Here is a 72089-nt window from a genome sequence, read left to right as displayed (position 1 = left end):
TCCATTGCAGTTGATTGATACTTTTCTACTGGTTTAGTTGCTTTCTACTTCTCTTGTCAGCTAACACTCAAACCATATCACTTTGTTGTCTATAACATGACAGGTCAGATGTAAGGTCCAAGGAAGTCAATAGTTCTCTTTCAAATTACTTAAAAGGAGTATAGATAAAAATCTGAGCTTACAGTTCATATGAAAGCTGCCACATAAAAAATAAGTTTATTCTTTCTTTCTGTAGAAAAGGAGCTTCACAGGAATAGGTCTCAGATGCCAATGCCACGGTATGCAAAAAATTCTGAATGCAAGTGAGTTTTCATTGTACGTAGAATTTCAGTACTCAGCAGAGGCACACTCAGCCACTGGAAGATGGAAATCAACTTTGGAAAATTAGGTAACAAAATATGCTGCTTTTGCATAATTGGGTTTCTCATCACTTCCTACAAGCACAACCACTGTTTACCAATGCAATGCTGAAGGATGCAAATATTTGCTCCACAAACAATAGGTGGGCTTTTAAAGACACCAGTTGAAGCTCTTGAAGTTATCTGATTAGGGCATGTGTGCCCATAAAAGTGCAGAGATTAGAAAAAAGGCTTGCAAATGTATTCATAATGAGAAAGGGCAAAGGGGTTGTGTTTGGGACATGATTAGCTGGTAATCAGTAAAGAACAAACTGATTATTAGCTGTTCAGCTCCTGTCAGTCTTAAGGGATTCCACTCAGTGGCCTAATTAAACTGAGTTTGAAGTCCTCGCATCTCCATTCAGTGGCAATTTCATGATAATATTCAGTTCTTTGCATAAGCTTTGCCTTCCCTCTCTTTAATCATATGTTTTGCATTTGTGTAACACCTTCCCTGATTAGTTTCTCAACAGAATTAGCTTCTGATAACTGCATGGCTTATGAAAGCAAATGTCACATATAAGAAAATCCAGATATTAGAATTTTTTATTGACACAAGAATTATAAAAAAAATCAACTAACATAAACATTTTAAATTAAGATTTTCATTAGATGGGAAATTATTACCTCTTAAAAAGCTAATAATTTCTAGATTACAAAGTTGGTTGCTTTTTTTTTTCTAGTTCCTGGTTTAGGCCATGTCCATGACTACTAACAGGTCTGGTTGACTCCAAGAAGACAGACACAAAGTTGAACTGAGAATCTCACCACTACAGCCCAGCTGAAGGACCAAGTGGTGCAGTAGACAAAAGATAACTGGCCTATCCCTTTTCCAGCAGAGGGCCTATGACATCTCTATACCAAATACTTCAAGAAAGACAGATAGGCTAGTTTGGATCTGTGCTATCTGTAATTTTTCCCCAATGGTAGAATTTTATTGATACCTAAAAGACAACTTGGTATTTTTTTCCTTCAATTATTTGGTGTTTCTGTCTAATCTGTACTTTCTACTTGTCGATGGAATCTGGAAAAAAAAAAAGACAAACTCAAGAAATTAAGTGATGCTGATGTATAAATTATCATGCCATGATGATATACTGGAAACTTGAGAAGACAATGTATGCTTTATTTCTTATTTGAATATTATGACCCCCTTTATGCAAACTCAAATTTTAGTTCTGTTTTTTGGTTGTGGTGGGGTTTGTTTGTTTGTTTGTTTGGGGGGTGGTTTTTGGTTATTTTATTTTTTGGTTGTTTTGTTTTTGTTTTGTTTGTTTTGTTTGTTTGTTTGTTTTTTGTTTTTGCTTTTGTTTGCATCTTTTTTTTGTTTTGTTTTAAATTGGTAAAAATTTAGACTCAGAAAGGAAAAGAAATAAATCCCAAATCTTCCTTCCCCTGGAAGCATAATAGGTGTTTTGGGGTGTATGTTAGGTTCAAATGGTGCATTTGTTTAATCAAGGTTGCTGCTATTGAATTCATTGGCTTTTCCCATGCCAGAAGTTGGGATGGGGAGCATAAGCTATCTCAGTGGTTATTTATCTATAAAAGATGTAATTTATCTTTCACAACTGGGAGCAGATGAAGAGAGATTCTTGTGAAGATGTTTGCATATAAATATATAGTATTCTATGAAGTTATGTTGTCCTGTAAAAACATGTATCAGTTAGTCTGAAAGAGTACATTATGGGGATGGGAACATTGTAGAAATTGTTATAAAGTGTCATATCCCAGAACTGTGAAAAAGCACTGTAAAGTGCCCATTCATAGTGGGGGGGGATTGTTTGTTTTTGTTGGATGTTTGCTTGCTGTATCCTGTGTTGGAATATTTTCCTTCATTATTGTTCCACAATGTGTAATTCATTCACATCAGAGAATTTTTAATGAAGGTTTTGAAATGTAGTAACTGTTAATTAAATCTCAAAGCATTTCTATAGTTATCTGTTGTTGTAGCTGTCATGGTTTTAGCAGGGAAATCAAGGTGTATGCTAAAGGTTGAATAGTGGAAAAGCAGAGATAAAAAGCCAGGAATCCTGTCTCCCTTGACTCCATTTCATCCACTCTTTTTCTGCTCCATGTGTGACTTCTAGCAGGAAAATAACAACATTTACTTCAGAGAAAGATGCATAGGAAAACTAAAACATTTCATCAGGTGTGGAAGGAAGCTCATATTTGACAGCACACCTTTCCAAAGACTGAAGGGACTATTTTCACTGATAGGCTGGTGATTCATATTTTTCCTTTCTCTTTTATAATGATGTACACAAATAATGTAGAAAACCACCACCAGTTTGACTGCTACAAGGCCTGCATTGTCAGTCCATGCGAGTAATGTCAGAAACCGGTACTAGTTCAGTGACAGAGGGTTGGAGGAAGACTGAGGTTCATTTCAGTGCAAACAAGCATCTTTTAAATTTTTTACCTACCACATCATGCATCAATGAATAGATTCTCTACACGGGTATGATGCAGGTTTTCTCAGATTTATTGCTTTCTCTACAATCGTAGTTAAATTACCCCAATTTTTGCCATATCCTTAAAAAGCAGCTTTAGATGCTAAATTCTTATGTATTAATTTTCTAAACTATTATTTATCATTCAAAAGAGTCAAAAACATTTATAGAAATAAAACCTTATGCTATTTCAAACACTGAAAATCTGTATTGTTTGCAGTTCTTTTTGTACAGTGCATCATTCTATGGGCAAATTGATTGAATGTCATCTAACCCAAAGAAGTGTTGGAGTAGATCCTCAGATGGTGTAAATCAGCGTTGGTCTTGCCCTTTTCTGCAGATCTAGCTGGAAATAGGGATGATTTGGAATGTTAATGTTGCTGCTTCTGGGAGGTTTATTGATTTGTTCTACTTTAGTTTAAAAAAAAAGGAAATGAAAACTATTTGTCAGTAGAAGAAGACAGTAAGAAGAGAAGATGCTCAGATTTCATTTGAACTCTTATACTGAATAACTTTAGTTACTGGTCATGCACTGAAAAAAAAAGCAAGGAGCTCTTGGTCTTGTAAGAAGAGTAATATTCAATCATCACAAAGGCCCCTGTGAAACCATTTAAACAACTTTATTGATTTTTCTCTGGTTGGCAGTGTTTAATTCAAACAACTCTCAAGGAGTACAAGCATCACTGCAGGCAAATTATCAAGTGTTCTGGCCTCTATCACTCTTTGGCCACCACTGCAAGTGACAAAAATGAGCATTTCTCCCCCTTTAGTCTGCATTGTTCTGTGTTAAGCTAACAAAGACAGTGTAAAGTGAAGTCTGAACCTCTGACCTTAGCTCACACTATTGAGAAGAAAATAAATGCCCTGTGTGCATACTTGTCTCACTAGTTACTGCCAGGATGACAAATAATTTTTTTAAGGGACTGAGGCTGCCTTCATGAAATACATCCATGGCAATTCCTCATTAACACTTGGAAAGGACACATCTGGTCCCCTGCACATGTACAAGCATCATTCAAAATAAGTACTGAGTAAGCAGTAGATCTGCTACAGAAAGTGTTAGTCTGCCTAACAATTTATAGGAGCGAGTATAGTAAATAGAAAGTCCTGGGAACAAGCAAGGTTGCTTTATGCCTCTGTGGATACATTATGTATCTATTATATCAAGCTGATTGCAACTCGGAACTTTCTATTTCCCTTCACTCTGTAAAGACCAGTGCAGTGAGAATCTGCTTATTCTTACAGAAAAATGTCCCACTTATTTTCTCCCAGCAGGCAGAAAATGATGTTCTATAGATAAATCTTATTTGGATGTACCTTGCCCATTCTTCTACCCATACAGAGGCATGGTCTCTGGACAAACTGTGTGGACTGAATTTCCTGAATCCCTTTTAGGAATAACAGTCATATTTTCAAGGAGTCTTTCCTTCTTGTATAGAGCCTAGAAGAAAAATTTTATAACTTAGAGTCAACTGATTCCAATTTAACTTTTCAAAAGTCTTTTTTTTTAAAAAGAAACAAACCAAGCCAAACCAAAACCCAAACAAACAGCACTATGTAAAAGTGTACATATCTGAATAAGGAAGGTTTGGATTGGAAGGACAAAAAAATGGCATTAGAATAGAAAATGGACTTGAAAGAAATATGGCTTTGTAAAATGTCTCCAGCAGTACACTTCCCACAGCATAGGATATCAGAGTGAAAAGTCACAGAAACTTTTTGAGCATTAAATCTTGAGATGATGATGGACGAACAAGGCAACGATTATGATGAAAAAATGGTTTCCTGAAAGAATAACATGAATTTTATTTCTTCTGGTCTAAGAAAGAAAAACAGGAAGAGTGGGTGATATGGTTTAAAGAGGAAATGCTGAAATAAAATTATAAAAACTGCTCGTCTAACAAGAAAAAGGAAAAAAGGGTAGCAACAGATTATAATAGATTAGGATTTATTAAACAAGAGGAAAAAACAAGCCAGCAAATAAACAAGCATCATGTCAGAAGGAACAAGAGAAGCATGCATGATGTATTATGAAGCTGTTTCATTAAAACATTAGAGCAAGACACTTAACAGACATATCTGAAAGTGAACGAGGAGATGAATTCCATTTCAAACTGTGTCTTTCAGGAAAGGGTTTTTTTTGGGGGGAAGAAAAGGCTTTCCAGCTCATGATTAGTAAGTGAGGCATAAAAAGCAGATACTGATGAAAAAAAGTTGAGGCAGTTGGAAAATATGAACACATATGAATTAAATTTATTCTGGGAATTTTTATTGCATGTCCATCCAGCTTCTAAGACAGCTTTGTAACACGCTTTGCAATTCAACGGCTACTGTTATTGAAAAGCTGTGGAAGGAAAGTTATGGAGAATGGAACAAAAAGCAAAGCCAGTCTACTTCAAAAATGACTGAAAATTATATTGGTATTATTTGTCTTAATAAGCAAAATTCTAGTAATACTTAGAAAAGTCACATTTGCTGAAGACACTGGGGCTGCAAGGTAAAGCAGAAAGTAAAGAATAAACCTTAAATGAGCAATTTTTCATAATTTTTGAATTTACTTGTACAAATGTAAAAAATGTGACATCTATTGAGATTTCCATTTATTTGTTTTGTTAGTGTATCTTGTCTGAATGACAGAATTGAACTTGCTTCAGACATGCGACTTAACACTTGAAAATAAATGAAATTCTACAATGCAATAAGAGAAAAGCCTGAAATGCTTTCAAGGATGGTATTAAAGATACTTCAAAGAACTTGGAAACCTGAGTTTTCACTTTCAGGTTCTCTTCAAAAGGCTTTCTTAAATTTGAGCACTTAGATAGAACGAAGCCCAACTGGAAGCCTAGACCTGGCCTTCTGAACTATGTAGCTGATGAACGACAGCTAAGGTACATTTTGTACTTATTTTAAGTGAAAAGTTATTCTTAACCCCTATGAAACTCTCTAATTTTTTGGTGATTCTGTGTATAAATATTATAAAAGTTTTCAATTTTTTCAGCACATCTAGCATAGCGACAGAAAATTAATATAAAGATAACAGAAATCAGAGAAAGACTATATATCACATAAAGTTAACAAACACCAACATCTAGAAGATAAAAATAAAATGGATATGCATATGAAAATTATTTGTTCTCAAAAGAGAATTTAGTCACCCCAAGATAGACATAAAAGGTTTTTGATACCTCTTTGTGGAGGATTTTAATAGGATTTATTAAAAAAAAAAAGTATTTTTTGATTCAGTATTCCACGGAATTAAGTATACTTGCACTTCTTTTCCCAGATGGACACTCCAAGGACTATAGGCTGATGGGCAATTTTGCCTAAGCAATAGGCAATTATGCTTCCTAAATTAAGGATTTCTGCTCAAGAAATATGAAAGTTCAGTACCAGAATCTGGAGGCACTAAGCTCAGGATAAATGGCAGAAATAAGCTGAAAGCACCTGTTCTGTTTTCTGCTGTTGTCACTGCTGCACTACTTTCTATTACTTCATTATGGCAAGTATTTAAGCAGACAGCTTGAGAATCGTCTGGCCATTTGTAAAGGAAGTGTATTTATATCCTCCCATCTCTCAGCTTTGATCTTTGCCTCCAGGCTGTATTACCGTAACGTACTTTATTTGGAGTTACCCTTGAAAATCACTTACAGACTGCAACTCATGTTGAATGCAGCAGCATGACTGATCAAGGACCTTTTTCCTGCAGGGCTCATGCAAACTCAACTGTCTGCCTATTATTCAAGATGTGTGCTCAAGGTCTCCTACAAGTGTTAGAGTCTTACACTATCTCCTACATTCTGACCGCAACTTTAAAACCAGCGAGGGTTGGAATTTCTAACTGCCGAGCACAAGTATCTTCTCAGATAAGTCCAACTTCCTTTTCATCAGAAATCAAAAAAACCAGAGATTTAATTGCCTGTATTCTCCAGCAAACCATAAAACACTTGACTGGAGTTATGACACATGAGAAGCCTTTAGTGGAGTTAGGGAAAGAATTTCCCCATTCTAAGAAAGCCATGTATTTCCTAAAAACCCTAAGTATATTTCTAGCAATATAGGGAAAAGGCATTAGGAATTAGGAAAAAGCAGAGGGCTCTAGAAAGGTGTGAAAAAACTAAGACTACCTTACATCTCAGAAACTGGGGTTTGACAGAGATGAGCACAGAAGTCACTGCAGTTTCTTTGAACCCCTATAGCATTCAAGGCATGTTGTTAATATTTTGGTAGGTAATTTTTTCCTCTCTTAAAGTGTAGATGTGCACCTTTGGAATCTTCTTCCCTTTTAAATTCTAAGCCTAACTTCAGGTTCCCTCTTCATTGTATACTTAAGCATCTGTACCACCACATACCTAACCATTCATACCCATCTGTACCACCACCATCACCACACATACAACAAAACCAAACCAAACAAGCAAAAAGAACAAAAAAATCCAGCAGCCTGACAACTCGCATATATTAATTTTAATGGCATACACAGGTCCAATATTTTGGTCTGAAGTTGCAAACCTTTATGTCCTATGAGCAGTGGCTAAGGATTTTGGGTTTGCCTAGAAAAATAGACTGAGTGGCCACCTCATTTCTGTCTACAACTTTCTAAGGAGAGCAAGTGAAAAGGTGGGATGCTGACCTCTTCTCCCTGGTATCCAGTGATTGGATGCATGGCCATGATTCAAAACTGTGTTGGGAGAGGTTCAGATTTGACATTAGAAGCCATTTCTTTACTGAGAGGATGATCACCACAGGAACATATTTCCCAGATGCCCCAAGCCTGTCAATGTTTAAGAGGCATTTGGACACCGCCTTTAGCAATATACTTTAACTTTTGGTCAGCCCAGAAGTTGCCAAGCAGTTGGATCAGAGGGTCCCTTCCAAGAGGGACCTATTCTATTCTGTTCTACTATATTTGATATTCTAGAATGACAAAAATAAAAAAAAAAAAAAAGAAAAAGGGGAAAAAAAGAAAAAAGAGGGCATATACTAAAATGGGCAGGAGGACAGCATAAGTAAAATTTGGAAAGAATAAGCTGTGTTGGTTTTGGACCCTTAAAAGTTGTAAAGGAAAAGATCAAAAGAGCCAAATTGAAGAGCTACTTAAGGCAGATTCAAGTGGTACAATAACTCAACAGAGAAAGAGGAATTTCATTAGAACATCAGTTACATGAAAAATTAGTTTGACATGGAACAAGGGAGGGGTTTTTTAGAAAGTGTGTAGCACGTCTCAGTCCATTAGAAGAATGAAAGCTTGTTTGAGTTTCCCTTTAAAAGTTAAGCTCCCATGCCTCTATAATGATGATTACAGAAGAAAGAAGAAGCCTGTGCTTGTTAGTGTTCTGACAACTTCTGTGTTCAGGTAGTGTCAGTCATTTCTAAAATTTATTTAGGAAGCCTCATGAACTGTGACAGAAGTACTGAGCATGAGCTCAGCCTTGCCCTAAGTGTCGAAAACTCATTAGATTTCATGAAAGGGGAACATCAAAGGCCTTTGTATACACAAGCTAAAACTTTCATGAATCCACATATAAACTCCCTGAGATAAATAGACAGCCATCTCTACAATGCCACTGCGATGTCGTTGTCATCAGCATTGAGTCATCATCTGCATCATTGACTCATCATCTACGTCTCATCACAGGAACAGCTTGAGGTTTATATTTGTATTTGCATTTGTGTTTGTATTTTCTTCCTCTATGACTCTGTCATAACAGGGTATTGAGCATTGAGCACTGAATTTTCCAGGACCTATTACAAGGTTGTATTATTGTCACCACCTTCATGATTCTTACAAAATGAGAGTAGCAAACATTAAATATTCAAAAAGGAAGATTTCTCACTGACTTCTAAAGCTAACTAAGTACATAAATAAGAAAATTTTGCATTGTTAGTTAAAGATTCTTTTAATTCGGAAGTAATTTTTCTTGTTCTTTATAGCCGTGTGCCCACATTCTATATATATATAATTCATATATTTAATTCTTTAAGCAGATTGATGGTCATGAAAATATAAATAAATAACATCAGGTACACACTACAACATTTCTAGGTAAATTACAGGTTGGCAAAACATAAATAGCTATCCTTGGAGAGTATATGTGTGGTAACCCTCCATCCTGTTTTATTTTGATCTCTTTCCTCTCCATAAAATTTGTGATGGACAGCTGGTGAGAATAGTTACATAGATTTTAGGCGACCATTGCATTAACTTTAAAGACGTTACTTGTTTTCATGAATATTAGTTAAAGCTTGATTTCCTAAACTAATATATTATTGCCTAACATGAAAATATCTCTGCAGTGTCTGATAGGAGGAACCTGGTATTATTTTCCTTGCTAAGAGTGAAATCCTACTGTTGGTGCTGTTGCCTGGAGGTAGAACAAACCTTCCCAAACAATGTTAAGGTGATAATATAAAAGCAAACCTTTATTTGAAAGCCTTCAGGTACACAATATGGGGAAAACCGCACATGGTACAGTAATTTTACAATTTTTATAAGGTTAGTTGATTAGTATTCCTGTCATATATTGTCCAGTTAGAAGGTTAGTAGGTCAGGTAATAATTCCCTGGACCCTGCCCCGCTGGAAGCGGTCCAGGGACTTCTTTTTTGTTATGTCTTCCGAGGTTCTGGTTGGGAAACAGAACATCCTTGTAGTTGGTTCTCTTTTTGGAATAAGACTAAATAATATTTTAGGAATGTGTTTAGAAGGTTAACTTATTGTTCCTAAATGTAGGGAAAAAGGGTAGGAAAAGTACTAGGAGCTACAGCCATGCATTAACAATCTACAAAACTACAAATATATGAAAAATATAAAAAGCTGCACATCTTAGGCATCAGTGCCAGGCCTTGGATTCTCAGACTAGATGCTCAAACCATCCAAGAATTTTCATACACAAATTCAAGCACCCTGCATGATAGAAATACATCTTAGAACTGTATTTGTTTTCATCAAGAGAAATACATACTGAGAAGGGGTGAAAATACAGAAAGCTGGGGAGGGCTGAAGCAATTACATGATGTGCATATTTGAAAGTTATTGCTATATCTGATTTGCTTGCCCTGAGTTTGTAACAACAAAGCTGTTTGTGCATGTGTTTTTCTACCAGTGAGGACCATGAAATCAGTTGCCTTGATTAGTCATTGGTAGGCTGTTAGTGAAAAAAAAACACCTCTGGAGAGCATTACTTTCAGTTCATCCTGAGATTCTCCAAGTTAACGGTGAGCAAACTATCTAGATGACACAGTGCATCTCTGCCAATCTCATATACACTGTTTATATAGCTCCACGGCTTGTCTCTGTTCAGCTAATTAATCCTGCCTTTTAGCAAGGCTTAGCTGCCACACTCTGATGCTGCACCCTTTCTCAAACATGCTTAGTCCATGTTAGCTTTGGACTTTGTGGGCCTTCACAACTGTGTATCCTGCTGCCACATCCTTTAAGTGCAGTTGATACTGAACTGTACAGACAGCAGTTCTCTCTCCTTGCCCTGAAGTACCCCATTTCCTACTCCTAGGTGTTTCATTCAGTCCTCCACTTGACCCTTCTCAAGATTAATACACTCAGTGTCATTGCTGGGGAAAACTGGTTTTGGTTTTATGCTCTTTAGAAGCATCCACTATTCCCCTTTTTGCTTTGGAGAGAACAACACTGTGGTTCAGATGCTGGAGGCATTGCACTTCACAACCACCACATTTCACAATCCAGAAAAAGCAGGAGTCTCCTCAGTGGAGAATGACATCACCAGGGTCATACACTAACAACCCAAGAGAACAGTCCTCTAATTAAGTCTTACTGCTTCAGCTTCCACAGTAACAGGCCTTTCCCATATCATCCTGCTATAATTCATTGCCCCATTATAACCTCTCACAACTCATTCCTCCAGTGAGTTTTTCAGAAGGTGTGAGGTGCCACAATGTACCCAGAAGAGGGTTATAAAATTCACTGCTTCCTACAAAGTTTTCACATTATTTTAGCTACTTTCATTTATTTTACTGTTTCTCACAATGCAATTCATCCCAGTTAGAAACCTGTTAGCTCTGTGGGTGTTGTACATGAGCAATGATCATGCAAGCAGGCCATATGGGCCCCATCTGCTTCCAAGGAAGTAATGACGGTTTGACCATTGACATCAAAGGTAACAAGGCCATGTCCTTCATAAACAGAAGCCCCAAAAATTCCTGAGTAGGCAGCAGGTGCACAGGAAGACAGAGAGGTAAAGAAAGGCTCTCCAGGGTTACCTGCAGTATCAGTGATAGTGTGCCAGTTCAGTGTTTTATTGGTATACTCTCCAGCCCACTATCTACTGGCTGGTATTTCTTCTCTAAAACACTGCTAATTACATCCTTTATTTTTTTCCTAATAGGTCTTGCTCCATTTTTGCTGTTGAGTTTCTTTGGGTTGTTTTTTTTCGGTGTCTATTTGTCTCCTAGCATGCTACTGAAAAGCACCTTTGATTTAGGTTCCTGACTGACTTTCGTAACTTGCTTTCAGTGAAAGAGGTATACTGAAATACTGAAATCCTAACCAAATGACTGAACAATGCTCTGGAAGTTACTTTTTTCCCTTGTTAATTTGTTTCTTAAAAAGAAAAAACAGATTTATTATTGTATTTTACATTATCTCAAAAGAGGATCCCCTGTAGTAGTTTTATACCTATTAATTCATTCATATAGTGTCTAATACTGAAAAATTATTACAGAAATACTGTGCGATGATAGAGAATGGTAAAACTTAAGATGTGATTAGAAAGAGAAACAAGAGGAGCATTTGGACCTGTTCAACTAATGGACTAAGTCATAAATTAACCCAGACCTTTTCTATAATTTAGATGCATATCATTAGTTTTGTTAGGCAAGTGTGGTCTTCCAGGTTAAGATCTATCAGCTAAACCAGTGCTAAAAGCCCTCCAAACCCCTAACCTTTAGGCTGGTGAGATATCATACTCATCTAACACTGTGTCTAAGCACTGACCCTGGGGGGCAGGATCTGATGCTAATGAAAAATATTTATCGGACCAGTGCTTTCCCCAGCACTCTTTTTCCTAACTGGCTGCCATTCTTTATGGAACATCCTAGAGGTGTTCTGCTTCTTTTTTATGGTCTTTCATATTTTAGAAGACCTGGGTTTAAGTGCTAGGTTCCCCATTATGTAGACAGATAAATTTTTACTTTTCACGGGGGATGGTCCACACCTATAATTTATCATATTGAAGAATGTCTTATTGTAGCAGCAGTCCTAAGCTATTAATAGGTGTTAACTGACTTTCTGTCATTCATTGTACTGATTTAAAAGTATATATACTTTAAAGAGATAGAAAAAACCCCACAGGTATAAGCAGAATTTTTTAAAGCAAATTAAGTTTTTCCTGAATATGTACTTTCAGTAATCCAGAACTAATTCTGGATACGGATCTAAAGTAGTACTACATTTCAGTTGAATTAAACAATTTTTTTAATGATGGATAAAATATCTGGAAATATCTAGTTGGATTGCCATTGCACTTAGAAGACAAAACTATGAAGCCTACTTACCTTGGGATTTAGATATCCATCATACAGTCACAGAGATGTTGTGACAAAGTATAACTCATCTCTGCCACAACATTTGAGGAACTTCAACAAGACTGTGGAGCTGAATGAAGTGCTGATGTCAGCTTTTTTTTTCAGAATGTCACAATTTGTGTAAAATATTTAGCTATTCACTAGTCCATGTGATTGAGTGCTTCTTTGCCAGCAAAAGCACTAGTTAAGACAATGCTGCATTAAAATTTTGTCAAGGTGTGCAGGTTCTGTGGTACTTATATGTGCTTATTCCAGTTCTTTCTACGGATGTGGAGAGCTACAATGGAAAAATACAGTCTGAATGCCTGTGAAATCAGATGGAGTAATGAGAGATGCTTGGGGTATATCTACAGGTCCTTATTGTTACATAACAAAATAATTTAAAATATTATATACCTGATGCTACTTTTCCATATGGTCAGTCTATTTAGCTGTATGTTGCATAATCAGAAATAAAAGACTGCTCAGTGGTGCTCAGACATCATGTACACATGAAGAGCCAGTTTATTGTCCTCAAGACTCACTTTGTATGACAATGTTGCCTACCTTTTACAGATATTTGAAGATTTCTGCTCTACTTAATCCAAAGGAAAAGTTCTGATCAAGACCTTAATATTAGTCCTTGTTTATATCAATCCTGCATGCAAGCAACTTCCTCTCTTCTTGAATTCTTTCTTTTAATTCTAAACGGCATTTAAAATTGTCTTCAGAATCAAGTCACATTGTCCCCTCCAAAGAAAGTCCTTGATAACCATTTTTTTTTCATTCCTGGATTTGCCTTTAGTTCTAGTGGACTACTTCTTTCCAGGGTTTCTCATGAGCAAATTCCTGCATTTGAGTTTTATCTTCTTCAGACCTGTGTCTAGTGCCAAATTTCTGAGCCAAAGCTCAGGAGAAGGAATGAGGATCAATCCCCACGTCTGGGGACTTATAACCTCCTTCATTTCCATCCCCCTGGGGTGATACTAGTTTGCTTTGTGTATATTCTTGCTAATTTGTTCTTATGCAAAAATCCCTTTGTTATGCCTTCTTTCAGCGATGTCCTGTGCCCATTTTTAGAAGCTGACTATTAAATCAGTGCCTTATATGCACAGTGGGTTTAAAAAGTTTTAAACCATAGTGATGCCATGATGATTTTTTGCCTTTTCTTTATACCCCTTCTATATACCTTTTTATAGCTTTTGTATTTTTAGTGTTTTTTAGCCTACATGATTAGACTTATTTGTCAAGCTAGGAGACTAAACATCTTAGAAGCCTTGTAGTTAGGGATCAGAATGCCCCAGACACCAAGGTCCTCTCCAGAACACATTCTGTAAACCAAGATAGAACCATCCAGGGGGAGGTTCCCTGGGGAGGGGGGCTCACTTGAGCCTCTCATTGGGGAATCTTTGATAGATATGCTAATTAGTAAAACCTATAATGTTATACCAGATCTTTCGGGAGTGTGCATTGTGGTGGGCATTTTGACACATTCCACCTGGACGTGGTGCACATAAGGATCCTTAAAATAAATACCAAGGTAAAATCCCTTTTTCCCCTTCTAACCATGTTTGAGTCTTGATTTTAAGACCAGGAAAAGGCTTCAATAGGAAACCTGAGAGGACACACATAATGAGAATTCCTCTTCATGTTCATCAGTTGAACCTGCATGGCATCCAGCAGCAGATTTCTGTTTTCTAAATACCCAAAGCTATGATGCATGTTGGGTTGGGCAGAATAATGAGGAGTTAAGGGGACTGTAACATCCTGAAAAGTTCTTACAAATTCAAGCTGTAGTTGGTACAATCTCAGATTCGATCTTATTAGTAGAAATATGGAAGTATCAGAAAAGACATTCTAGCTTTTGAGTTGCTGCCAAAACATATAGCAGCATGGAAAAGGGGCTTATATTACACCTTTTAGCTGACTATTTTGTCGCTGCAGTGGATCTGTCAGGCAGCAACACCAATCTTATTAGCTACTCAGCATCAAACCAATACAGTCATATTACAAACAGTAGTTTTTTGGCCATATTTTCTTTCCTGGTGCTGGAGAATCTCACTTTGAGCTAGAGTTGGGGACTAAATCTAAAGTGTCACGTGAGCAGCTGCTACTTATTAGAGGAAAGTTCTTGTCAAGACAGAAGCCTTTTTCAGAAACTTACGTTATTGATGTCAAATCTGAAAAGATATAGGCTGCCCGACCTTGACCCAAGGTGTGGATAAAGTAGGTTTTTAAATTTCTTATTACAAGAGAAAAAGTGCATTTTAGGACAATATCAATACATATTTCATAGATCGTCAGTCTTATCAGTGAGTTATTTTATGCTTTTAACATGGTCATTTTCTGTGTCTTGTCTGAAAAGACACATGTACTGTAGGTTCTCATTAAAAGAGTTTTTCTTTTGCTTTTCCTTTACCAGAAAAAGGTCATGGTGGGGATTAGTCCGCTGTCCAAGCAAATGGCTAAAAACTTAGCCCAGTATTTTTCTTTGTCTATATTGTGTATTTCAGGTTGGTTTTTTGTTTGTTTGCTTGGGATTTTTATTAAATCTACTCATATTTATTCAACAAATTTTTTCCTTTCTTTATAAAGCACCCTGTGGGTCTTTTGTTTGCAAGGACTAATGACAGAAATAGAATGAAGAATCAAAAGGTGAAAGCTAATTCATTAAAACAATAAAGAAAGAGAGGGGAAAGATAGAGGCTTTGAGAATATAGTATTTAATATTATTTCTGGACACCAAAAAAATTAATAAATTCCATAGAAATTAAAAGTGTTTTACCAAACTCTGGAAAAAAATCAACTGAAAGTCTTAGTTAGCAATATGCAGTAACAGTGTCTGCATTAAAGGTCTTTGCTGCTAATTGGAATGAATTCATGCCTTCCCCATTGTAAGTCAAAACTGCACAAGCTTCCTCTCTCTGATAATGTTGCAAAGGTAGCCTCACTTCCATCTATTAATGTCATCTCTAGTGTGCCTGTGAAATTTGCCAGAGCTGATTAGAGCAGATATTAAATGATAATTGGACATTTAGTGCTCATCAAACAGAAAGTGACAGATGGGCCGCTAATTAAATTATAGTTCTGACATTATTCACAATGGTTTATAAATCTTCAGTAGTGACCTTCATGCATCTCTTCTCTCTTTTGGGGGATAAGAGAGTGATAAGAAAAAATAAGACACTATTAAAATTTTAACAAATATGTGCAAAGTGAAAACCTGCTTTCTTTCCTCATTGATTGCTCCTTAGAATTAGATAATTAATCATAAAACAGTGCAACAAATAATCAGATTAATGTAAATCAGGTTGAGTGGCTGAAGTTGGGAGGAGAAATTAATCATACTCTGAAAAAGCAATGCATGTTTTAACCAGGCTTTCATTGTGGAAAAAGAAAACCTGCCTAAATATAGTCTGATCCTCGAAAAGGAAACGCAGGGCCTCTCGTAGTGTGCTATTTTACGTGTCAGCTCAAGATTGCATTACCTACTGTCTCTGCCAGTTAAATCAAAAGGATTTACTTAATGAAAACGAGTAAAACCTGAAGTAGAGAGACACAGTTGCTGAGCCAGAACTACAGTCTCACTTTCAATTAAAAAAGAAAACACGCTGTTAATGACTTTGTAACTTTGCTGTCAGCAGTCTTGCTTAATTTTAGAAACTAGTTTTAAAAATTAATAACTGCAATATTCCTAGTTATCACCAAACTCAATTTTTGTGTAATCTATCTTCCAATAATTGGTTGACTAATATTTGTATAAAGAACATTCAAATAAATAAATAAATAAATAAGTACTGGTTTTACCACTTCCATATAGTTCTACTTGTTTATAACATTGTACAGGCATTACTGTATTAAAGATATTAGAACATATATATATATAGATATTTATCATACTGCATGTGCATATATAGCTACATATGCAGACACATATATTGTAAGAATTCAGAGACCTGTTGCTATGATAAAAAAATGAGTACTCTTCTTTAGGTAATTAGTCTTACTATTTTCAAGAGGGACTGGTGGCCAGGGCAAATTTCCATCTATATGTTGCCAGAAATTGCCTTGCTAATGTGAGGACATATAGGTAAACTTTAAACCTTTAGAAAGAGTTAAATGCCTTTTTTTTTTTCTTCACTGTTTTGTTTAATTGCTGTAGGTGTAGGAATTATTCATTAAATCATTACATACGTGTATCTTTGTAACTTTAATTTTTCCCCAGGTATTTCCTGATGGGTAGAAGGTATAATATATATCCAAACTGGAGGTCAAACACTAAAAACTAAAAAAACCCACAAAAAAAAAAGGACCCAATTCCTTCCCATCCCCAAAAGAAATCCTCAGAATGAACAAACCTTTGGAGTAGTTGGAAATAAATACAATCCTTAAGAGGTTTTTTTAATATGCTTCATCTCTATTCTATGCAAAACCAACTGTGATTTTGAATATTTGAACCTTACTTTTAGTCATATGTTTAATCTTTCAGTAAGGCAAAAGAATCTTTTAAACCTTTAGATTTCTGAAATGTCTCACTCACACATGCCCAGAACCTCCAAAAGAAAGTATGTAAAATGTACAATACTCAAGTCCGTATAAATTGTACAGCAACAAAAGTAATTAAAAAATAACCAAAAACCAAAAAAACCCAAAAAACCCCAAAGAAATAAAATTCAGAAAATATAAGTAAATATCTATAGAAAGTATAGATGATGTGACTGGAATTCAAGAGTGTTTGGCATCAAATATAGCTAATGTAAAAAACATAGCATATCCTGAGCATATTTTAAAACTGTGTCCAAACAGTAAAGACAAATGCAGAAGAAAAGTGAGATGTTATTGTTCTGAAATGGCTGCTCTCCTCTGAGCTTTCAGGAGCCTCCTGCTGTGAAAGTTATTTGGACTTAATGGAAAACTCCTTGATTCAATTATACTCAACAGACCTTTTCCTTTCCTCAGTTAAACTGGTATAAATGTGGAGTAACTTCACTGTCTTCTGTAGTTACTCTGGATTTATTCTGCTGCCCTGGTCCACCTAATCTTCTGTTTCTGTTCAGTAATGGGTATTTGCAAGGGTAAGTAACTTTTCTGGATAGTCTTCTCTATATTTATTTTCCTTCTTTTTTCAAGCTACCAACATGAAAAAGCCCATTAATCGCTGCTCATGACATCTATGTTATACTTCCTATATTATGTTCTAGGAGAGCCCTTAAATTCATCATAATTTCTGTTCAAATTCTTTCTCAGAACCTAATTCCTGAAAAGAAAAAATGCTTTTCCCTTCCAAGGCATTTTATATCTGGGAATCTTATCCTATTTTAGACATACTAGCAAGATGCCTATGAAATGAGCCATTTTCTTTTATTAACTTACACTATCAAAACAGCTTCCTATGCTCCTGTATATTTTTTCACAGCCTGTCTCAAGGCCCTGAGCAAACCTCACCCCTTCCTGGAGCTTATGTGGCTGAGTTAAAGTGTTTAGCTGGCTGAGCCCAAGGTCACTGCTTCACTGATAAAACCTGTTGTGAAGAAAGATAAAAGTGAGGGACTGCCTCTCCTTTCCATTGGGAGCTGCTTTTAAGAAGAGACTTTACTGGCAGCCTCAACCTGTGCATCTCCATGGATGGGCAGCAGTGAAGTGTGTGCTCAGTCTCACATGCTACCCCATCCATCCTGCCCTTGACCCATATGTGCTGACGTCAGAGACTGAAATATTATATTTTGCGACTTAAACATTTTCTTAAAGGACTTTTAAAACTGTATTACAAAAGCTGTAGAGAAGATTACCACACCCTGAATGGGGCCCTGAGGCCTGACGCTGCTCACTGATGAAGATAAGATAAAGTAAAAACTCGGGGCTGGGGACATTCATGGAGCACAAGCTTAACACCTCCAAAGTGGAGACCACAGTCCCAGGGCTATCAGCTGCCAGGCTCACACTAACCCTCCACCAAAGGGCGGGGGGAAGAGAGGCTCTGGGTATCTTGGAAAAACCTCTGGTCAGAGGTGCAGTGACCGCCCATCCTCCACTGTGCAGAGGAGTCCAGCTGAGGGGTCCTCACCGAGGGGGCTTATCCACAGCAGAAGGGGGTGACATGGCCCATCACAGGGGCCCCCAGACCCTGCACCAGAGCCCCTGAGATGATGCAACACACCCTCAGTGTTGCAAGGGACAGTGTCAAGCTGGCCCCTGCAAGAAAGACATGTGGGCATTCCCACCTGGCCTGAAGTGTATATTAATCCATGGAGCTCTTCACTCTTTGGCATCTGGTGCGGTGGCGTGACATGGCGTGTGGCAGCATGTAGCAACTTGGCCACAGCGGCGACGGGGGACCCTCATCACCATCAGACCAGATGGAGGGGAGCAATGAGACGTTGTTGGGACCCACTTGGATGGCTGACATGCTTCCATCTAACCCCTGTCACCTCTCCCTCTTCCCCCAGCCCGCATGCACACTTCTTTTTTCTATTTCTTTCTCTCTTTCTTTTCTCTTCCCTTCTCTTTGCCTCTTTTACTATTAAATAAAATACATCAATTTTTTGGCAACAACATCTAACCTCGTTTGGTTTTAATCTCGTTTCTGGGGATATTTTGAACCTTCTAAGTTCTTTCCAGTTTATGCTCAGAGACTTAGCTTGCTTTGCTTTCCTGGGTCTAAACCAGGTTGTAACAGCTGACTGGGCTTCCTGGCCCTCCCTGTCACTGTGGACTTGCCAGGAGATCATTGTCCTGTGTCTGACTCTGATCACAGGTTCTGGGTACAATCCTGATGCTAATTTGTCACTCGGCATCCTTGCTGATCATCAGAGATCTGCTTTCCCCCACATTCTGAAGAAGAGAGGGAGGAGAAAGAGGACAGTGACCTTAAGAAGAAGGGACATTAGATGCCTCCTATAGTGGTTATGGGGTTGTTAGCATCAAAAAGATGGAAGGTTAAGAAGCCAGAGCAGGAGTATGAAATCTTCAGTGCAGGATCCAAGAAAAAGGAGAGAGCTCAAACAGCTGAACTCTTTAACTCAATCATCTAACTCAGCCAAGTAAACTCAAATGGGACAAACGCTCTCCAGGCCCTAACATCCTAGTTCATAGGAAAGTACCATCTCAGGTCTTTGAAAGAAAGAGTAGTGCCAACTTCTGTGTAAAATAAAATATGAAACTCTTTTATGGGCATATATTTAATATTGGTCATCTCTGAGCAGCTACAGGCTGGCAGTCTGAACATACTTTTGTACATACTGAACATATTAGGAATATAAGGAAGAAAAACAAGCAAACAAAGCCTCAGTTATTCAGGTAAGAAGGTTTTGAGCTCAAAAGCTTTTTATCCTGACTGAATGTAAAGTAAGTTATGGGAAATCTTCGACCTTGTGACCAAGTGACCTTGTCACTTCTATCCTCTGACTGTTGGTAGTAAATAGATCAGAAGTTACTTATTTCCCTATTTCCACTTCTTGCTGAAGACAAGGGAAGGCAAGGTAACAGTATATTCCAGGAGGAGAGCGACACCTATCAGTTCCAGGAAATGCTTAGAACTATCAGTCATCCCACCATGTGAACAAGCTTCATGCATATGTATCACACACATGGTCTGGTTTATCATTTTGAAATGCCTTTCTCTTCAAGGCTTTTGCTTTTTGTAAATATTTTTTAAATATTATCCTTTTCGATATAACTCTTTGGATATCTTGGGTACCACGGGTAATGCTCACAGAGAAAAGAGCACCTGAGGTACAGGAGAGAAATCAGACTGATGGAATTATCCTCAGATAGCAAAATGGAAAACAAAGTTAGGGTCTGAGCAGAGAGAGGGAAAAGCAAGTGATTCTACACTTGTGTCAAGAGTTTTGGGTTCCCATGATGGTACTCTAGAGGGACCGAAAGTGTCAATATTTCCTTTTGAGAAGATGAGAATTTGTTGTCTTCATAGTTTCTTTTCTGAAAGGGTATGGTCATCTGAAAGTTGGGATAGCAGGGCTTTGCCAGCTAAGGTCAGGATGCAGAGGGTTTGGTTTATATATAAGAGACCAGGAGGATCCTGACAAGTCTTTTGGACTTGTGAGAAGGTGATAAAAGTAACACCTTATATAGCTGAATGATCTTATGGTATATCCATGTTTTATCACTTCTCTTCTGCACCCCTTACACTCTCTCTGAGGGAAGTCCTAGTTTCTTTGTCAAAACTGAAACAGATATGGTGAGCTTGTGGGCTGCTTTGGCTGATAAACTGGTTGAGAAAACCGTAAGCAGTGCAAACATTAGCTGACGGAGCAGGAGGAGAACACATGGCTGCCTGACATCACATGGATGGCAGAGCCTGAGGAAGTACTGGCACAAAATGAATCCAAATTGCCAGGCAGGCCCTGACCTGATGACAGCTGGTCCAAGTGACCTCTTTCCCTGGGCCTGTGATGTACTGGTCTAAATTGGATTTAGAGGATCAAGCTTTGGTTCATGCTCATGTTTTGTGGAGTAAGAATTGCTGTACTATTCCCAAAACCTATCCAGTCAAGTTAATATATTTGTATGTGTTGCTGAGCTGTGCATTTCTCTTCTAGTAGTCTTCCAACCCTCTTTTTCATCATACACTCACTACAGGTTGCATCACTAAATCATGGGATACAAAGAGCTTAAGTGCAAGGAAGGGCTTTTTTTTCCACTGAAAGATTTATCAAGAATTGAAACAGGCTGCCCAGGGCAGGTAGGTGGCAGAGTCACCATCCCTGGAAGTGTTCAAGAAATGACTGGATGTAGCATTTAGTGCTATGGTTTAGTATGGTGGTGTTCAGTCAAAGGCTGGACACAATGATCTTGGAGGCCTTTTCCAGGCCCAGGTTAATAAGTCTCTGATTTTATGAAAAGGAAGAAGGAGGAAGAAGGAGCATGAAAATCTTCACAGCCTTGTTTAAGTGCACAAATTTACCCCTCTTCTAACTCAGAAAAAGTTGGAAAGCTTCAAAGTTCCTCAATCATCTTCTGTTATTACTGAACTCAAAATATCATACTATTTCTAGGTGCAAATCTCCTTTATAGCTGTTCTTATAATAGAGGCATTTCTGATTTTTCAATCTTAAATAATTTCTGATGTCTAGATCAGACCACTTGTTAAATCATGTGCATGGTTTTTCAGGAGTGCCTTCGATTATAAAAATGCTGATGATTATGCACAACAATGACTCAAAATTAAGGAAGACACATTTTTAATCTTTGTTTCTATATTATCCACACTTCTTAATTATTTTTTTCTTGTCATGACTGATAATATTTTCAATTGGTTCAGTAATTGGGATTCATTTGATCAGATTCTTGGAAAATTAGGAAGAATTCAGGACTGAAGTGCTACTGCAAGTTTGAATGAACAATGGCAATTTGTTATTTCCCACAGGATCATTGACATAAAATATTTAAACAATTGATCTAAAAGGTAAGTTTCAAGAAAAAAAACGCCTTTAAATGTTTTTTCTTTTATTTAATGTGACTTATAACTGAAGGAGAAAATAAAAGAATGAATACCATTTTTTATCATTTAGATATTTAAGCTTAAAAATGTCATGAAATTGATTAGCTGCTTTCCTCTGGGGGATACACTCACAAACCGACTCATGTTAGACCATAATGAGTGTGGCTTTCTCCTTGACTTCTCAGTTACCTTGCATGGCAAAGGAAAGTAAATCACTGCAGTGGGGCCTCCTCTTTCTTCTCTTCACTTTCTTCCTCTCCAGTGATTCAGTTGATTAGTTCACCACTTTATAGCATCATCCCTACAAAAAGAACTGAATTTTTCAGTCGTGTGTTCACTTCTACTTTATTGGGGATGCTTTCCTTTTCAACTGTATTGAAAATGCCCAATTAGAATAACAGGAGTTTGATTTCAGTAAGCTTTGGACTTGGTGATTTTAAAGAACTTGTAAAAGAAAAGATGTTTTTCTCTTTTCACTTCCCTAAGAACTAGAAACAGGGCCTAGAGAGCATTCCTGCTGAATGACAGCACAGCTCTCTGAGGTACCAGCCACTCCTCCGGCTTTGTATCATCAGCAAACTTGCTGGGAACACTCTGTCCCTTCATCAAGGTCACTGATGGATAAGTGGAACAAGACTGGATCCAGTACTGACCCCTAGGGAACACTGCTGGATACAGACCTACAACTACACCCTCTGCCAGGGATCGCAACCCTCTGAGCTCTGCCACTGAGCCAGTTCTCAGTCGATGCCACTGTCCACTCATCCAACCCACACTGCCTGAGCTTACCTGTAAGGATGTTATGGAAGAGAATGTCAAAAGCTTTTTGAAGCCAAGGAAAACAATATCCACTGCTCTTCCCTCATCTACTTCGTCAGTTATGCCATCATAGAAGGCTATCAGACCGGTCAAGCGTGATTTCCCCCTGATGGATCCATATTGACTACTCCTGATAACCTTTCTCCACATGCTTAGAAATGACAACCAGGATGAGCTGTTCCACCATCTTTTCAGGGTTGGAAGTGACTGTCCAGTAGTTTCCTGGGTCCTCCCTTTTGCCTTCTGAAAACTGGAGTGACACTGCATTTCTTCCAGTCCTCAGATGTTTCTCCATCTCTTTATGATTTTTCAAAGATGATGGAAGTTGGCTTAGCAAGACCATTTGCCAGCTCCCTCAGCACTCATGGGGCCCACGGATTTTTGGATTTTAAGTTTGCCTAAATCATCTCTAACCTGATCCTTCTCTGCAAAGGGAAAGTCTTTCTCCAAACATTCTCTTGTCCCCATGGCATGTAATTGCTGAAGGTTGGCTTTAGCAGTAAAGAGTGAAGAAAGAGGGCATTTGGTAACTGTGTCTGCTCTGTATCCTTCACCACAAGGACACAGACTTCATTTGGCAGTGCGCCCACATTTTTCCTGGTCTTCCTTTTGCTACTCATCAAAGTGCTGGTACTTGAAGGAGTCCTTTATGTTGTCCTTGACATATCCCATTTAGCTCCAAGTGGACCTTAGCCTTAGTGGTTGCATCCCTGCATACTCTGCAAACATTCCCATATTCCTCCTATGTGGCACGTCCTTTTATTCCACACTGCTTAGTTAGTAGCTAAGTTACCTAATGAGCTTTTACAACTGAATCACCAGACTAGAGGACTTCCTCTCTTGTCAACAACAGTGCAGACATACTAATGTTTTGGCAAAGGTCAAAATCTTGCTTAGGTGCACATATCTCTCTCATGTCAGCAGCTTGGTAGTAGTTCTTCCATTTGGCCATTCTGGGTAGCCTTCCTGCCACCAGCTGACCCATGTACCTCATCTTAAACTGTCTTATATATAAATGAGGGATTGACACAGCTTAAAAGCAGCAACTCCTTAAGCTGATATTGCCATAAAGAAAGGTAAGTGTAGAGCTTACCTTTGAATTGGTAGAACAGGTTTCAGGTAACTCATTGAAAAAATGCAGAACATAAATTAAAATATAGTAAACAAGAAAGGTTTAAATTAATAAGAATAAAAAACCACCTTCATTGTGGCAGACACCACAAAAAAATTACAGATGAGGTTATTGCTAGTGATATGTGCTGATAGTTCATGCTGTTCTGATGGATAGCTCATTTCTATGCCTCTACGCTAAGGAAATTAGTGGTTTGCTTTCCATAAATAAAAGTATAAATAACGTATTTTAATGGATGCTTTCTTCCCCCTATTTAATGGGAAAGAAATAATTTTATGAAGCTATTACATGCAATACTGAATTGGGGCTTATTTCATCACTGTCGATTGATCATGAAACCTATCTCATTAGCTTTATACATATGTGGCTTGTATCACTGCATGTGAACTCTTTTTGTACACAATCTGAAGCTGTAGCCTGTGATTTTTTTCTGGTCTACGTGACTGACACTGTTTTGTTGACATCTGATTTTTGTCCTCTATCTTGCATCTACTGACTTCTAATTGAAAAGTGGGTCTCTATTTAGTAAAAAAGAAAAGAACCGGTTACATTTTTCCATCTATTTTTGAGATTTCTTAGGCAAACCGTTGATCCATCCAGACTCTGGTAGAATGAGTCAAGTTCTTTTACTTCCCTATCCAGCTTAACTATGGCTTTTGTAAAATCCAGGGTGTTGGAAAATTGTAGTCTGTCTGCTGAATGTTATGTAGCTTCTGCAGTGTGTTAACATCAAAGACACTACAGCTTTTCATCTGTTGACCAGAACTATGGACATTTATTTCTCAGAAGTCAGCAAGCTTTTTCATGGAGATGATCACTATTATACCATAGTTCTTCTCACAGATTAATAGATTAAGCTTCACAGTGACCTGAGTTTGAACTTAAAGAGAAACCTATTCTCCAAGTTTAGCTGCTAAAAGTGCTAGACTCAGACTTTTGAGCTACTTCTGTTTTTTTTAAAATTATGATACTCACCTCCATACTCAAGGAAACTGAATTCTGCCCATATTTCTGCTTGGTAGGATAAAAGGCATGTACAAGTGAAGAATGTGAATAATCCTTCAAATTCTGTGGGGTAGGCAGAAAGTGTGTGGAATAAACTGGGGCACTAGAAAATGCGGTCAACAGAAACAGATGAACCTGGGTTAGTACTTGTAAGGGCTTGGACGAGTGAAAATTTGAATAATTGTATCATTTCCCTGAAACCTGTGGATTTTGGAATCTGAAGTAACAGTGCAAATGCATGCATTCCTGCTCACCTCAAGTAAGGAGAAAATTGGGATTTGTAGAAGAAGCCTGAAATGGAGAAGAAATTGTCTACAGAGAAGATGACAATAAGTTATGTTCAAGGCAGAATTTAGGAGCTAGAAATGATTACCAGGGTCCTTTGGCAAATACAGGTGACCCTTATATAATGTTTTCATGAGTGACCTTATCATAAAGTCAATTGAACTAGGGAACTATGCTTATTCATGACACAAACCTGGAATACATCACCTATATAGAACAGCAGCATGGTAGCTCACAAAAAGAATAAGCAGACCTTGAAAATTGAAGCAGTAAAATAGGACTTTATAGGAGCTGGTAACTTGGTACTTTAGTATTATCTGAAAATTGATTAGCTAGAAATTAAGAAGAATGACTTTGTGTATTACTCACTAAAAGAGTAATGATAAACACTCAATGTGCTTTAAGTGGGAAATTGGAAACTCTGCCTACAAAACAGACTGACTTGGGTCTGCAGGGTCTTCTATTGTCAATAGTCAGAATATTACATGTTACCCAGTGGTGTATTATACTGAAGGCATGAGGCTCATTATTAAAGAAAGAAATTAAAATTGAAGCCATTGAACAGTCTGGTGAGACACGGATTCAAGAAAGGTGAGGCAGCAAAACAGATGAAAAAAAAGCCTATTTGAATATATATGAGAGCACATGGGAGTAGGCTCAGAAATTTTGTAATACGGGGGAAAAATGTGATGGATGAAACTACATTAAAAAAGGATTAAACCACATTCTAAACTGAAGAACTACAAAGAAATGTGAATTGGGACGCATTTTATGTTGACTGAAAACCTAGATTTTCTTTTATGTAGACTGAACGGTAATGACAGTAAGAGAAATTATTAGATTCTTGGATAATCTTCCATTATTTCAAGCAGAAATGACGGGGACTAAAATCCTTAATCTAGTTGAAGAATCCGATTAATTTGATCCAATGCATTTCCAAAAGCTACATATACTGCCACAGAGGCACAGAAATTCTTTATAGTGGGGGACACAAAGAATATGGATGGTAATATGGGGATGTAGAATATGAACTTACTGAGTTCCTGCTCAGAGTTTTAGCCTCACATCAACATTCAATCTTTTCTTTCCCCCAAGTCAGGTTATATTAGGCCTATAGCATTTTAATGTCCCAACCTCCTTATTGCCTTCTATGAGTTCTAATTGCTTTTGTAGGAAGATCTTGAGAGAAAAACTCCTACTCTGACTCTTGAATTCATCATGTTCATTACAGGAGATCATTATTAAAGATTTTTCTTAGGAAAGAATATGTGTTATAAATTGCAGTTTCATAATAATATATGAATCTGTTTCCAGGGATAACCCTTGGCATATACACATGGATTAACAGAAACAGTTATCTTGACATAATGACTTACTGTCATTGTAATAAATGAAAAAAAATCCCATAAAATTCTTAGAGTTTGTTACCCCATGTCTAGGCAAATTTACAATATTTTTTATTTTAAATTATACTCTTCAAAATCTAAAAAGTTTGGATTAGGCTACTCTCTCCAGTAGCAAATAAACAAATGCTTTAAAAAGAAAGAGAGGAAGATGGGAAATGAAAGTAAATGAAGCATTTTTAATCAAAACTATTAAAAGAACAAATTAGGCTAAAATGTCACTGTCATTAAACTATATTTAGCAAATGTCAGAGTTTTACAGAACTTCAGACCCTTCATGAAAGTCTTGTCTCATCAGCTAGGACAGGTATAGGAAAATACTATTTTCTTTTACACCCATTCCTTCTTCCAACTTCAATATAGTGTATTTATGCTGTTCATTTCTGTGAAGGGAACCATTATAGATCTTTCTTCTTCTTTTCAGCAACACAACTTCCATATACACAACTGCCATACAGTCTCATCCTTTTATGACAAACCTAAGTAACACCTACAATGCAATGGGGATATAAATAAATCCTTTACTCAGCTATGATGTATTTTGGGCTATTGTTCATCATGAGAGGACTTGTAAACTAACTCTTGCTGTTCTTTTAAAGCTAGTTTATTTTTCATTCCAAATACTTTGAGTTGTGGCAAAGAGAGAAATATATGGCTTCCAGATGTACACAAACTAGATTTTTTCAAAGCACATTAAGCTTAGAAAAAAAATCTCTTCTTTGTAATGCTTCAGAGTATTCAAGATAAATAAAGTATTACAAGATAAACAATGTCTTGTTATACCTCTCTGTCAGGGCTTCAACCAAACCCACAATAATCACCAGAAATCAGTGAAAAGACACACGGTTACCTTTAAGAGTATAAAATTCCCAGCTGCTAAATTCAGAAAGTGTTAATTGACTTCAAGTTCTGTCACCCCATAAAAAGCCAAAGGTACTTCTCTTTAAAATCTTGTGATCCTCAGACATGTGATTTAATGATATGCAAGGAGTAAAACATTGAGACATCATTTTGTCTTAACTCCTCACTATTCTGCTTTTCAAAGGATCAGTCATCAAGATCCAAAACAGAGGTAGAAGGTATTACTTAAATCATAGAATACCAGGTTGGAAGGGACCCCAAGGATCATCTGGGTCAAACTTTCTCACCATAAAGCACTATTTAGGCAAGAGGGACCAGCATCTGGACCAGCTGGATCTCCAAACTGTCTTATGTCAGAGAATCTACCACATCCCTGTGGAGATTATTTCAATGGCTGATTGTTCTCATTGTGAAAAATTTTCCTCTTGTGTCCAATCAGAATATCCCCAGTGGGACTATTTACCCACTACCCTCATCTTCTCCCTGTGACTCCTTGCAAAAAAGGAATCTCCCTCTTCTTTGCAGCCACCTTTTAGATTCTGGAACATGGTGATAAGGTCTTGCCTAAGCATGCTTTTCCCAAGGTTACTCAGCTCTCTCAGCCATTTTCATTCATCAGGATTCCTGGTCCTTTGGTCATCTCTGTGGACTTCTCTGGATCCTCTCTAGCCTGTCCACATCTGTTATGTGTAGCAGGAACCAAAAGTGAGCACTACATTCCAGTTGTGGCCTGACAAGTGCTGAGTATAGTAGGATAATGATTTCATTTCTGCTGGTGATGTCCCTTTTGATGCAAACCAGCATCTCGATGGTTTTCTTTGTTGCAGGGGGACACTGTATACTCACACTGATCCTGTTGTCCAGCAGGTCCCCCAGACCCCTTCCTGCAGAGCTGCTCCCCAGCTGGGTAGACTTCAGCCTGTGCTACACTCCCAGATTATGCTTTCCCAGGTACAAGACCTTACACTTAGTGCAGTTGGTACTGAGTCGGCTTCAGCCAGTATAGTCTATCACTCAGACATGCATATTTTCTTGGTAAATTGCAAGCAGTGAACTCCTCATTTTCCAGTAGTGGTAAGAATTTGAGGAATATTACTGGGATATGCTTATGCAAACATACTTTGTTAGGCCTTTTGGGGCTATAACATCATCCTACGTTATAGAAAAAGGAAATCTGAGTTTACATTGCCTTGTTTTTAGCTGTGATATTGTGGCAGTATGTGGAAGGTATCTTTTCAGCTTTTTTACCGGCTAGCGCTTGTATTTCAATGCCTTAGAAAGCCTCGAGCAGCCTTGAGAGGTAGCAAGGGCGATCTAGCACTTTAGTAGCTCTAAAATCGGTACCTGAATCAGCTGCAGAGCAAATACCATCAGCAGAAGCAAAGAGGGAGGAATATAGCTCCCTGCTCACTCAATTCCTTGCAGTTAGAAGCTTTCAAATGAGACAGATAACCAGAGATGTTTACAGGAAAGTAGCTGAGCTGAGAGAGGGCGTTTGCCTCCCCTCGACCATCTTTTATTAGGAGAAGGGGAAAGGGGAGGACTGGGGGCGGACCCGGGGTGAGCGGCCAATCAGACACTGCTGAAGAGTCTGAGTTACATTTGGCTTTGCCCGCGATTGGAACAAAGGAGCTCAGAGCACATGTCTTTGGGAGGGGGGAGGGGAAGATCAGAACAGGCAGCAACAGCAGTAGTTATAATTTCTCTAGTCTTTCTATGACCACAGAATGTAAATCTTGTCTGAGCAGTCTATAAAATGAATATATTTTAAAATTGCTTATTCTAAATGTTTTCTGTCTTCTTGGTATAGTGGTATTTTGTTATCATCAGTCCCATTGTATGTTAAACAGGTGTGACTGGGGATTCATCTTCCCTTCTCTGAAACTAAGTTGTCATGATGCTATACATCTACATAAAGGTATTCTTTTGAGATGTGTATCTCTTTCTATGGTTATTATAGGAGCCTTGATGATGAGATTTAAATGAGACTCTAATTTTTATAACAGGTAAAGTTAAATAAGATTCATACTAAATTCAAAGTATGAGGTTTGATTGTAATACTGCAAAGTATCTAACATACTCTTTTCCGTTTGAGTTACTACTGTGTTCTGGCCAACTTCTAGGCTCCAACCAGATAAATTACATGCCTTTGTAATTTTCTCCTGTAGTCCTGTTTACAGACTTAAAATTACCCTGATGTTCTCATAAAATGATGTTTACATAATCAGGCATTCACCTGTGAAAAGGGTTGTTGAACAAGGGTAATTTTCTCCATGTAGAGTCAGTAACTTCTAAATATTGCACAATGAACTTTCCTGTTATTACTTGTTTGCATCTTGCTGAAAATACCTTCCTAACACTTGAATGGCATTAGGCTATGCTAAAAAATATTTTATGAAAACAAGTGATAATTATTGGTTTGAAGGTATGGTAATAAGAAGATCAAAAATGAATTGTAATTCAGAGGGATTCTGCAAGATTATAAAAGGTCATACTTTAAATTTAGCACTGCACCATTTCCTTATTTGATTGCATGCAAATTGTTTACAGTATTAAGTGTTTTCTATTTTTTTAGAATTCATTCGATAGCTTTTTGTAAGAGGGAATAACATAAAAGCAGGTTATGAGGTTTTACAGATAAAATAAATCTCTGAAATAATTTAAAATTCATTTGCCTTTGAGACTTGTAGTTAATGAAAATTCTGTCATTAAGCTTCTTAATTTAAACAACTGTACTTGATTCGATTGAACCTAATGTTTAAAAATAATTGTTACACTGCAGTATTAACTTCACACTGGACTAGAGTCTTCCCTCCTTAAAGTGAACATAAATTTCTTGAGCATTGATTAAAATATGCAAAATGGACCTACATAGGTTTTGTCTTTCTTTCCCTTTAAATCTGATTATTGTTTCTTTACTACTATTTTTCAAATAGCTCTTCTTTTTTTTTTTCCTCTGCCTCCACATACCAGGTTTTTTTGCTAAACCAGCACACATTTCTTCTTCTTTCTCTTCATTTGAAAATGCATATGCTCTGTGTCTGAATCCCATCTATATTTGTAGAAAGATATCACAGAAGAGAAGGCATTTTGAAAGTTTTGCACTTAACGTGTAGAAGTTGTGTCTCTGCCATTAAGATATGTTGGTCAGTAATGACTTCTGGAAAGCAGATTCCTATAAGCAGTTCAGAGGATGTGTTTAAAATACAGTTCAGTTTGAAAACAATTGGACAACTTTCACAATACTTAATCTTCTAAAGTCCCTTTTCATTTATACCAGATAAAATTAGCTATTACTGTCTTACAGTTATTGGCAGTTTGGTTTGGGGTTATGCACTGGGGAGGTTTGCCACTCTCTGAGGGTAAGCAATCCACACAAATATGCAGGTTATGTGAATTGCTTTGAAAGGATTGCCGCAAAATATTTAGAAAACATAAGCTACTGTGTTCACTCGTCTCTGAATTGCTTTTTGAGTATTATTACCATAAAATATAAACCCTTCAGTGCCTGATCTGAAAAGCAGAGAGGCTCTATTTCAGTTTGGGAAATAAGAGAAAATTAGAAGGTTAAAGCAGTAAGAACGGAATGAATTACCAGTTTTAAAAGTGCCTGCTTTGGGTTTCAATGCCATTTTCAAGGCCTTCTTTTCTTTCTCTTGGGTCTTATATTTCTAGCCTCATAGATAGCTTCCTGTTTTTTCTAAAGCAATAAAAAAATTGAGGCTCTATTTCCCCAAAGGATATTTCTTAAAACTTATATGAATAAATTTCACGTAAGATGCAGCTTTCTTGAAAGACATTGCAATTTGACATTTGTGTTTGAATTTTAAGCGAGCTTAGGAAAAGCCATTACCACCTTAGGCAGATATTGCAGTCTATTTCTGTGATAATGAAGTAACTTGTGTTTTCAGTATCAAGTGCAATCTTGCTGAGAGGTGTCTTATTTGTATTCCCTTCTACTGCATCTTCCCAAGTTCATGAAATAAATAACATTTACAAATCTTAATTTCTTTTATCATTTGTGCACATGGAAACAGCACAATAGAAAACGATAGGGTTTTATTTCCTGTCAGAATGTAGAATGTGTTACTGAACCAGCAACAGCCCACAGGACTTCAATCAGTGTTCTTGATCTACTGGAAATCCTGGGGAAGATGAAATGTGCAAGTGCTAGGTCAAGGGAACAGAAAAGCTCGTGCGCTTTGAATTTACAAGGAAAGACAAAATGCTTTAGTGCTCTTTAAAAATGGTGTTTCTTAGAACTCCTTAAAGGCTTTTGGCAACACAAATCATAGTCATGTCATCACTGACTTCAGTCTTTTTATTTCCAGTTATCCTTTAGAGTTTGAATTGTCTTTGTGGAAGGAAAAAATTCACTCTCATAACCCTTGTTTGAGCTGAGAGAGAGATCATGACAATAAAGACTTCAGACTTTTTCACAGTCGCAAGATTAAATATGATAACTAGCACAGACAGTTAGGGTGTGTTAGATTTGTGGACTGGATTGGCAGAACATGGAAGGGCCATGAGAAAAAAAATATTTTAGGGGATTGGGAAAAGAAAGAATCACCACTGCCATTTCCAAAAGAAAAAACCCAAAAAACAACCTTAAAAACAAAACACAAAAGACACAATTTCCATTTTTGATTAATACAAATAGTAACATAGCTCTAGTAAAACTCATATATTTGGAACAGAATAGCCCCAACATACAGAAAATCAGGTACAGATTCACAGAGGGTAAACAATACAAAATGATAGAGGAGTTCTGTTAAACAAAAGGTTTTATATAGATAAAGTGCACTTATTTAACTGTTCTGTCACATGTGAAATTGAACTCATGGAACTTATTTCAAAAGGCAACATATTCCTCTCGCACTGATATAAGCACTCACAGGTCCAACTCGTTTAGGTTCAGATCATCAGACGCAGTAATGTTGCCTAATTCAGAGCTATGGTCAGCCATCCAAAAACAGTGGCACATGATGAAACTGTTCTCTGCATCAAATTGTTATAGGTAATTAGAACATTGATGGATCTAAAAAAAAGATTAGAGAATTAAATTGTAAATTTAGCCACTCCAGATAAAAATAATCTCATGGAAATTAGATATCTGGAATTTAAGTAATTACTCTGAATTAATCATTCAGGCATTAAGTGTTGTACATGGAAGACAAAGCCTCCTCAAGATTCTTCCCCATGTATCTCAGCGACATATTTGAACATCCTTGATTTAAGACTAGACATATTTTTCAGTACAACTGTAGTTTGATGTGTGTTAAATTTTGGAGGTTTGGGAAATAAACAGGCACACTAACACATTTGCAAGAATATTTTTAATTTGGCTATTTGGCTACGCACAGTCAGCAAGTGCAAACATACAAAATGCTCTTTGCCATTCACCTTCTCTCTGGATTATGAGACTTACTGTTTGTGTATGAAAAGATACAGCATTCAAGTTGGACTAATGTTTCAAGGAGAAAATATTTAAGGGCCAAAATAGATTCATGACTTACTGACCTCCTTTCATGATGTCAAAACCAAAAGGTTACATGCTTTTTTTTCCAAATCACTTCAAGGTTGTCATTTCAAGATAGTTGCTTTTCCTGATAATGCAAAGAGAGGGTAGCAAAAAGCCTTAAAACAATCAATACTTTGCAATGAGTTGCATGCTTCATAATTCCTTGGTAAATAGGGCAATGTTCTCTTCTCTGAATTCTGCATTTGGTCAGTGATTTTCTGTCCCGAACACTGTGCTGATTTCAACAGCCAGATCTTATGTCTTTGTGATAAAGCAATTGAACGCTACATATTCCTTTTAATCATCCACAGTACATTTCAAAGTCACCGTACATTTTTTTTCCATCTTTTGCTGAAATATGTCATGTATTTTGTACATATAAAATAATGAAGGTTTGAATGGACTCTTACTGCCCTTCTTATCAAGAAACATAACTGGAGTGTTCAGGGAGAAAACTAAGTGGCTGAAGAATAGTGTGCAACAACTCTGGCTATCTAACTGAAGCTGTAGGATTTCAAACACTCAGGTTTAAACCAGAGCAGGTGAGACCCTGCTTCGCAGCAAGATTTCTTATGGCTCCATTCTGAAGTCAAGGGGAATCCTAACTAAATACAAAATTGTGCTGGGAAATGTAAATGGTAAACGTTTTAAATTTGTTTTGGTAAATCTTATCTTCTATCTCCAAAGAAGAGTTAAACTGTTACAAAAGAATGATTTTGGGTTTGTATTTTTAGCTTTCTTTTTACTTTTCCTTCAATCACTACTTTTGTACAAACCTAAATTAATAATCTAAAATGTCTTTGAAGTAGGTGTAGCAAGTAGACACAGATTTATACTCCAAAAGAGCAAAACTATGCTAATTTTATTTTTGTTTTCCAAAATATGACAGGGGGTTTTTACAGTGATGGTGTTAATTGTTGAATAAAGAATCAAATAAAATGGTGGGTTGTCCCTCTCCTGACATCTTCATATAAGCCTTTTTGGAGGGTGTACTCCCACCAAGGATGTGTTAATGGACTCAGCAAGGTTGAAATGAAAGAAATACTATTATTGGAAGTTAGACTACATTATGCAGTGGTGGAGGTCTTTTTACCCTAAACTCCCAGGGGAAAAAAAAATCACGATTCTTGCTATCTCAGGAGGTTTAGTGAGGTTGTTCAAAAACGATCTGAGTTCTCTCCGGGGTTTGAGTCACCAGCCGTAAACCAGCTTGTTTGCAAGGCATATGTCTATGTTGCCATGTCCAGAATATTAAACCCCTTCTTTCACCACTCAATTACTTAATCTGATGGGTTTGAAGACAATGTATACATTTAGGCACAACATTGCACACTAACAAGGCTACCTGCCTTCTAAGCAGGTCTGCCTCTGGGAGAAAAACTCTGGAGTACAAGCAAAAGAAGTTAGATGACTCATTTTTTTACTGCAGTAGTGAAATGGATCAAAATTACAAGCCAAATTCTTCTTAGGCTATCCTTGATACCAGAGCTGGAGTTTTCAGGTCTTCTGAGGTACTCTTTTGGGCCAAGTTAGACTTTTTTTTCCTGTGGAGATTCTTTCAGAGGAAGAATGTAATGCATTTTTGACAACTTAATTGAAAATTATGATCCTAGCTCCTATTGTCTCCCAGCAGAGTAGGAGTAAGTCCCATTGACTGAATGACACTGAATTGTAACCTAGAACTTTGCACTTCTTTTCTGGATGGACCAGATCTGGAGCTGAATGAACAAAGGGACCAGAAAAAAAGAAAGAACACTCTTTATATTTCAGTGCAGTCTGTCAGTATGAAAATTCAATGGCTGTTTTGGATTAAGAAGGAGAAGGGTATTACCTGGACAGTACATTTTCTCTCTATCTATATCTATCTGTATGAGCAGTCATGTTCTGTATATTGTAAAATATTGCTAGAGGCAGATAGGAAAATGGAAGGAAATCTGATGCACTTGGATATGGTTGTGCCTTAGTAAACTTAAACCACACTCCCACAGCTATCAAAAAACCAAATGACTGCACTATAGGAAAACCTGTAGTGTTCAGTGTCTACTGAACTGATAATAGCCCTTAAGCAGGAAATCAATCTCTGCATTTTATTTTTTTCAAGTAGTTTCTATTGTTGTTTATTTAGTTATTTGTTTGTTTTCCTGAGCTTAGCTCTAAATATAAATAAGGAAAATAAAATAAACTAAATATCTTCTTTAAAAAGTCTGCTTTTGTGAAACTTGGAGGTACAAAGGAACCATCTTGTTAAGACATCCAGATTCACATTCACTTTTTCAAAGCAATAACAACCTTTGGTTTTGTATTTTCACCAAAATAGCATTAATGTATTTTAGTTACCAAAGTATTCAATGCTTTTAGGAAGAAATTTGTTTCAGATTTACAAGAAAAAAGAGTAAATAGTAAAAAGTCTAAAATTATCTCCGAGTTATTTTGCTAGACAGATGATATATACAAATTTTTCATACCAAAGAGGAAGAAAAAGATGAGATTCTCAAAGGCATCCGACATAATAAACTTTTTCTTCATACAGGTGAAAATAAGCTACTTCAATCATTGAACATTTAGCCATAGTCTTCTGTGGGATTGTGATTTTACTTAGTATTTCAAATTCAGTCAAGAAAAACCTACTTCTGAATTTTCTCATACCTGAAATCTGCCAGAACTGTATTTTTTCTAGAAACAACTTTGTTCTTCTAGAAATAACATTTTTTGAGATAAGTTAGTGTGACAACAATTTCTTCTCAATGAGTGTTAATGTGAGCAAATTAATACATGATTTAGTTTTATTTTACACATTAAGTCTGATATTAAAATAGGATTGAGGAAATATTTTCATTTCATGTCAGTTATACACAGGTTATTTGCAACAGCCATGACAATAATGTAAATCTTGGTCTCCACAATGTGAATTTTATAAATCTTGAGTTACTAATTGAAGACCAAAATCTCTTGAAGAAGAGATTTGAGGATTAATTTTTAAATCAGTTTTTAATCTGCTTATTCAGTTTTCATTACTGTGCAGAGGAAATTTATAATGAAAAATACAGTACTTAACCTTTAATAATTTTCCTGTTTTCAGTATACTTAATCCCAAAGAGGCAAAGACACTACACATCTGAAATATATTCTAGAGGAAAGGATATAGAGTTCAAGTCACATTACTTATATTTTATTTTACAGTAGATCTCTTAAACAAACTTTAAAAATATGTTATAATTTCATTTGCTTAATGCAACATATATACACTGATTTTTTAAAATATGAGATCTAAGTTGTCAGCACGACATTGGATAGAAAATGCTTTTCTAGGAAGTATTTCGTCACTAATATGTGTCAAACACCACAAAATACAAATGAAAAAGAAGTCTTACAGCTAATAAAAAGTTGAATTTTTGAAGACATCACCTGCATAGATTCATTGATATGAATCAGATTATACCCAGCTGAATTGGCCAAGGACTTTATCACATGTAGATGAGCAAGGGTGAATAGAAATTAGTCTTTAGTTGATTTTTACCTGACTTATGGAAGGGAACAGGAGGGTTCTTCTCTTTAAAAGGACCAAGGTTTTGTACTAAGAATGGATTCACATAAAGGGCAAGATGTTACAAAATGTCTTCCTTTTGTCATTATGAAGAATTAGAATAATTTTGGTTACAACTGTTGGCTGCACATAAGACTATTTTATGTAAAATCCACCAAAATTATTGTGAAGCCCATGATATTAACTTGCTTGGTTTTTTCTTCATTTTATGCTTCATTAATGTCTGAGTTTGGCTTTAAAGTTAGAATTTGACTTCAGGGTGGGTGTGAATCCTGTTCATGATACACAGATAATTGGGCATTAACCAAATTTAGTTTTGGCTAAATAAGAGATTTTTGCTCTTTTTTGAGGGATTTTTGTTGCCTTCTTTTACAAGAAGAAAGTGAAAGAAAGAAATATACCATTTTCTTCTTTCTTGTAAAACTAATCTTTCATTGAGTCAAAGATGCCTTTGAACTAGGATATTTCAACCAAGTAAGGTGAACAAAACCAGTAGTCTCACAAATAAAATACTGTTAATGATTACAGTAGTATTGTTACTAATTCATAAAACTCTCATTCCAACAACAACTCTAAGCATAACTTTTCCTTGTGCATATTGTTTTTATTTTCCTTTGTAGATTAAGGGAAGCATCTTGACAGGTCATTTTAGGCAGGATGCAACACCTGCTGCCACTAGCTGGGTTTAAAAGAGAAAATGAAAATTTAGCATTGGAAATGCACAGCAAAAACTGTGTGAACTCATAGTATTTACATATGATTTTCTCTGTGACGCTTAGCTAATTTGCATGAGCAAATAACTATGTTTATTAGATGATGAGACTGATATGATCAATACCTGCTACTGTTTTAAATTCAGCCCAGCAGCAGGGCTCAGAAAACCTTAATGAAGCCTGGAGGAAAGCATAGTTTCAATACATGGAAATCTGGCTGAGAGATGTGCAAGGTTTCTGGTGGAGATTGAACCACTGGCCAATTGCTGGCCAATTGCTGGCCAAGGACCCATTTTCAGTCTCCTGCCTAGAGAGAGACTGAAGTTTCAAAGGCTTGCTTTACTATCTCTCAGATGCTTAAATGCTCCTGCTCTGCTGCAAAAAGAGTTTTCATGTCCCATGTTGCCCTAAGAAACAAAAGAGATACCACTCTGTACACCTTCATATGTTTATTCTCTTGAGACTTAATGTAATGATCAATGATCAAGGAACTGACTGCACATCAGGTCATGTCCAAGGCCACCAACAAGCCCAGCTGGGCATCTGTAGTATAGAAATGTTGGCATTTTTGCTGTTGCTAATTTTTGTTTTCTGTTTTGTAGCATATACAAGTAGGAATTCCAAGGGGTTGCATATGTTTTGAAAATTATAAGTTCTAAAAACCAGCAAGCTGTCTGCAAAATTAACCTTAAACTTGTATAGACCAGCTGAGTGTGGAAGGAACTACAAAGTATTTAAAGAGTCTCATTGATTTTCCAAGTTGTTTCCCCCCCTCCCTCAATAGTTCTGATGGAACTGCTTCTGATTACGAAACTGGCCCTTTCAAGGGCTGTTGCCCTCTTCACAGATCTCTTTCAGAAAAGGAAGAACTTTCTTTTCTTAACCTTAGATTGTTCTTGCTTTTATGATGTACAGTGTTAAATTGAAAGTAGCTAGGATGTATGAGCAAGGGTGACTTTTTTTGGAGGGGAAGTATTTTTTCAGAAACTACCAAAAGCTAAAACTCATTGAAGTAACAAAAAGTCTATTCCATATAGTTCTTTCCTTACGTATTTCCTTTATCTTTGAACTGAAAAGAATAGCCAAATTAATCTAATTCCAAAGTTTAGCAGTTCATTGATATCCAGTAAAATCATTCAAATTACATACAGGAGGTGTGCAATTATCTTGCTTGGTAAAATGGGCTCTAGATCTATTTTTCACTGTGCCTATGCACATAATTGCATTTAACTACTTTATTGCTAAAATTCACTTCAAGCATTGCATTTAAAAGGAACTTGATAACTTCTTTTAATCCAAAATATTCCAAAAATTTTAAGTACTGCAATGGTGCTACTTTCTGTTTGATTTAATGCTTCAAACAAAAAGCTCTCACTCCTCTGTGATGGCTTAATCAAATGCTCTGCATTGTGGACATGAAGATATACATCACTCCACCTTGCACAAGGCATCCTTTCTTGTAGAAAATAGTTTAATGTGTTAAGACTGGGCAAGAGACAAAATCTCAGAACAATCATTAACTTGAGTGGTTGGGTAGTTAGGGATGAGGCTCCTCAATTTCAGTATTTGTCACAGTGAATTTTCATTTAACCCTGCAAAATGACAAGAGGCAGTTTGACAGCTTATGAGCAGGATGGCAGTGCCATAACCGTGTTTTAGGAAATCTGAGCTAGCATTTCTAGGCCAAGAGAACATAAAATTTTTTCTAGGTTTGCACAGGATTCTTTTAACCCATTCCACAGTCCAGAGAGATGGGTCTCTTTTCTCTCTTCCAATTCTAGTTTTAAATCTATAAAATTCCGTACTAAAATCTGGTAGGCCATTGGCTCCAGTCACTCCTCTTGGAATGCAGTGGCAGAGACCCTAATAATCAGGAGCCATTTTATAACTTCCAGCCCTAATTTATCTGTGCTGGTTTATGCAGTTATGTCCATGCAGCAATGTTAACCTCGAATCAAATAGAGGATTTTCCTCCTTAATGCATTCCTATTCTTTTTCTACCATTATATTTTCTAGTGTGGATACTCTCCATTGCAGAGTCTTCTTACTTCAGTTTGCAGGTGCTTTGTTCCATCTATTACCTTGGTGGACCATTCCTGTGATTGTTGCAGCTTAAATGAAAAATTTTTTGAAGAAAGATGATTGGACCTGCATTTTTGTCAAAGTTGTCTCATGCTAACACATCGCTGTCTGTTTGGAAAATGGGTGTTACTTTCTATTTATATATCTTCCCTGCTGCATCCCATGCATGCATGTGCCATTCCTAAACACTTTTGCTTCTTTCTTCAGACCAGTTAGGAAAAAGTCTGCTTTTCATTGCATAGCACTTTTTCTGCTTTCAGCTGCCACTAGACCAGGTTGATCAGAACCCCAACCAACCCAGCCTTGAACACTCCCAGAGACTGGACAACCACAGCTTTTCTGGGCAACCTGTCCCAGTGCCTCATCATCAAGTAAAGAATTTCTTCCTAATAACTAATCTAAACCTACCGTCTTCCAGCTTGAAGCCATTCCCCCTTGTCCTGGCACTACATGTCCTTGTAAAAAGTTTCTCTCCCAGTTTCTTGTAGGCTCCCTTCAGGTACTGGAATGCTGCAATTAGGTTACTCTGAAGCCTTCTCTTTTCCAGGTTGAACAATCTCAATTCTCTCAGCCATTCCACAGAGTAGAGGTGCTCCATGGCTCTGATCATCTTGGTAGCCTCCTCTGGAATTGCTCCAACAGGTCCATGTCCTTCCTGTGCTGGGACGCTAGAGCTGGATGCAGTGTTCCAGTTGTGGTCTCATCAGAGCAGAGCAGTCAGAATAGCCTCCCCTGCCCTGCTGCCCATGTTGCTTTAGATGCAGCCCAGGACACGTTTGGCTTTCTGGGCTGTGAGTGCACATTGCTCATGTCCAGCCTCTCCTCCACCAGCACCCCCAATTCTCTCTCAGCAGGACTGCTCTCCATCTGTTCACCCCCAGCCTGTATTGATACTGGGCTTTGTCGTGATAGAGGTGTAGTACCTAGCACTTGGTCTTGTTAAACTGCATGAGATTTCTAAGTAAAAGACAAAGAGCTCTAAGTGGGAAGAATGGCAGAAGCAATATGTCACATGGACAGTGGTATAGATGCAAATATATTCTTAATATAACTTCCACAGTGCCCCACAGAGATTTCTTGGCTTTAAATTTTAGAAATCTTCTACCTAATAAATGGAGAACTTACTATCCAAGGAGAAAGTGTCTTTCTCCACTGAAACAATGGGGTAGAATTTCTCTTGAGCTAAGTTTGCTTTACGGAATTACTCATCTGTCCACTTTTAGGTCTATTTTCTAAAATCAGATTAATACTACCCAAGATGCCTTTACCTGTCTTAAAGACAGTCAAGAATGACTGCATGTCTGGTTTGAATCTAATCCCTTTTCCTGTGTCTGATTCTCCAAGACCTGTCTGCTTTCCTTTGACTCAGTTTGCTTATATTTTTTGTCAGGCAAGATTTATTATTACTCTAAAAGGAAAAGGAAGAAGTTAAAAACTGAGCCTATTAAAATACACTTGCCTCTTTGTCTTTCTCCAGAGTCTATTTGTCTGTCTCCAAGTGCCTGTGTGTGAGATCTCAGGAAGACTGCTTTAAAGAAAAATCCTATTTTCAGTTGAACCTAAGGAACACCCATTCAATTAAAACAATCTACTCTTAATCTTATTTTATTCTTTCAGAGAAAGGTAGGAGGACACAAAAAAAAGTTTATTTTTTGCCAACATAAGCATAGTGCCATTTTATAGGCCTTAAAAACTGAAAGGTTTGGGACCATGTTTCTTCTCAAAGCCACGTAAATTTTTCATTGTCAACATATAAATGGTTTAGAGCAGAATTTGACGGCTTTGTTCTGACTATATTGTACTCATGGAGCTGTTTATCTGCATCCATAGTTGACTATGTACATTTCACAGCAAGCAGCAAAGGTATTTGTATGTGGAGTGACTTCTCTGCTTCACATTCAGGATCTTCACAGAAACCTTATTCACAATTTGGTAGTTCCTAATATTTCTTTATATGAGGGAAAAAGGTAGAAAATGTATTAAAATAAAAGTTGGATTTTATCAGTTGGAACTCATTCTCTGTGATGTTTCTGTTAATCTGATATTTTTAATTAAAAATAAAAACCACTCTCATTTTAAATACTGGCATACTAAAATTTTTGTGGACATTGATTTCTTATAGATTGTTTCTCAAAAGAAGAGTAGTAGATGAATGGTATTTTGGGTGATTGAAATGAGAGATTTGATATTAATTAACCCTAAGCTCTGCAGCTAGAACTATTTTGTCTGCTTTGTACAAAGCATGGCAATGTATATACTTTTCAAAATATATCATACCTCCTGTTGTCAGTATTGTGAATCCTAGACCATTGCTAATATTACATCATTATTTTTCAGGAATATTTTTTAAAAATTCTTGCAACTTCTGGGAAAGCAATCTCCACAGGAAGATACTGGGCTTACTTTATTTAAGTAGGGGGAAATGGGGAGTGATATCTTTCTTTCATGAACGACACGAAGCTGTTCTTTTACAGAGCTTTCTAAGCCTCTATTATTGTTATACCCCCAGGCTTCTTGCTGCAGATCTTCATACTGCAGGAGGGATTTTAATTTTTGCTTCTGAGTCATTGCTAAGACCACCCTAATCCAGTTGTAAATGGGTCATTTAGACTAAATAGTGAGAAGTAGCTCAGTTTTAATGGAGTTATATCATTTCTGCAGTGTTGACTACAGTGAATTAATATTTGTCTACAGAAGCTTACAGGCTTATCTTACCTAGACCAGCCTGGGGACAGGGTGAGTCGTCTCACCCAACATGGAACTTTAGAAACTCTCAGGCCTCAATCAGTTTTGTCCCTCTGTGTTGTACATGAAGGTCTCGAGGCATTTACTGCAATGACAGCTGAGATAGGAAAGTCCCAAATTTGCAACTAGAAAGCTGAAACAAACATGAAGTCCCAGATCCCTAAAAACACCTAAACCCACCAATCTTTCTATTTGCAGGCAATGTAAAATTGAATAGGAAATATGTGTAAGAACAATTTTTCCCACCCTGTGACCCTTGAGGCACTCTTCCTATAGAGGGCATCCTAAAAAAGAACCAAAGCGAAGGACTCAACAAGGTTCCTCTCAGAATAATACTCCAAATTATTTTGTGTGAGTCTTGAGGTTTTCCAAGTCAGTGTAACAGGTGGGAGTCTTGCTCCAAAGCTGAAGGAGTGCTCAAGGCACACAGCCAAGAGTCTTAAAACACTAATCACACACTTCCAGATCCAGACAATCACAGGGGTTTTTCCCCAGCTCCCTGCAAATGATAAGCACAGAGTGGTCAGACGTGTGTGTCTATTTCTGTCTGCAGAGATACATGAAAGTGAGTTAAGAGCACACAATACTTTTTAAATAAGTTTTTGTTCTTCAGTGAAGCCTTCATGTAAGCCGACAGATAAACCCTTATGGCAATATAAAGTATCCCTCTGCAGAATACTTGAACATCAATTTTCATCTTTTTATGTACAGTGTAAGAGAACTTTTGTGATAAGTATCTACCAATTTTTCTTTTGATGTTACCTTTACCATTCAGAAAGAAAACAATGGATAGAATCCTTTGAATGGGTTACTCCTTCACATTCATTAAAGGGTCAATGACTGAACCTGACATTGTACAATGAGAAATCCACACTGGTTTTGGATACATGTCTATAAACCACTGCACTGAAATGACAGTGTGTGTTTGGATGTGCAACCCTAATGTGCAACCCATTTTTCAGACAGAGAAAGGGGAAAAGAAATGAGGGGAGACAAGAAGCAGGCTAGAGGAAAGAGCAGCAGACTGATCAGTCATAAGAGAAAGTAGCCATTATTAAAAGTACCACTTTTGAGTTGAGAGAATGGGCCAATGACCATACTTGTAAAAATCCCTGTTAATAAGAAAGTTGTTTTTTTTTACCTTTATTTTCAATATGGTATTTTTGCATGGGAATGCCCTACAAGACCCCCAACAGCAAGTTTACCCAGAAGTGCTCTAATTAACTATACCAAATGGCCTACTCCACTGTCATGTTAATGCCTTCTATCTGGCTGTTTGCTGGCCATCATGTATCATTGTTCAGCAAATGACAGCAGTCAGGTTATTAAAGGTGTAGATATTAAATTAACAAGAGTGGTAAACATTGTAGCTGTACTTCACATCTCAGCAGAGCCAATGAAGTGGATGACACTGCATCCATGCTGATACGCTGCAATGACAGATGGGCGTCATTTAATACAATACATCAGTGGGCAACCCACGTACCACAGCTGTCCTCCACTAAATGAATTAGATCAGGGTAATTAATCTAAGGCAGAAAGTATTACTAAAGTGGGTCCTAAGCGGAATTAGAAATGAATGAAATATCCTGTTAAAAAAGGGAAGGAAAAGAAATAGAGAGAAAAAAAAGGCTCATCACAGCATGAGTGTGGAAATGATTACTAAACATTTTAATTTGACACACAAAAGACAATGCCCGGCTCTTTGTGTGAAGGAGTATTTAATAAGCACCCTTTTGTTCGCCAGTATTTTATCATAATCTCTTTTGTCACCATGTGTATCAAGGAAAGCAACACCAGCAAGTGATCATGACCAAGATGTTAGATTTGATAAAATAACGTGAGAAAATCCGATCACCTTTATTACTTACCTGTACTGATGACGGAATTATTCCTCGTTACATATCCTCCACTTATATGGATTGACCTGTTAAATTTCTATGGCATTTTATCTGAAGGATGTCTTATTTCTGTTCTTGGCCTGGGGATAGCTGTAAAAAAACCCTACACAATTCCCTTTCCTTATCACAAAATTTGTAGTATATCTCCATCACTGTTGTTCTCTCCTATCTCCCCTACCTGTATTGGGTCAAAAAAAAAAAAGAAGCACAGAAAGACTAAAACAAGTTTGTCTTGCTGCCATTCTGGTTGGTTGCAAAAATATTTCAACATTTTTTATTATACATTGGTATCAATGTTCTATATGAGTACATGATAAATTCATTGGGGTTTTTCTCAATTAAAACCAAATCAATGTTGTAATGTGTGTTTGAGATCATAAGCAGGTTAAATAAGCGATGCTTACAGCTAGGGTATATCAATTATTTCCTAAATCTAAACAATTTAAAGGGCAGTTATAGAAGAAAAGCAACAAAGAATAGCAAGCCTGAAAATTTCATTGTTAGTCTCGCATGTTCTGTATTAATTCTGTTCCACTTCATTTGGTGTTGACATCTGCAATGGAAAATTTCCCTAAAGAATGTCTCTGACAAAGGCAAGCATTGATCAAGCATCATGTACTCGCTTGATGCTGTCAGCTCACTTGCAGCTTCCTCTTTGTTCTTTTCCCTTTGCCTAAGAGAGCCATCATCCTTCGAAACACATCCTTCTCTGCAGGTAGAGACTGGAATTTGCTACTAGTTTTAATCTTTAGGGGAAAAGGGAGTCGTGGAAGGAGAAATATTTTGGGAATAGGTATTACAGCAGTGATCATGTTAGATTTGTGCAATGGAAACATATGCTGCTACGAGACTAGTGTGAACCTACAGGCAATTTTTGAAATGTATTGACTTTTATGAAAGTGATGTTTAAAAACAAGTCACAATGTGTGTGGGAACTCCTCAGTGTGTTTCAAAGTGCATCCGAATTATTAAATACCTATTTACTGTTGTTTCGGTATAGTCTCTATTGTGAAAAAAAACTTACTCTCTGCGAGCATTGCAAGTTCTGTTATCCCCTCCACCCTGCTAAACCACAGCAGTCTTATGAAAAGATGCTATGGCATATGCTTGGAAATTCCAGCATAGCATAGTTTGTATATAAGTTGTTTCCTCATGTGTTAATACTTTAAGAGTGACAGAATGCCAGGCCCTCAGTTATTTTTGGTTAATACCCATACTTTTTCTACTTCTGTGTTACTATGTTAAGTATGATATCACTTTTATCCTTGTAGAACTTCCATTGGTGATGTTTTTTATAATTGCTTCACTCTTATATAAAATCTTCACTCATATAAAATTCCTGAAATCTGGAGCATCTCTCTCCAAGAGGAGAGACTTTGGGAGCTGGACCTATTAGTCTGGAGAAGACTGTAAGGTGATCTCATTAATGCATATAAATATCTCAAAGGTGTGTGCCCAGAGGGTGGTGCCACACCCTTTCAGTGATGTCCAGTGACAGGACAAGGAGTAATGGCCATAAACTAAAACACAAGAAAATCCACTTCTACACAAAGAACTTGACACTGAGGGTGGCAGAGCACTGGATCAGGCTACCCAGGCTCTCTCTCTGGGGGCATTCAAAACTCACCTGGATGCATTCCTGTGCCACCTGCTCCAGGTGACACTGCCTTGGCAGAGGGTTTGGACTAGATGATCTCCAGAGGTCCTTTCCAACACTAACAAATCTGTGATTCTGTGATTACAGCTCTTTGATAGCAGGGGTCATACTAATGCCTGAAGTGGCCACCTAAAAAGAGAGACTAGACAAGAATAAGGGAATAAAGGTAGGTATTTTTTTGAAGGGCCTTCAAAGGTACACCCTGGGGAGCCAGAGGCTACTGCCAAAATAGACCCCAAGTTGGATGGCAGGTCACGAGTTCTTCACACTTTTGTAAGTTTGGTTCATTTGCACATCAGGGTTAATTCTCCAATTAAAGCTTCAGTTAATGATGTAATTTCCCCAAGTTTGCCCCACTTTTAGAAGCTTTTGGTTTATACTTTTTGGGCCTAGGACAGTCTGAGTGTCCTTGGAGAAAAGCCCTGTTGAGGCTTTGTTATGTCTGCCTAGCACGAGAGAGCAGAAGTTAACAGGCTACAAGAAACTTCAGTTACACACTAGGCAGTACAGGATTTCAAAAGTATGAAAGTTAAAACCTAAGGTATCAATACACACCTAGGGTTTTAGATACAGTCATTGTAATGATTATTGACATACTCTAAAATAAAGCATGGACTGCAATATAAATGTATTGAAAATGTTGTCTGTAAATTTCGGGGGAAATAAAATGCTTTCAGTTTTTCTTTATTACACTTGTTCTGACTTGAGGAAATGCTTATGCCTATGAAAGGAATATCCTTTCACTGAAATTATGCCAGCAATTGGGTTGGAAAGCTGCATATGTTCATTTTTTTTTGACATAGGACACTGGGAACTAAATGGAGACCATAAATTCACTTTGTGGAGATGGTCGAAACTTGGTACAGTTATAACTTCAGTTTCTTCTGATGTGATCCCAAGTTGAATTGCAAGCTTTGAGATGAAATGCTACAAATGCCCCATTACTACTATCTTCTTTGATGTAAACTGTCGACAAGGATCTACTTTTTTGCAAACCTTTGAAAATTAGGATCCGTAACAAGTATAATCAGCTGCATTGCAGAAAAATCATGCATAAACTGAGTTAGAAATAAATGATGATTTATCAAGGTGTCAGATGTTGTGTGGTGATAGATGAACCACAAATATGTAGTAGTACAGTTTGCATACTCATTGAAGTGCTGCATCTTCATCAGCAATATATTTCTATAGTTTTTGAAAATTAGCTGAAAACCTTAGAAGAAACAACTGCCACTTGGCATGCTCCACAGTGTCATAGTGCCAAAACTTTCTGATGCAGCTTCTCACTTGCAAGTTTTCTGAAATGTCAAGTAGTGGTGGTTTTATCTCCTCTGCTGACTGCACTGAAATTTGGAAGAAGTTTTATGAACTTTGTTAGGTGCTCATGCATATCTAGCGTAAGGGATTCATCACTGCAGCCTTTATGTACTTTTACAGCTTAAGCTTTAATAATTAATATAATAGTGATTTTTACGAATGTGAAAGTGAATCTTTCTTCTAATATCCTAATATGGCTTCTTTTACAACATAAAATTGCAGTGGTCAGTTTACAAGTGCTACATGAGACATGGGCACACCATCTCAGGAGAGATTGTATTGAGATGAAATAATATAATATTGCACTTTTTTTCTTGTCTTTTAAAAAAAAATGGCACCACTGATTTCAACACTGGTAAAAGCTTCTGTATAAATACTTTATGGATTGAATTTCCTGTTTAACTAAAAAACCACTTCACCTAAGACAAAAGCAATTGTTTTCATAAGATTGATCAGTCCCACAAGGGATTGTCCTGAAAGATAGAGAGAACAAATTATTCTGCATTACAATTTAATTCTATATATAGTTTGCTGAATCAACCTAGAAAAGTCTACATTGTTATGCAAGCAATGATCCATGGGGAGTGGAAAACCTAATCAGAATATGATCACATAAGATTTCACAATCAGCACATGATAACATCTCAAGACTGCTGACTTCAAAGGAGGAAAAGATTATTTCAAATGGCATTGCTAAACTTCCCTGCAATCTGCTAGTTTTTGAGATTGCACTTCAACTTCCTGTCCTTCTTTTCCATCATTGTTACTCTTACTTTTTTACTGTATCTTCTATATGGAATTAAAGATAGTTTCTGAGCCTGTGGTTCCATGAGAAAAATATTTCTTAACATGATTTATAACAAATGTCCTCCTACTATATAATCTCCAACTTATTTTTGGGGAGAGAATTTTGGTGGCCAGTATTTAAAAAAAAAAGATGAATCATAAATGTATTTTGCTGATTAAATGCAACTGGAAATAAATTAAGATTATTTAGCTTTAGTGAGTGTTGAGAATTAGTTTTGTAAGAGTAGGATACCACAGTACAATAGAAACTCATTTTTTATGATCTATTTTCAATGTGTTATTTGATACACTTTTTCAGGTTTACATAGTAGCTGCTTATCCATGCACAGCTCCATAAAATGCCAAGTGTAGAGAAACAGGAAATGAAGCTGAACCAAACCATTGTTGCTATTTCAGAAACTTCACCGTACTTACTAAGTTTCCAGGGCTTTCTCTTATTGAATCTGTGCAGTACGTCTAGACAGGTACTACTATCATAGCACCTCATGTCTGGTTCATGTCAAATCTTTAGTAAGAACTAAACAATATTTTCAACTGATTTCCAGGCAACAGCAAAGATTACAAAAGGCTTGTTTGACCCTAGATCTCTTACCAGAAGATGTCAGGTTTTGTGGTCATAACCCTCTTCTTTTCCTGACCCGGTTTGATTAGGCTAATTAATGCCAGCATTTGCTTCCAGCAGTCTTTGCAATCTTAACAACTGCTCAGTATGGGAATGCTGCTGCAAGGCAAGTGCAGAGAGGCATGACTTTTTGTGTCCTTTTCCTTTCCTTACTCACAAGCACAGCGCTAGACTCAATAAATCTGTGTGATATATTTTATCATCCTTGACACAACAACTGGGAGAGCAAGAGTTTCCCTGGAAGAGACTATTTAGTTCTTAGTGGAAATGCATGTTTTCATTCTGGGAGGTCTGGTCTGCACATTTTAGTCCTCACTGTCAGTAATGTGTTTTATTTCAGGGGGTGTGAATAAAGCTTACCTAATTTTCTGCTGCAGTGCATCATCTTCTTTCCATGTCTGTTGAAACTTAAAGGCTGCCTGCTAGGCTTGTTCAGCTCTGGTATGCTGAAACTTGAGCAGAAAACTGTGCTGGAAAAGAAGGCCTAAGGATAAAAAAAGGGCAGGAAAGATGAATAAAGTAATAAGAACCAAGTACTTTATTCATCAAAGGGAGAAACTTTCTATTTATTCTACTCAGGAAGGAGATCAGTAGTTCACTGTTTTTGTTTGTAAATAATTATCAGGTCTTATTATGTTATAATCCATAATACTGTAGATCTTAGATAATTCTTCCATGCCAAGTAAAGAAATAAACATTTTGTCTGTAAACCAGAAATAGAGAGATATTCACTGTGCTTCAACTTTTGCATCTTTGAGACAAAACCTAATATTAATCTGAAGCCAGTTTATGTGGCATTACAGGGCTTCCATTGGTTTTTAGGGGCTTTGAATCGGGCCCCCAGTGAATGGTATCTTTGTTAAGGAATTATTTTCTCAGTCATTTTCCTCTACTCTTCTCCATTTCTGTACCTATTTCCTTTAAAATAATCACATTATATTTCGTTGTCATACTTTGTGGTTCACTGAAATCCAGCACTGGAATTACAATACAGAGTTGACAGAAATGCTTCATTGATTGCAGTGGAACTTACCCATGGATCTGTTTTACCAATCACAACATTTTTTATTGAATTGGTTCTAGAGATTTCATTAGAAACAAATCAGCAAGAAAAATCTATTAGGGTGAAACTAGAGTACAGATCTGTTGAAGTTTATTCACACCAAAAATGAGGAATTTGATAGCAAAACTTAAAACATCATATCTTATGTCAAGAAGTAAAATATACTGATGAAATGATCATCAGCAGTAATCAGAACTGAAAGAACATGATCCTTGTGGTTATAAACAGACCCAAAGAATTTTCAGGTCAGTAAATTTCTTGTAGTTAATCTTCTTGTTATTCATAGAAGTCTAACAAAATTTTGTCAGTATGATGTTATTTTGCACCCAGTTTTGAATGGCACCAGAAGTGACAAGATGAGTTAATAAGTAGCTGAGCTCCTAAGGTGCAAAAGTGTTTCAGATGTTTTCAAAATTGCTCTTCATTTATATCATTGGAAAAGAAGAAAAATATTCTCAGGGATAAATTCCATAAATGGAATTCTTCAGAAAATATGTAAAAGTTTAATGAAAGGCTGCCCGATGGAGTTAATTTTAAGTTTGGAAAATGTATATAAAAATAAAGAAATAGAATTCCACATCCACAATAAGGTCTCATATTTCAATGCATTACACCCTAGATATCCTTGTTTCAGACAGCAGCTTACACAGCTTTCAAATACGTCAGTGAGTATTTAGATCTTGCTGCTGTAGAAGAGTTTGAAATAACAACAATTTTATTCACTAAATATTTCACAGAATGGAGGAGAAAAAGGCACTCTTCTGTCACAAGACAGGAATAATAAAGGAATGCTTGAAACACAAAACAAAAGAATGTGCACTAAAACTAGCATGTTATTTGTATCATCTGATACAGACCAAATACCATTAAAATTCCTGTAGGTTCTAATCAGAATTTGACAGTATGAATATTAAGCAAAAAATGGGAAAGTTCCTTATCTGACTTAAATAACCTGCAGATTCCCATTAGTGAGAAAAAAGAGAGCACATCCTCCTTTCAATGAACCCCCTCAGGCCCCCTCAAGCCCCAACACACATACCCACACACACACCCACACACATGCTGCCCCCAGAAGCTGTTTAGGAATGAAGTGAGATATATTGCCTCAGCTAAGTGAACAGATCGTGTTATACACTACAAGTTGACTTATCTGACAGTCAAATGTCCTTCCTTTATGTGACCCTTTCTCATTTTCCTACAGGGATTTCCATCTTTAGTTTAAATTGATGAAATTCGTTCCCCCCCCCCCCCCCCGGTTCTATCAGAGAGAGTTTTGTAATTAGCAGTAGGTGTAAAAACAGGATTTTGGTTAGTGTCTGTATGTCCCCCAGTTCATGCCCACTGATCCACGAGAAATTCCCTTACAAGATAATTAAATGAGGTTGACAAGAGTCTATTCTGTTCTAATCACTGGCTGAAATCATCGAGGTGTAAGACACAGAGAGCTATCGCTCCTGGCCACAGGTATTTTCATACACGGGGACATGAAGGCTCTTACTGTTTGCCTGGAGGGCTTGAATTTACAAAGTGTGAACTACAGGGCATGCTGGGCTCTAGGTGCAGAAGGAAGTGGTTGGAGTGAATGGGAAGGCTGGATCATCCCAGAGTTTAGCTGTGCTGCAGCCATCCCTCCCGACAGGTTTTTAAGCTGGCTGGGGAGCTGGTGCTGTGTATCCGCTCACACACAATCCCCAGAGCTCTTCATCCTCTCAACTTGTGTGCAGTGTCTTGTAGTCTTTCAGCCATTTGAAGACTCTGAGTGCCATACAGGGAAAGTTGTGCGCCCTTTTGCATTAAATGACGCTGCTAGCATCTCCTACAAATACCTTGCATTTATTCTTAGGGGAGAATTGTGTGTAGTAAAGCATTCAGCTGTGCTAGGCATTTGGCATTTTTTTCCAATGTACACACTGTTATTTTTTTATGCTAGCATTTACAAGGTTGAAGAAGTGTATGTTGACCCGGTCATTTCCTTGCAGACAACAGAAGTATTTTTTTTTCAGGAAACAATTACAAAAGGAGAGGGCAATGGCTTTCCTGACCCATTCTGGTAGGGCACTTCATTCATATAGATAATGGGAAGAAAGGCATGCAGCACTTGTATGTTGGTATTGAATCATTGGTGAAGATGTGGTGCGATAAGAGAGTGGATGAAATTGATTCAAAAGAAAAATCATCAAAACACACTTTCAAGCCAAGCTTTTAACAGAATGGTATTCCTGTATTCCCTTTTATAATTAACATCCAGTTTTTATCAGGCTTCTTTCTGAGGTCCAGATAAATGCCCCTATTGTGTGGCTTCTGGCTTATATCTTGCAGAAGACACAGGTTCTAGTTCATCATTAAAAACAAATCCTTGTTTTATGAGCCGTATAAAGAATAAGGCTGCCCATGGCTATAATTGAGTTGCTGGGTTTTATCTCACTTCAGTCTGTTGGGTGTCTCTCTAGCTATAAAAGGAGCAATTTTACAAAGACCCTGCAGTGCACAGAGCAAGACTTTTGGCTTTCTAGTTATTTAGTTCCATGTTTTCTCTGCTTTTTTTCCAGCGGTATCAGATGCAAATTAGGTTTCTAGTTTCTCTTATCTCTTTGTTCCTTCCAAAGCTGAGATTGATAGCTTTAAGGAGATCAAAGTCAACTTTCAAATGTATCCCAAATTGATAATCTCCAGACTATCATACACCTTGTACTCAGAACAAAAACCTAAAATCCATAATGACATGAGCATGGTAAATATGGTTCCTCTGTTAGACTAAGTAAAAGTAGATTATACATGTTTTTTAGACTTCAAAGGCCTGTCCTGTTAGTCAGGTTTCTTTAAGGTCTCAAAGGCACTGTGCACTCCCTTTTGTGTAAGAATAATAAAAGACACTGCAGCAAGAACTGGAGAGGATCTTTTTCCTGCTAACATTGCAGTTTCAAAGATAAGCGGACAAAACATTTTAAGATAAGTAGGAGCATTTCTAGTTTATTTAAAGCAAATATAGAAGTATTTATATATATAGAATATAGAAGTGCATCAAAACTGGTTCTTGCTTCATACCTCACTGTAATAGATATTAATCTATTGGTTTAGTTATCCTGGCTGAACAGGTCACTAAATAAGAGACAAAAATGATGGGCCCTTATATTCTCTTCCTATGTAAAGAAAAATGAGGGAAAGAAATGCTCATTTCCAATAGAGTGCAAAATCTGCAGGTCTAATCCAAAACCAGTTCCCACTGACACTAATAAACAATGACAATATTTCCTAATGTCAATATTTTGGACTGAACTGGAGCAAATGAGGCTGCAGTTGGGACCCACAGAAAGCTGCAGGACATGTCAAAATCACCGGTGCAGGTTATGTGTGCCTGCACACTGTCCCCACAGAGCCGCTCTCCAGCAGTGGCCAGGCAGCTGGCAGGTGGCCACAGTGCTTCCTGGCTGGCAGCCAGTGGCTCTTATCTGTGCCCTGGTGAGCAGGCTGTAATAACTAATCCCAAGTTTAAGGAGAGGTTTTAGTATGAACTCTATGGGAAAAAGTGTCAGGAATAGCTACATCCTCCCTGCCAGGAGTGCCTCTGATTTTTCTTTCACACAACACTTTTTTTGGAGTGCTCAAAGGCAGATGTTTGGAGAAAAAGAATTTTTGATCTTTCAAACTGTCCTCTTCCAAACTGTTCTCTTCCAAAATGAAAGGATGTTTGTATGTGCAGGTGAGTGGAAGAAAATAATCCTTTTGTTCAGCATAGATAAATGCGTCTGTGATTTGTACATAAAAGCATTTGCATGGGATAGAGCATGGTAATCTGTTTGTGGGGTAAGAAATACATTCTTTCCAACAACATGCCTTCCTGGTATAGCATTGGGTGACAATTTGATCCTGTATATGCTTACAAAATATATGTTTTGTTATTCTCCGTGCAGTGCTGAGAGCACCTGCATATTTCCCTATGGGAAGTCTATTGTGATGCGACAGATCTTCTCAGACAGCACTTCTGGGAAATATCAGAAACTCTACACAGCACTAGAGATAGAAGAAATAGAGCGGTTTGAGTGGTTTTATACTTCAAAAACTCTTAGAGAAATATATTCTGAGAACACTAGACTGTCAAAAAAATTCCCTTCATTGACTGGTAAAAAGCAGCAGCTATCCTCATGTTGCTAACTGCTGTGTCCCAATTCCCACATCTAAGGATAAGGAAATGCATTTTTCTCTCTGGTGTAGTCACTCAGCTGAGGCTGCCAGTAAGGGTGCAAATTGTTGTTGGTTGTCATTACTTGGTATGTGTTATAACATACCATGGAAAAATAAACTCTTAATGGAAAAGTACCTGAGAATTAGTGACTTTTCCATATACACTGAAACTGTTTCATGATCATAACCACATTTGAAAAAAAGCTGTATCTGTGCCAGTCTAAAGTGGAGAAGAATACAATCCAAAAAAATTAGTAAATCTCATTACCTCTGGAGTGGGACTAGGCTCTAAATAAATGTTGAAAAATTAAGAGCCAATATTTTTGTTTTCAGTCCACAAGTGCATTTAATTAATAGAAGATAGAAAGGAGAAAGTATAAAATATACAGGAAAATGCAGACTAAGGAGTCATTTTCTCACTTGCCACCACTTTGACAAGAGTAAGAACATGAATTTCTGTAGTATAAGCTCCTCCTGTCACACTTTGGAGCTCTGCAGAACTGGAAAGAATGAATAAGGTGGGAAGAAGTGGGGAACTAAGCTCTCATTTTCTTACCCCAGGTCTGCTGACATCTGTCTGCAGTTACACAGGTGGGAAGAAGGGATTATATTTGTATGTTGCCAAAATGGCTCTGAAACATCATAGGTGGGTTTGCTCTGCTGGTTCCATCTGTCTGTGTCTCAGTGCACATGCAAGGTATTTTTAAGCCACCTGCTGTTGATACAGTGGTTTCTTTTTGGTTTTGTTTTGTTTGGTTTTTTTTCCAGAGTGACATTCAGACTTGCAAGATCAAAGTATTGATCAAAATTCAGTGAAAGGCTTAGTATTATCCCTAAACCTTAACTTGCCTATCTAGATTCCCATTACACTAACCCCTGATAGGCTGGGACATTTTCTGAAGTATTCATTTCTCACCATAGTGACACTACTATTATAATTATGGATACCGCCTTTGATCATAACAAAATTATACTCAAAATATGGACTTGTTTTTTCTGTACTCAGTCTCACTCAAGACTTGGACCCAGGGGGGCTAAAGAAGGTTGAACTAAATAACATTTTGTTCCTTCTTTCTTTTATGATAGTGAAGAAAAAAAAGAAAAAGTAACAGGATGTAAAAGCATCCACAACAGGAACTGTGATGTGTGTCATCAAACACTAGAAAGTGTCCAGTAAAAAGGGCAGAGGAACACAACTGTAAAAGCTCTAACAGTTCTGTGTCTTCCAACTACTGCAGTGCCTGTTGAGCAAACTGAGAATTTACTCAAATAGTGGTTTTTTCACTGATAATTAATTTTTTTTTTTAAAGGATAGGTAAGAAAGAACTCAGAGGAAGAGCTTCAAACAGTATCTGTAAAGTACTAATCATTTCTATATTTTTCTATTTATTGAGGAATCACTAATTACTTAAGTCTATATATTGACAGTGATTTTTACCAAAACAGGATTTAGATTTTACTGTACAGGGGTTCTCTGTTCCATCACAGATCTTCAACAATGAAGAATTAAATCTGAAATGTCAGCTTGTATGGTAAGTTTGCAGTAATGGATGTGAAACAGAGAGGTTTTTTCACTTGTAATGTTCCTTCTTCCAAATATCTTATTCAAAATTAGGCAAAAGATAGGAAATTTCAGGAGATATTTTGAATATTTCCAAGGGAAAGAAGAGGCCAGGATGGTTCATGCTCACCCCCAAAACATCTTGACAGTAAACAAAAGCCGAGCAAAATTTTGTGAATTTTCTGCTTGTGTAGTATACATAAAAGTCTGGGGGAATACAGATGCTCATGTATGCATACATATATATGTGCACATAAACCAGCTAAGAAAGAAAATGTAAAGAATCAATTGTTATACTTTCAGTATTTTAAAAATTAAATTATTTCAATGAAATTTAAATGAAATAATAACACTAAATTAATTCTCATAAATTCAGCATAATAAATTATATTTATTTCAAAATATTGTTAATAATTTATTTTTTATATCAAGAAGAGAGAAAAAAGAAACTTTGGAAGATTGATAATACAATCATGTATGTATGTATGAAAATATGACTATAAATATGAAAAAATACTTTTAAATGAGCGATATTGAACTCCTGGGAGCAAAAAATAAAGCTTCCTAAGCACAAATAAAACTACACTTGGCGACGCCTTCTATGAAACGTTACCATTGCATATCCCAGAACTCTCCATGACATGGCAAGACATTGTCTGCAATTTAACAGCCTTTCAGCAAAGCAAGTTGCTGTCAGTCATGTTACCAAGTGTGTTCTGAATTTATGATATATATTAGCTTACTGGTCCACCTGTGATTGTAACTGCTTGGAAATCAGCAGCCAGGGAGAACTGTTTCTTTAGAGCAATGTTCCAGTCAGGTACAGCCGTGCTTTATCACTCCCCCTGTAGACTGTAACCTCTGTTGTACATAATCTAGCTCTGATACCTATGAGGATATCAACATACAACAAATGACTAAAGGATTTGCAAGAACCGTGTCTCAGGCCTGGCCCACTGGATTTATGGCAGATAATTCACGAAACATTTAATCTAAAGAGGTCACAGAATATCAGACATAGTCAAATTTGAAGTCATCTATTCTTTTGGGTCATAATAGATTATTTATGTCTTTGGATCTCCCCCAGTACTTCATTAGTACATGATATTGTTAGGTAGGTTACAGTAGTGAGATTCCAGAGCAAATAAACTGGTCCTGTGGTAAGCATTACAGTGTAGACATTGCTAATTATTTATTTCCTGCTGTTAAGCAGAAAACAGGCTTGACTGCCCTCACAACAGCTGCAGCATTACAATGTGTGAAACACTATGAACTTTTTGTGCCTGGTCTCCTGAAGAGCTCTGGGGGCAATGGGTATTACAAGCAGGTAGACTAGTTGTCAGAAGAGCCTTCTGAAGAGTCCTAGTGCATCAGCAGCAATTAATGCAGGTGGTATTTTAGACAAGGGAGCTAATGAGCTTTAATATGCATGCAGGTGAGGGAGTGCTGAATCAGTAGAGCCATTAATGAACCTATGACAGCCTAATTAGCTACAATTTAAAATCTATGGAATCTAATCAGAAGAGCTGAACACTGCTGCAAATCTGTGTATGAATGACTCTTTCTAAATACTCCAATCTGTTGCTTAGTCACTGATTGATAGTAATTGCTTTTTTTCCTCCATTGTGTATAGGAAAATGCCCAATTTTGTTCTGATAGAGGAGGACACAACATTGAAGTTAAATGCCTGAGATGTTTGACTGCTTAAGCTTTAATCAGGAGATGTTTAAAAAAATCAAAGTAAAATTAATTTCCAGCCCTGAATATAGATGATTAAAAATACACCACCAACTTTTCATGTATTTGGCAGGCAGAGATTATATAGTAGTTAATCAACTCCAAATAGTTTATATGAAATTAAAGATAGAACTACAGCTGAAGTGGCATAAAATACACATATTAATATAAGAACTTCTTTATATAGGAACGTTATTAAACTCCTTAGATGAATGATTTTTAATACGACCAAAAAAGAATTTTCCTATAAAAGGAGAACAATAATATCTCCTGAACACTGTTATTAAAAAAATCAAAAATAATAAGAACCCATTACAACCCTACTACAAAACATTACATTTTCCTTTTCCAAATCCATTACGGGAAAAAGAGTATATGGTAGTGCACAGCCAAAGTATGCAGCACGACTAAAGGGTATGTCCAATATTCTCACTGAGATACTAAATGGATATTCTAAATGGAAGTTTTAATACCTGAAACACTGAAATTTTCCTTATGTCAATGGCTCAGATCTTACTATTTTATGCAGATGAAATACTGTGGGAATTTTCCTTTACTAGCCAGCTATCTCTTGCAATAGTACAATAGGCAGATAAACATTAGATTGGTGAGTAGAAAGTTGCTGGAGAAATGAGAACACCATTTTTTGTATCAATTTACCAATCTCTGGCGTCCTTAGTAAACATTAGTGTACTAGATATGGGTGTTAAAATGAATCTACAAGGATTTGCTTTTGTTTGAAGTCTTTGCTATTTTTTGAGGTCATAGTGTTCTGTGTCACTACTGATATTTTTATGCAGATACAAAGTATTTGAAAACAGGAAAAGCGTAAGATAGAGGTTTAAGTCACCCCTAATGGCCATGACCTTAAAATTGCTATTTACTGAATATTGTTATTTATACACAGCAGGTTGATCAAGAAGGAAAAAGAGAGGGAAGGATGCTTGAAAGGAGGACCTGGGAGAAAATTTACACTTTAAAGATTGCTTCTTTTTTTCATGGTATTTTAGACCACCTGATGATCTCAACGTCCCAGATTTCCTTTCTTGCCAGTATACAGGTGAATTAGGAAACGCCAGCAGGAAAATATCGTAAAGATGTTCTAGAAGGAACTATCAGCTGTGTTATTTGCTTTCTCCACAGCCTCCAGGTGACTGGATTTCAAGTAGAAATTGGTCAAGAAAACTGCATTGTTCAATATTTTAAGCTTTCTCCCCATAAAGTATGTTAAGCCTCTGTTTTCCAGACTTAGAAATGCATTTTCAGTGAGGCATTTTTTTGAAATGAGGTCACATACCTTTTCTCCAAGAAAAGCTTAGTGGGAAGTGAGTGAGAAAAGGCTCAATTGAGACACCTGCTACCGGGGAAACACCTGGAGACCATCACAGGCTTCAGGCCAGTTTTGTAATCTGAATAGTTGTTTGAGCATGTCTTTCAGATCACAATGCACTCAGTGATGACATCCTGGAAAAATTCTGAATAACACTGAGAGAATTGCTGTCTGACCTCAGACAAATCATGGACAGAAGAAAGAGTGAAATTCATAGAATCAATAATTTGCTAGGAACTAGTTCCTTGGCTATAATCATCACTGCCACTCACAAATAATTTACGGAAGCAGTAACACCAACTTTACTGCAGATTAACTTTATTTCTGGTGCTGTTTTTTAAGATCATAAAGAGATTGAAGTTTGATTTAACATAGTCCAACAGTACAATCCTCCTCTTTTGATAAAGTGATCAGCCACATCTCAATAGGTTAAATTTTATACACATTTTTACCTTGCAGTTCTAGTTATTGATACATCAGATTAAGAAATAAATGAGGACTATGCCTGATCCTGAAGTCTTTATTCATGCAAATAGGAACTTTGCTTGACTTGTATGCAGAATCAATTCTTAAGAGGTTCACTGCATTTATTTTAGCTTTCCCTAAAAGTAGTGAAATGTTTTAATGCCATGGATGTATATGTTACAATAACCACATTTTCACAGAGTAGGCTTTGGTTGATGTTCATCTTTTTCTTATCTCCTTTGCTCTCTATGTTTATACACACATATATCTATTTACATTTATGGAGGTAGTTACTGTGCAGATAATGTGAGTTTATTTTCCCTGGTTTTATAGTGATGCTACTTAGAAGGCTCAATTCTCAGCTTATCATTATTGCTAAGACCATAGATATTTTTCATGTCATTTTTCCTGTCTTTTTTTTCTTCATGCAAACAGATCAGAGCTTCTTATCAGTGTGATTGTTTCACCCACATCAAGAAGGATCATCCAGGACCTGACATCTCCTGGGCTCAGTGGGGAAGTGCAGAGATACATAGAATAACTATTAGAGTAACATGTCTGAGAGTAGGGTTTTCCTATTCTTACTACCACAGAAAGTCTGGCACATTGGAATAGAAGTGAATGCTGCTGGGAGGAGTCACGGAATCTGACCTTTCTCTTTGCATAGCATCAGTAGGCATGGTGGCTTTCCAAGGCTTGGGAAATGCATGGATAAAGCATGTAGCCAATCTAGGTCTGCTGAAACTCAGCAGAATCACTGTGTCCTTTGTTGCCCCAGGCCTGTTCCTAAACACAGGGGGAGCTTTGGACTATATAGAAGTTCTCTGGGTTAACAAACGTAGCTCATACTGGTGGAACAAAAATCCTAGTGAGAGAGAGCATAAGTATTTATGAGGTTCATTTTATTTGCATGTGAGGCAATGGCCTGGAATAAAGATCTTGAATGCTCCACCTTAGTGCAGCAAAGCTGGTTGATCATTGTTTGTTTGTAAAAACAAGTAACCACGATCTGTGGGGCTAACAAGTGTATCTGAGCTTACACAGTCGATGGCAAAACCAAGTTGATAACTTGGAATGACTGTGTTGTCACTTCTACCACTGTGTATCAGAACCAGCCCCACTGTGGCCAGTGAAATGACATAACACTGTAGTAGGATGAGCCCCTGGCATGCTCCTACCTGGTAATTAGGCAGCCCTTGGCTTCTTTAAAGATACTGTGCTTCCATGCAACTTTGGGTACCACCCTCACAGAAATACAGCTGAGACATACCATGAAGGATGACAGATTCCCAGTGAAAATTGTGACTTGGCTGGAAAAGAAAGTTTTAGAAGAGCTTTATCACCCTCTCCAAAACAGGTTTGCAATAATCTTAATTTAAAATATAATTTAATTTAAATAGATCAGCTATTAAAGTTGGTGAGCTTATCCACATTTAAACTTGAGGTCGCAAGGGCCTTTCACATGCTTCTGTTTAAATGCATATTGGACATGCTTGTTGAATGGGGCCAGGGAATGTGACATCATGAAGAATGAAGCCACTGGTGAACAGAGTTGTCTTTATGCTCGACTAATGCAAAGCAAGCTATATAAAACTATTTTAAAAGGACTTTTTTTTTCACCCTTGTTTGAAAAGAATTCTATTTATTTATTTCACACAGTGGAAATTTTAGTTTTTATAGTATATCCTGCTGGTGCATAGTTGAATAAATTTATTTTAAGCTGGCTGGTAAACTGTTTTCTTTCTGTACATCTCTGGTGATGCATTTTTTAATAAATTATTTTTAAGGTGGTTGTTCCAGTATTTTTCTTATTTCCTGCTGTGGAGATGAGTGCTCTAATAAACAATTTTTTGAAGTGGCTAGTTTTGCATGTTTTTCTTCTGTATCCTGCTGTTACAGTGCTGTAAGCTTGTTACATGTTCATTTGTTTTAAATAGCTGCTGTTCCTTGTTTTTTTTAAAATTAGCCTTCATTTTGAGAATTTCCTTCTCTCTTCTAAGTAAAATGAAATAGTAAAAAGCAGTGGAACAGACTTAAAAAAAAATGTTGGTATTGCAATTCACAGGAGTAACTGATCTGAGGACTCAGCTACAATAGCATGTAACTCTTCCATACCAAGTTATGGCATTGACCACTACTAGATTCAGGCTTGTCACATTTTCCCCAGCTTAAACTCATTCTAATTACCTCGGTGGAGTATACCACAGATGGGGAGCTCACATGGAACTGTGACAGTTCATCTGATCCATGTAATGTTTCAGGTTGTGCTAACTCAGCCATGGGTTTGAATGCTGACCTCACAGCAAATAGTAAATGCCACCATGTTGAAACTATTCCTAAATTTGAGTTTCATTGATGACTCTCTCGTCAATATGACACAGTTTCTAGAAATGTTGCTATGTTTTGTATTGATTTTTACAACTGTTTTGAAAACCTGACCAGTTTAATATTTCTTTTTTTAATGAAAGCCATAATTTTCATCCCCCCAAAAAAGGACCTAAAGGGGTTGAATAATTTAGAGTAGAATTGAATATTTCATGTGAGGTTGGCAGTTAATATATTTTGGTTTGGAATAAACAGTAGAAAAAAAAGATAAGTTTTTTCCAAATGAAAAAAGTTTAGTGATTCATCAGAAAAAGCAGTTAAATGGGAATTTCAGCATTCATTCAGCCTCCCTAGTGGACTATTAGGATTTTCTTAGTGGACCAGTGCTGTCAAACCTAGAATCAATGGCAGAATCAAAGGAATAGCACTGTGAGATCAGAATACTTAGGCGAGTAAAAAGAGAGGACAAGAAATACACAATTATGAAAATAAGGAAAAGCCCTATAGAGTTTGAAAGATTTCACATCAGTCAACATAATTATCTAGAGGGTCAATACACAGTTAAACCTAAACATTTTGGTTCTTAATAGTCTCTGGGCCTTAAAAAACCAAAACAAACTACAAAAGAATCTCACAGGTATGAAGTACTTACTTGCTCTCCAGAGGCGTGTCTTCCTAAAGAGAACACGTAGATACTTACATTTTGAGCAAGTGAATAAATGCGAGACAAATCCTACTTTTTAATGGAACTGTGTGAACCTAGGTGCATTACATGAGAAAGAAAAACAGTTAAGGAGACCAGTGTCTACAGCCACTTCTTAGGTTAGGTCCGTCTTCTATGTTGTGATTATACTGGTTCACTGAATTTCAGTGGAGTTCTGGCAACACTAAACTGAAGAGAAGATTCAGTGCAGTTAAGTTAATAGCTGTTTAGACAGTCTCAGTGGTGGTTTCAAAGGGACAGCTTAACTTAACTGACTTCTGCTTCTCTGATGAGCAGTGGCTTATGATGGACCACAGTTTGCCTACTGAGGATGCACGTTCTGGTTTTATCTCCCCCATAAATGGTTACTGTGTAGTATATAAACCACTCCTTGGACAGCAGTAGTCATAAACAGCACAGTGATCTGTTCTAACAAGTTTTCAAGCAGTTGCTCTGGCCAGAGAATATTAAGACAGAAAGGAAACTCCCTCATGCCAGATACTAGCCAAAGATGTTGAATCAGAATGTAAACATTGATACTTTGTCTCAGGGGTTGCCTTTTGCAGGCCAACAACCTGAACATCTAGAGCTCAATTTATTGAACCCCGCCCTAGTTTTGCATTGTGTTTTATCTCTCTAAAATTTATTTACCTACAGATTAAACCATACAGCACACTGAACAGAAGATATCTGTTCAAATACTCCTGTATTCAACCATTCGCACTTCACTATGGTGGGGATTCAAGTTCATGAAACAGTGCAGAGAGTTGAAAAAACAGTTTTCTCTTAAGAAAAGGGCATATTGTGTAAAAATCTGATCACAAATCTTTCTTGTAGAGAAGACAGACAAAGCTTTGCCTTTTATATACAAAGTAGTCTTCATAATTGCTACTTTGTATTTGCAGAAAATTTGAAGAGTCTTTGAAAATAAAGGCATTTATTTGCGTTACTTTCCATTTTAATTCCTGTCCTCTTAAAATTAACTCCTGAAACTCAATTTAATGCTGCACGGTCTGCAGGTATACAAAAGACATTTGTCTGTATATCTGGTCTTTTTCATAAGCATAAAAAAAAGAGCTTATTATTTCAGATTATGTGTATATTCTGGCATCAAATTAAAGCAGATTGAAAAGTGCTTTCACTTGTGGAACAGCTCCTGAGGTGATTTAAGTAAAATTCCAATTCTAGTTTGAAAAAGTTGGTTTTCATCACAAAGAATGCAAAACTTCGCTTCCCAATCAAAGTAAGATAAACATTTATACTAACATCTGAAGAGCAGAAGAAACGGAAGTGGAGTTAGAAGGAGGTAGTGATGAAGTTTTTCCACCAGAAGACCCTCATCTTCAAAAAAGAAATGGAAAGAGACATTTTGAAAGTCAAATCATCTGTCAGGAAATTAATTTAAATGAAAATTAAAAACAAAAAAAATTTAAATCATTCTTCAAAGCTAAACATATTGTTCAGGATGAGCTCTTCTAGATGATCTCTTCTCAGCTTGAGTGGAAGTGCTGTACTTGCTTATCTGGGCCTCAGTCCCACTCTAATTCTCATATTTTGGTCAATCAAATTTCTTGCTACTTCATAAAATTGTGTTTTCACATATTTCCTGACGAATGTGTTGGCAGAATCACAATTTGTTTTGTGTCAGCCTATCTGCTTATACTTCTTGTGAAAGGAAGTTTTAGTATACTAATTATAATTAGAGGGCTCCAAAAATTATTTTGTTTTACTATTCTATCAACAGCTAGACATATATAGGGAATGAATGCCTATGCTTTGATTCTATAGGAAATCAAGAAAAAAAGGCATGCCTTATTGGGGAAAATGGAAAAAACCAGGTGCTTGAATATCATGGTGATAAGCTGTGGTACAAATGGGTGATTACTGGAGAACAGAGTATATGCTGAATTAGCTTACCCTGACACTTGGAAAATTTGCTTTGTTTTTATGCAGTGTGAGCATCTTACTTGTTTAGGATAAGATATTTTGATATCATTTTTGACTAGAAACTAACTTTTAGTCTAGACTGTGTAGGAAAATTTATCAACGTATGAAAGAAACATTTTATAGACTTGCTGAAATATTAAAGCTGTGACTACTGCCAGAGATATGATTAAAAATATCAAAATTTTTCAAAGACTATATGTAGCTATCATTGCAAAGCAAATGAATTTGAGCCACTGATAATACCATGCATTACCTTGAGCTGCCTCTATCTTTCTTTTTAATTTTTTTCTCACTTGAATATGAAGATATCCTGTGTGATTGAACTATCAAGTACTGAAGAGTCAGCATTGCTGCTGCATTTGAAAGAGCTACAATGAGAACTTTATTATGCACATCTGAAAAGCGAAATCAGTAATTACAAACAACTTACAGGACAGCTGAATGTAGTTAAATCATTTACTTGCAATATACCCACAATCTTAAAATGCTTTAATATATAAAAACATGTTCAGCAGCTGCAGTGCTTTTATTGACATATATTCTCTCCTAAGCTTATGGAAATGCCACTTTTTAAGAAGTTGTATGTGTTCCTTTGTAAGCAAAAGGTAACTACAGGGGAAAGGATATCTGTATGCTTGATAGTTTCTTGAAGCTACTCTGGTCCTGGTCAATAGAGCAGAGAACTGTGGAACACAATGCAGACAGTGCTCCTTTCATCATCTTACAGATTGCCTATGTGATCTTAAGTGTAGGGACCAATAAGGTTGTTATACCAAAATGAACTGATGAAATAGGATTAAAACATATTATTATTCATGGATAAAACAAGTCTGAAGATACAGAGATAATCAGAGATGCATAGACATCTCTGCATATCTCTCATCATGTCTACTAATGGCTCATTATGGCTGTATTTCCAGCCTTCTCTTTATAGATCTGCATTTGGAATTTTATTAAAAGCCATAAGGAGACACATACCTTTCACATGGGAAATGTTTGGTTAGACAAAAGTTTGGAATATTTTTCTATGAACAGATGTTGACTCATATCATAGTTTTAATGTTGAAATTTCTTGAATATCATGTAATGGTGCCTTCTCTGAGGGATACTTACTTCTGTTACAAAGTCAAGCCTCTGAGCTCTTTGAAATGTGGTTATGAAGGAAGTAATCTGCTGGAGGTTTGGAGACTTAAAACCTGTAACCTTGGGGAATCTCACGTCTGCCTTTCAGCCAACAGTATACTCTGAAGCAGAGCGGCATTAGCTGCTGTAAATTCAATCTCACTGTAGTTTAGCCACTCTATTCTTCTTCACTGGTAATTACACCATAGGAAATAACTATTTAAATGGAATCTTGTGCTAAGATTACATTTTTCAAAAACTGGTTACAACATACAAGACAATTTTCAATTTGAACTTCCAAGTTTTAATTTAAAACTACTTCATAGTAACAATTTAGACCTGAGATGTACAGACATTGAAGTGAGGCAACTTATATTCCAGTTATTTGTGCTGCATCTACATAAAAATATTTCTAGTATTTCTGAAGATTAAATTTTGCCAACCAAGGACTAATCATCAGAGTTGGGTAAACATTTCATAATGAGCAAGTAATTAGGAAAACTCTGCCTTTTTAGTGAACTACACACATGCACATTTGAAATTTCTTAAACTAGATCCCTATTAGATCCTTATATTCAATTTTACCTTACTTTACAAGTAAATCTACCTGGCCATACAAAAACTCTGGCATGGTGTAGTGTGAGATAACCCCTTATAACTGTCTACTGAGGTGACTTATGTTCCTGACCTACATGACACATGATCAAGAGCAAAGTTATTATCCTTAGCCAAGAGACACAAAATCCTTACTGCATACCCCAAGTGCTTGCCAAAACTCTGGGAGCAATTCACAGAGGTATTTGCCAAAATTTCCAGTGATTCTAGCATTCTCCTCTAGGATGAGATTAGCCTAGGCCTGTGGTTGGGATCACATGGTGATATTTGTCTCAATTACTTTGGCTGGATCACTGACTTCTGCAGCTGGGTATCCAGACTACCGGAGTCCTATGATGGGATAGGATGTTATTTTACAATCCAACAGTTGGGGCTTGCCTGTCCTGATACATTCAGTTACAGTGTTAAACCTGGGTTCATTTCCTTAATTTCTGGTTGCTAAACAGAGGGATGTAACATAAAATATCATGGCAACAAATTGTAGTATTCTGTAATGTTGAGCTTCAAGAAATAATTTTGCAAGAGTTACTTTCACTATGAAAGATGTCTTATAGAGTCACATTTATTTTCTTCCCTCACGGTAAAAAAAAAATATTTCTCTAGATACCACAGACAGGAATGTGTTTGGGTTTACTTACATATGACTATAAAGATTACTTTTGCAAGATGATTCCAATAAAGAAAAAGAGACAATTAGAAGAACGAAACATGTATAATATGATCAATACAAACTACTTTCTGATAACTTCTGAAACTTTTTGAGTTTAGTCATTCACCACATTTCTACACAGATAAGGTTTATGGTAGCATAGCAACTTTATTCTCCTTTAATTTGAATCAGATTACTGACTTCAGTGAAATATGTCTAAGTTTATATTATCGCCAAAGGAGAAATGGCTTGGTGTACCAGTTTTTACCATCTCGTTACATGGCAACTTATGAATTGTTGCTCTGTAACATTTTGTCACAGTTTGGTAGGAATAATAATTATTTTACATCCAATCACCATAAAATTATTTTTAAGGATTGGCTATAATAATCTTCATACTGACTAGTCAAGTGTTCGTTAAAAGTGGCATTTGTCCAAGAAAACAAAAGACAAAAAAGTGGGTTTTATATTTGGCATAGAAAAATAATATATTATCTAGGGCTTCCGTACACTGATCTATGATCATATGGAGTGTCAGGTAAAAAAACCCAAAGAAGTAAAAATTAAATAGAAATACAATGTAAACTCAAACAGTGAACAGCTGTGAACAGCTGTTCTGTGAAAAGTATGATGTACAAAACCATTATCAATAAAAAAGGTCATGAGCTTGATTCCTTACCCTTAAACAGACTAATCTGACCAGACCCATCTGTGTCAAGTCCTCCAGGCAAGAATATTTTATTGTTGGATGGCATTTGTCCAGTCAGCAGTGAAATGGGTACCAGCAAGAGCCAAATAAAGCAACAGGAGATCACTCATCAGATATCCTGGAGACCTTCTGGCTTAGGGGCATTCCTCCATAGGAGATTTTCACCACTTGCCTGTTGTAACACAGCATGCATGGGTCCATTTGGAAAATAAACACATTAATTGCAAAAACTACTCTGAGTGTGGTTTTATTCCATGTTACAGTAGAGAATCATCATCATCATCATCAACCCTGTTCAAGCAGTTTCAGGGGACTAGGGATTCACAGATCACATGTAAAAGTTATAAAAATTTATCTTTCTGGAGACTTTATTGAAGTTAAAAGGAACAGTTAGCAAGGTACTAGGTAGGAGTTCTCCGGTGAACCACAGGAGGCTATGGTCATCATGGTATATTTTAATATTCAAAATATTTTGTGTTCACTGCTGGGAAAAAAGTGAATATTTATGATTGCTTTAGGAAGGAACATGGCTGTTATAGTCCAGTGCTTTCCTTATTTATCTAAGAACAAAGGGAAGGAACAAACAAATTTCCCAAAAGTAGGGCGAGAAATACATTTTCTTCCTCAAACTAAGATTCCTGTTAGCATAACCACACAATATAAGGAAGAAGTGTGAAACTGAAAGACAAACTGAACGCAATGATGTAAACAGAAAATTCAGAAGCATATACACTACAGGCTTTTACTGTAAAACAGATGTTGGTCTTCTATCAGCAAGAATGCTGTGCATTAATTTTGCTATGGAGTAACCAAGATGCTAACTAAAACTTCGTTTCTATTACGGCTGATTACATATCATCCAAAATCCTAAGAATACTCACTCTGAAAAAAATCTAAAAAATATCAAATTACTTAAATTATCCTCAGAACAATTTATCTCTTTAAATACAAACATAACAGTAGAAGTAGCTACTAAAATGAAGAAAAGGAAATCAGATAAAGCTGCCAATTTTAATGAATCTCAGTAGTACATTATAAACCATGCCCACATTTCCCACTTCCCACCACTGATTCTTGTTATGAATAATTTGTTTAGTTTTCTTCCACAAAGGAGCTAGATATCACAATATGACTACAAGAAGGTAATTTAAGAGACAAATGTCCCAGCTACATATTTCTTTCCCTCCCTCCCTGCCTTCCACTAAGTATAGAGACAATATCATCCTTACTGTGGAAAGGTAGTCTCCTATCCTGCTTCACAAATATTTAATTCTGTTTATATGGTGCCAGTGATCATTCTTTAGGATGACTGTGACAGGCACAAAGTACTGCTAAAGTTTGGTACCTTTTGCTAGGATTCATATAATCCTTTCAACAGATACAGAAAAACATTTGACTGGGTTGAGGGGCTTTATTTTAAAACACTTTATGTATGGCAAATACCTCGTGGTCCACTGGTAGAAAATCAAATCAGTGTTCTTTCTTATCACCTCATCAGTTCAGGATGAGCCTTAGTCACTCTAAAGACTACAGTTCCTAAAGAATTGTCATCTAGTTTCAGTACAGAAACAGGTAAGAGACATCAGAAAGAGATCCAGGAATCTGCCTGTAGTGCATCAGCTTCAATAACAATATGCAGGAAAGTTTTGGCATCTTCAGAGGCAAAGGCCCTCAGCAGAAAGGGCCAGTTCACGTCAGTTTAGCTTGCAGTTGCCTAAAACTAACAAACAAGGAGAGTGGGACTGTATTTTTATCACAGCCACTCTCTTAAGACTGCCTGTAAGTAAACCTGATCTTCTCCTTATCAACCTTCCTGAACTTTTCTAGAAGTCAGATGTCAAAAACTCCTAACATTTAAAGACTCATAAACACATGCATTAAAAAAAACCCCAAAATATATTTTTCAGGCAGCATGTATCAACAATTTATACAGAAATAATCTGGTATGGAACACACTCATTCAAACCTGAATGCTCTTAAGCCTGATGATGCTCCTCCAGAGGACAGTAGAATGTATAGGAGTACATCACTTTCAACTCATAGTTGAAGTTACCTAACAATGAGACAGAAATGCAAAATGTTGACTGGATCAGAGAGTGATTACAAGGCAGTTTTATAAAGAATTTTTTTTTTTTTACTTTAGTTATTGAAACCTTGATCTTTGGAGGTATTCAATACTCAACTGGACATGGCCCTGTGCAACCTGCTCTAATTGGACCCAATCCAATTCTGTCAGGATTAAGGGTGGGATTTGGACCTACAGAAGTCCCTTCCAAGACCAATGTTTTTGTGATTCCAAGACTAAATATGACTCTATATTCCATTGTTCAGTAATTTAGCTAGGAAAGAGCAATCTTGAGCTCTAATTACTGCTCCCCAATTCTTATTTAAATTAAATATTTGAATAAAAAATATACATTCAATAAAAAACCAGAGAAGGAAACAGGACAGAAGCATTTTCTTCAACATCTTCATAGATTACTTGGATGCAGGACTCAAGTTTACTAAGCTTATTGATAATACTAAATTGGGAGGAACCACTGACTTCCTCAAAGGCAGAGATGCCCTGCAGAGAGACCTTGACAAATGAGAGGACTGGGCAATCACCAGCTCTATCAAGTTTAACAAGGGTAAGGGCCAGATTCTGAACCTGGGACAGACCAATCCTGGATGTACAGACAGACTGGGGAATGAGATGCTGGAAAGCAGCTCTGCAGAAAGGGACCTGGGGGTCCTGGTTAATGGCAAGTTGAATATGGGTCAGCAATGCCCTGGCAGCCAGGAGGGCCAACCATGTTCTGGGGGGCATCAGGCACAGCATCATCAGCTGGGCAAGGGAGGGGATTGTCCCACTCTGCTCTGCACTGGGGTGGCCTCACCTTGAATATTGTGTTCAGTTTTGGGTATGTAATATAAAAAAAGCTGTTAGAGAGTGTCCAAAGCAGGGCCTTGAGCAGAAGCCGTATGAGGAGCAACTGAGGTCGCTTGGTCAGTTCAGCCTGGAGAAGAGGAGGCTGAGGGGAGACCTCACTGCAGTTACAACTTCCTCATGAGGGGAAGAGGAGGGGCAGACCCTGATCTCTTCAGTCTCAGTGATCAGTGACAGGATCTGAGACAATGGCCTGAAGTTGTGTCAGGGGAGTTTTAGGTCAGACATTAGAAAAAGTTTCTTCACTCAGCAGGAGGTTGGACCCTGAAACAGGTTCCCCAGGTAAGTGGTCACAGCACCAAGCCTGAGAGACTTTAAGAAGACTTTGGACAATGCTCTCAGGCACATGGTGTGATTTTTGGGGTTTTCCTGTGCAGGGACAGGGATTGAACTTCAGTGCGGGCACCTTCCAACTCAGGATATTCTATGATTCTGTGATACAAGCAGATTCAAGTAAAATTTTTGTCTTAATCTCTTTCATATTTTCATTTAAGAAAGATCAAAAGTGATATCCTAAAACAATCTAAAATGGGAGAAAAGGATGTTTGCATAGGAGATGAAGAATTCAAGTTCATATCTCCTTCAAAAGATGACTGGCTATTCACATACTTGTTAATTGTGGTAGCCATTGAGTTTGCAGTGAAAGGGAAAAAATAAACTCTCCATCACTGAGCAAGGCCTCACCTATATATCATTAAAAAAAAAAATAGTTGTTGTTGGAAATGCAAGAAAACCACTTAGGGCAATATATATTCTCAGAATCTTGATGGAATCTAGACATGACTTATGGTACTTACTTGATACATTACTATTCGAGGATTTAGACCAGCTGAATTTCTAGCTGAAGAAAAACTCAAACCTTGTTCCTATGACTTTGTTCACCAGGTTTTCCTGTATTTCATTCTTCTGTACAGAAAATACATCCAGACTATTTACAATTAAAAGTCTAATTTAATAGTCTAATTAAAATTTTTTTTAGCCTTACAGCTCTTCATTTAACTGGTTTCTTGTTCAGCCTATTATTTTTGTATCAACCAGCATTTCTGGCTTCCTAATTGTTTCCCATATGGCCACCAGTATCAAATGATAGACTCAACATAAATTTTCTCTCTGTAGAAAGCTACTAACTTGCTCAGAGAAATCTATGAACTTATTGTCATGGACTCAGTCTTGTAAATCAGCATTTTATTCTTCTATTTATCTTCATTCTATACAAACCTTTACCGTGTGACACATATTAATATCTTGTGTGTTATAGATATCATATCACTCATATTAGTTTCCTAAATGCAGGTACTATTTTGTCATTCCATTGTTGTATAACAGTGTTGCTGACCCGACATAATTTTATACCCTTTTTATGGAATCTTTGATTTCACGTTGCAGTTATTTCAGAAATCTAGTACTGTCAAAACTTTGTGTCCATGCTTGAGTATAGCAAACATCTTGAATTTTCTTTCACCTGATTATGAAATTGTTTCTTTAAACTTATTCCTATTAGCCATCTCATGACATCCTTATAAAAAACACTCCAAAAACCAAAAAAACCACCCAAACTAAATTATATTTAATATCAATGCAATATTCTCCTTTTATGCCTCTCTTCCTCTGCTCATTCCTCATAATTCATATGCCTAAATTTCTTTCTGGTTTAATATACTTTATAAGCTATATTTCAGATTTTTTTTTAGTAATTCTACACCCCATGGGCTTCATGAAACAGATTTCTTTGCTAGTGGTATATTTTCTGTTCATAAGGGACATGAAAATTCTCAAGGAATTTAAGTACATACAAGTTCTTTGGGGTTTAAAATAAGTATCAAGAGTTATAATGCAATAACTCTGATTAGAATAAATTTGGGAACCATAATCTGATTAGCATATAACCTTTCAAAACAGAGAAAAGAGCTTTATATATTTGCTACTGAAATTAAGAGCCAGTGTTCAAGATTTATATAACTGGAGTTTTATCCTATTTGTACATACTACTAGGGGATTTCCTAACATTATGTAGTTTTCTTAGCTCAAAACATATTGTAATGAGTATTGAAATGAATATGACAATTCTATTCCAAAGCAAAACTAAAGGCACCAAAATATGTTTTATTTTTCATGAGAACAAAGCCAGATATTTGAAGGAGAGAGAAAACAGAATTATCTTAAAGCAAAACCACGCTGAAAATGTATTGGAAGAGGTCCTGAGCAAGAATATGCTACACGCAGAGCAAGTTTGTGCACTGTCTCTTTCCCATTACAATTTTTCATGCCAGGTTTCTCCGTATAAGACAAGAGAAGCTTGAATCTAAGTTTTCTTTAGTCCAGGCAAAGGTATGTACACAACGGTTTTAGCAGACTTGTTATGAGGTATGCGAATGCCCCTTTTTCTTTTAACTGGGTATATCCCAGTTTACTCTGGGACATATAAAACTTCAATGTGAGGAGTCTACACTTTGCAGAGCCTATTACTTTTAGAGAAATGTAGTTGGGACCCTTTA

This window comes from Corvus cornix, chromosome 2 (assembly GCF_000738735.6).
Source record: "Corvus cornix cornix isolate S_Up_H32 chromosome 2, ASM73873v5, whole genome shotgun sequence".
NCBI lineage: Eukaryota > Metazoa > Chordata > Aves > Passeriformes > Corvidae > Corvus > Corvus cornix.
This window is presented reverse-complemented; position numbering follows the sequence as displayed.